The sequence below is a fragment of the Coenobita brevimanus genome, chromosome 93, assembly GCF_032717465.1.
Source record: "Coenobita brevimanus isolate Jiangsu-jjx chromosome 93, ASM3271746v2, whole genome shotgun sequence".
Lineage (NCBI taxonomy): Eukaryota > Metazoa > Arthropoda > Malacostraca > Decapoda > Coenobitidae > Coenobita > Coenobita brevimanus.
Window position 1 is genome coordinate 58,832,185 of NC_137046.1, and position 72,089 is coordinate 58,904,273.

The window sequence follows — 72,089 nt, forward strand, 5'->3', positions numbered from 1 at the left end:
TCCCTAACCTTCTGGGCCCGAACGTTTGTCGGGCCCGAACCAAAAACACCGGATTTCACAGTCGCTCCGAATGGCTTTCGGAATCGGGAGCTTACTAACGTGGGGACATCTGCCTGTGTTGATGCGGTAGGGTTGGTAGCTCTGGGTGGCGAAAACACTTTCCATATGTAGGGCCGTTTTCACAGTCGTCCCCAATGCAGTCCCCAGTGGCCTACTTGCCTCCGAACACACGTTTTCGTTTTCACAGTCGCCCCCAACCAGCCTTCCGAGACCTGTGTTGGGGACGGCATTCGGGACGGCCCGAACAAATTACTGGAACATTCTTGGGGGAACTGCAGCCTCCCCAACAGACAGTCCCGAAAGTAAAAAAAAGTAAAAGAATAACTACATGTAACATATTTTCATTATTAATTCAATATTATATACCCAATGTAATATTTCTGGGGTAAAAAACACACCCGGTACTGAAAAAAAAAAAAAAAATATGTTTGTGTATTTTTATGAGACTTTCTACTATGTATCCGAATACTAGTCTTTCGCAGACGGGTGGAGGCTCCACATTAAACGGACCCGAAAGAAATACGAGAATGATCGTCTAATGCATATTTTCATGAAAATTCTAATATATGTTGCCCGACGTAAAAGTTGATATAGCTAACACCCTGTTTAGAAAAGAAAATGTTCATGTATTAATAGTATCCGCTAATAAACCACACCATCACTCATTAGACGTTAAACATGTTACTTCATGGTTATTTTTTCTTAAGCCTTTTTTTTTACAGTACTTATCATTCATCAGCATTCAGCTTAATTCCGATTTCAAGTAGGAGTGTGGTGAGGTTGCCGTTAGTTAGCTCTTCAATCCGATGACGTTTCCTGTTCGTTATTTTTGCTGCATTCTTGAGAATATCTTCACTCCTGAATATATTAGTAAGAATTGTGTGAAGTGGATGTTCCAGCCATGTTATTCATCACATTCATTACATTCCAATGTCTAAATATTCTAGCCCCGCGCTGGCGAGCAACGACTAAAGTTTTGAGCATCCGCACCCAGGCCTCACAAAAACGCGCCTATAGCATTTCTATCATCCAGTTCTCAAAACATCCTAGACAAAATACCAGAAATATATTCCCCAGATTTCCTATAACAGCTTTAAGTATTCACACCCGCTTTATATGGACGAAACAGGAATAAGAGCCAGTAACTACGAGACATCGTTTACCTATAAATGCAGCGCTGCGCCGCTGCGGCGTGCGGGAGGCGAGGTTGTTTAACTGCAACTTAATAATTAGATGTATTTCGGAAAATGTTAGGCAAAATTCTTTCACTTTTTCAGCTAATTCGTAATGCAATATATTAATGATATAATGTATGAGAAGATTTATAATTTGTGAACGAATTTGACCCACTGCCTACCACTAAGCTCTATGAAATGGAGGGGCTGTTTCCACACCGAACGTGTGACTTGCGGCCGCCATATTGAAACATCAGCACCCGTCGCCTCCACCATAGTTTTTGCTTTCTGTCTCAGTGCTGCTTCTGTGTATACTCATATATCATAATATAAAAATATGTATAGATTAAGATTTTTTTTCTGCCTAGGTCTAAGAATTATATGGGATACATTTAGCCAAGATTATGAATACAACAAGGTCATAGGTTGCTTCAATGCAGAACATAACTTCAAACCTTTTTTTCTTTTTCGTTTTTCTTTATGACCTCCTTAATCTAAAGCCTGCTTCATTATGATAATAAAAATAAAATTGAGGTCTATGGAAAGAACACATAATGTATATGAAAATAATGTATATTTCGCCATCATAAAGTATGTAAGCACATTACATCAAATGTGTCATTACCCATCAGCCTGTCTATATGTATCTATCAATCCATACATCTATCCATATGTCAATATATTTGTCTGTCTACATAGATCTACATCTATCCCTCTATATAGATCTATCATTATATCTGTCCATATGTGTCTGTCTCTATCTGTATGTCTATATGGATCTATATCTATCTATCTGTATGTCTATATGGATCTATATCTATCTATCTATATGCAGTCAATATAAATCTATATCTATCTGTCCGTATCAATCCATTTATCTATCATTTATCTATCTATCTATTGCCATGCCCGAGAGAACTGTCATCCTCCATCCTCTCTACATGCCCAAACCACACACACACACACACACACACACACACACAGAGCAAAAACTTAATAAAAGAAGACAAGGGCACAAAACTGGCACAGGGAGGGGGGGAGGTACACACAGGCAGTGAAACACGGGATACGTGCATGGGGAATAGAGAACCATATGCTTGTTGGGCTGGTAGTTCTCATATCTCTTTTTCTATTAAGGCAGAAAAAAACTGTAATATACATGAACGGAGAATGAAATTAAAGTCTGTTTCTACAAGCAAAGTTCATGCCAAAAATTACCTGTCTAAGGATCCAAGCACTATAAGAGGCTGTAAATACTACATACTTAATAGTATGAAAGGGTCTGGTGAAACTCAAACATTAAGTGTGGAAGGTTTATTTCACTCAAGTTAATGTACATACAAAACAAAATATAGAACTGCATTATATCTGTATAGATAATAACTACTAAATGAGAAACCAATTAATAAACTGGGGTTAAGTACTCTGGCAGCAGTAGCATTCTCTACTTAGACTTGCCTGAAATAGCTTTAATATGTGTCATTACATTGATATTATATTCTAGTTTCTGCTTTGCTGAGGAAACATATCACATAGTGTACAGATTATAATAAGACAAAGGTCAAGAACCAAGACCTACTGTCTGTGGCTACTACCTGTCTAATATATATCACCTTTAAATACAATATGGTACTGGTGTATTAATGTGTACCCCTACCAGTACAAGGAACTTGAAAATGGCCACTGCACAAGGTAGTCAGTGTCAATACATGCAGAAATTACCTCAGCCACAAGAGTTCAGAGAAAGTAAAAAATAATATGAATGAGCCACATCAAGTGTGTGCGGAATATCTGAAAAGGTAACAGACACACGGGAAAGTCAAACTGGCTTCTCAGTCACAGTACTGTATATACTTCTACAATGCAAATGATTCATCATCAATGAACTGCGATCAAGGCATTTCTTGCCAATCTCCTCACAACTACAAATATAGAGCTCTACATTTATTTTCCCTAGCAACCAGGATTCGATTGTAGCTCTACAGCTGCTCAACACCTTCAACCCAAGAGTCCTAACCAACTAAATGGTTAATATAAGCCACAGTGGGCTCCCCATACCAGTGGAAGCTCAGTGGTGCATGGCTTCATTCTCAGCCTTGGACCCATCAAGGGCAGTTGAGCGACATATATATACCTGACTCCAGTGAAATACAACCTACCCTTCACTTGGGGACACTGCTGTACTTCTTTTGCTCCAGGAGGCGCTCCAGTGGGGAGGGACCCGGCCCAGACCACAGTGACTGATGTCACAAAGAATATTAATGCAGACATTTAATTACAGTACAATACTAAGCTGTAATTATTATAGCTAATTTTATTCTTAAACTACTGAGAAGTATTTCAATAAATTATGCAGCACAGCAGAATTCTGTCTTACTATTGTACACAACAAGAGCAAAAAAGACAGCTGTCCTTGCACTTCCCTTTGTAAGGTGTAAGGGCCTAAAGCTATGCTACCAGTCCAGAACATTTAAGAAGGGGTATTCATTAATTCATAATCCACATTGACTTGTACTGCTTTATTTGTTTGGAACAGAACATTAATATCAAAAGCATCTCCTACAAGACTTCTGTACTATCTGTAATTACAGTACAATACTGAATTAATATTATGCACATTTCATAAAATGTAGCAAGAATAATACACAGATTACAAAAACAGGTGTAATGGTAGCACTGATGCATTCTCCAATAATTTGCATATAAAATACTATTTAAGCTTCTATGAGTATATAATACATTTTATAGCTATGCTACTAGAAACTACTGCATTTTTGGAAACTGATGCAAAGTGAATTATTCTTATTGCTACTTACTTTTCAACTCAGTCAATTTTATAACAAAAATAATTACAATCTGAAAATCTTAAAAAACTATCAATGGTATGATCTTTAGCAATAAAATCCTACATTTCAATAAGAGAACCTCCAAAAGTATAAAAAAAAACACTAGCTCATTTTACTGGGCACTGTCAATAGTTCTCTCTTACTCTTGCACTATTGTTTCTTGTTCTTGTTTCTGGATCCTTCCTATTCTATATAAATGGGAAAGAATATAGTAATAATGATAATGATGATGATCATCATATATATATATTTTTTTTTTGTGGGGGGGGGGGGAACAACCAAAAAATAACACAAACTTTTTTTTTTTTCCCCATCAAAATACACACATGGGTTGTTGTTAAGCTATATTTTGAATAATGGCAATTTCAGCCACTAACAGTGAAAAAAAACACTGGCATCTAACATACTGAACTCAGCATCTGGTGTAATGCATTGTTTGGAGGGTTTTCAATTAGGCAATGCCACCACAGGCAAGAGTTGCTCATCATCGTCACCATCATCACCATCGTTAGCCTGTCATCAACAACAGCATCTACCTAGTAGACTGTAGCTGAAGTTGCCCTTCTCCTACAAGCCACCATCCTCTTTTCAGAGGATAGGAAGGGATATGAGGAACATTTTTACAAAAAGGCAGCAAAGAATACCAGTACCACCTTGTGAAGGAACCCTTTACCAACAAGAACAGGAGAGCATGGAAGCACGAGAACCATCAACAGAGCACTTAGTATGAGACAAGCAAAATAGTGTATGTACTTCACATTTCCTATGGAACTGTTATGTTTATGAAAAAAATAAATGAAATAAATGAAATAAAAGTATAACCCTCATCATGTGCATTTCCACACATGCCTATACCTCATCCATCCTTTCCAACCTTTATCATATCTTTTGCTCTCTCAATTTCCATTCCTCACGCATTTACACAAGTTCATCACTGCACGGGATGACCCTGCAGGGACAGGGGCTTGCCTGTGCTTGATGGATCTGCTTGACCAGACAGACTGAGACTGATTGATCAACAACACTACCACCAATAACAACAACAAAATATCCTTAAATGTTCTGGACAACAGCGACCTAGCCTCAGGTACTTACATCTCACATCAGGTATTATGGAAATGAATGTTACCATCTTGGTATCTATTACTGCATAATTAAACAGTACTCAATAGGTAAAACAGTATCAGCACAATATCTATCAATACAAAATTAAAAACTCACCTGTTGTCCAGTGGGCTGAGAGGTGGCAGGGTAGAGAGGGTGAGGAACTGTGCGACTTGGGCCAGTCCCCAGGCTCCCTCCGCTCATTGGGCTGAAGAGGGAATACGTGTTGCCTGAAGAACCATCACCTTCACCACCCTGAGAAAAAGGTAATTTCAGCATAGCAGAAAATATGGCAGAGCTCACATTCACCATACCAATAGTGGTAACGGTAACAGCCAATCCCATTTTACCTCTTTCAAGGTGTATGGGTCAGGGAATATATTACCATAGTGCCATATTGTACTATCACTCAAAAAAGTATCCTTAATCAAGTGAAGCAGGACTCCACAATGAGTAGAGCAGTTTGAGCTATGTCAGTATTCCTTATTTCCATGTCTGTTGTGTCAAAATGACTCATGTCACTTTAGTAAGGATATCTTTTTTGAGCGAAAGTACATTTAAGGGTAATGATCAGCCTACTACCCCTGGTGACAATACATGATTAAAATACCTCCAATCACCTCTTGAAGATTACACCACTAATGCAACTCTAGGACTGGGATGAGATGTGGCTCAGATCTGTGCCAGATGGTACAGGGCATTACAGTTCCCAGGCTGCTGCTTCTGCCCAATTGGGAGGGGCCCGAACCTGGGAATAACCCCCCTATGAGGCAGCCCTAACAGTGGGTGTACAATAACAGAGTAGTAACAGTGCCAAGGAGTGCTTGGAGAGTGTTCCCGAAGTTGTGTTGGCAGGGTGCCCCGAGGCCATTGCCAAAGCCACTCGCCATGGCTGGTGGGCTATGAGTCCTGGGTCCCATCCCTGGACTCAGGAATGAGCAAGTGGACATGTTCTGTGGTCTGTCTCCTCCTTTATTTACCCGACTTATGACAAAAATGAGAAACAAAAGAGTTAAAGGCAAGTCTGTAATAATAAGGGGTTCAGAGAGGCACCGTGGAATGTGGGTAGTTTGAAAGGTTGTGAGGACACAGTGATAAAGACTCTGAGTAGGAGATAGGTGGATGTTTGCTGCCTACAGGAGTCAGGTTCAGTAGAGGGTTAGCAAAGATGATTTCTGGGAAGGATTGTACAAATAAGCTATTTTCGCTGGAAAGTGTAGATGGATATGGTCATGTGGGTGTGCTGGCTGAGGTGAAAAGCATAGGATGTTTCATGAATTTAATGAGTTAATGAAAGGATTACAGCAGTGAAAATACTGTTTGGTAAACTCATGCTTTCAGTTATATCGGCATATGCTCCACAGGCTGGCTTGATAATGAAGAAAAAGACAAACTCTGGAATGACTTGGTAAGTGTGGTAAGTGGGATGGGGGATGATGAGACTGTATACTGTATGTAGTTTTGGGTGGGGATTTAAATGGTCATGTGAGTGAAGTAGCTCAAGGATATGAAAAGGTGCATGGGGGATGAGCACATGGTATGAGGAATTCAGAAGAGGAAAGGATATTTGAATTTGGGGAGACAATGAACATAAGTGCATGCAACACACATTTTGCAGAAAGAGAATGTAGGCTTACTACATATGAATCTGGGGGTAATAGTGGGTAGATTGATTATTTCCTGGACAGGAGGGCTACTAGGAGGTTGGTAAATGAGGCTGAAGATATAGGGAGTGTAGAGTGTGTGCAGCAACCCAAATTACTGATTTGGGACACAGTGCTGAAGGAGAAGGTGGTAAAGAAGAGGACCTATGCACCCAGGAGGAATGTATGAAGTGGAAAAACCAAGCAGTAAGAGATGCCCTCTATTGCGAGATGAGTAAAGTGGTGGCTGAACAGGGAGCTGTTGACGTAAGTGTTAATGAGCAGTACAGAGCTCTCAAGTACAATCTCTTGAGAGTTACTGATTCAGTGTGTGGATGAGCAAGGGGCCCTCCAAGGGTGGTGGGATGGGGGCTAGAAAGCCATAATTATGGAGAAAAGAAGACTTCCAGGAATGGAGAGAGTGGTAACAAAGGAACACTTGCCTGCCAAGCACAGGACTAAAAAGGAAGAATACAAGACAAAATCTGAGTCTCAGAGACTTATACTGGGCAACCAAAATAGTGCTGAATGGAAGAATGTGATAATTAAGGTGACAAATCAGATGAAGGAAAACAGGGATATCATAGGTGACCAGTGTGTGAAGAATGATGAACGAAAGGTCATGGTGGATAGTCAGGATATTAAAGATGCCTGGAGAGGACATTATAACTAGATGCTGAGTGAGGTGTTTGGAACATGTAGATTTGAAGTCCGTGGATCATGTCTGGTCTTTGGCATTTGATTGATGGTGCTAATCTGAGCAGGGCAATAGGCAGGATGATGTTGGGAAGGGTAGCAGGTGTGTTTAGGCTGACTGCTGATATGCTGAAGGCCTCAGGAGATAAAAGAGTGGATTTAGTTACTGATTTGATAAATTCAATTATATATAAGTGTGCTGTCCCATATGATTGGCTGAAGAGTGGGATTGTCAATGTGTTTTAAGTGGAAGGGTGATGCCCTGGAGAGAGGAGATTGTAGAGGCATAAAACTTCTGAACCATATAATGAAGGTAATGAGAGTCCAAGAAGGTACAATATGGGAGAGAGTGAATACTGAAGAGATGCAGTTTGTGTTTATGCCAGGCAAAAGGACAACTGTTGCCATCTTCCTGGTCCAACAGCCTCAGAAAAAATATATAGGAAAGAAATGGAAGTTGTACACTGTTTTTGTGGATTTGGAGAAGGCTACTGACAGAGTCCTTTGGGAGGTAGTGAAGTGGGCAATGAGAAAGCCTGGGATCGAGGAATAACTGGTTAGAGTGGTTATGGCTTGTATGTGGGTGCTTGCAACCAGGTTTGAGTAAATGGAGATCTGAGTGATGTGTTTTCTGCAAATGTTGGCATGCATCAAGAGTCAGTCTTGAGTCCTTTTTTGTTTGTCATGGTGCTTGAAGCTCTGTCACATGACTTCAGAAATGGACTCCCATGAAAGATGTGGCATGCTGATGAATTTGTGTAGATTGCAGAGAATGAAAAGGAGGTGGAGGGAAGATTTTGAAAATGGAGAGATGGAATGGAGCATAAGGGTTTGAGAGCAACTGCAGATATAAACACAAGTGATGATATCTAGGGTTGATAGTGGTACTGTCAAAGCAGAGACAGAATGTGGCCATGTGAGGTTTGCCACAAGGGTGTGGGAAGTAACACTGTCTGCTGCAATGTTTGTGATAAGTGAGTGCATAAGAGATGTAGTGGTACTGGAGGCAGGCTGCGAAATAATATTTATTTTGTGTGTGCTGTGAGTCAGGAAGAGCATGTATAGATTGTCAGATGTGAATGGACTGATCTTGCTGGCGAGTCTCTTGAGTATGTGGAGTTTTGTTATTTGGGGGACATGCTATGTGCTGGAGGTGAGGCTGGAGCTAGCTATATGGCCAGGGTAAGGAGTGGCTGGAGCTGTTAATTCTCCTAACACTGAGAGGGCTCTTCCTCCATGCCAAAGGATTTTTATATGTGGCATGTGTTAGGAATGTAATGTTGTATGATAGTGAGACCCGGGCAGTAAAGGAAGAGGATTTTCACAGGTTCAAATGTACAGGAATTACAATGATTAGATGGAGGTATATTGCATCCTTGAATGCAAGGCCTGGGGGACTAGGATTGTGATTAACACTTATGAGAAAGGATGAGAGTGGAATTTATTGCTGTGATGAGGAGAAGTAGATTGGGATGGTCTGGCTATGTTGAAAAGATGGAGGATGACAGTGAGAAGTGTGCAGGTCAGAGGTAGAGTTACGAGAGGCTGATCAAAAATTACCTGGGACATGGTCATAGTGTGGCATTAGGGATATGGGACTGAACAGGGAAACTGCCAGAGATCAAGTGACAGGGAGAACCACCATCAGGTGGCCGGTGCCGAAACAAGCAAACATAGTAAAGTCCTTATAAATGATATGATCAAAGGTCATCACTTCAGCTGGAGAATTCTAACCACTAAACAACATGAAATGCATCAAGATCACAAACCTGAACATTAAACTCACTTTTAAACTTCCTGGTTATTTGGTGCAGTAAATTGGTGACCAGCCTCACTTGGCCCTTAGTGGCATTATGTGAGCAATAAAGCCGAACCACCACAATGATGTCATCATATGCAAACCCTTGTGGAACCCAGCTGGTTGAAGCACCTTGACCCACTAGACCACCAGTTGTTACCAAGTTATCTCCCACTACAACAAAGGGTTCCCTTGGTTACAGTAAACATTTGGTTTGTCACTCAGTGTAGTCACCTGAGTGAGAGGCCTGTGGATGCCCCAACCTATTACTATTACTATTATGATACTGACAAAGAAGAATTATTGCTGTTGTTGTTGTTGCTCTATCCTAGTCTGTGTGGCCAAGTAGACCCACTGATCACATACAAGCAGACACCTTCCTGTGGCAGACAGCACACTGTCAGGGTTGGAACAGAGTCCTTCCACACTGTGAGGTGCACAGAAAAAGAAGGAAGCATAGCATCTAAGAAGATGAGCTGTGTATGGAAGATATTTATGGGTAGTAGTCTCAGAGGAGACTTATAGATTACTTGGTAAATGTGGTTGAGTTCCTCGCCTGGGAGTGTTGTGCAAGGCCAGTTGCCAGACCCTGGACTCTTGACACCCCCTTGGTAGAACCTCCTGGGATGATGCTAACTACCCATCTACTACCATCTTGGTGGACTAATGGGTCCTACATCTTGCCCAAGGGTGACCCAAGACTATGTAGGGCAGGGGCATCCACATACTCCAGCCGTATACCCCAAAGAAAAAACTGAGTAATGAAAGACAATGAAATGCAAAACTAGCATTATGAGAATTTTGTCATGATAACTCCCTATTCTAAAAACTGAGCAAAGAAAACATGACATTCATTCACCTTCTAATCCTGCGTTGCCCCATGAGAAGCATAGGAGCCCTGGGCTTGACAAGTTGGTCCTGACATTTGAGATGTGAATGACAAGCCTCCTGCACCCCGGGGTGGCATTATGTGAGCAATAAACCCCAACCATCCCTTGGATATAAACCCGCACCAGCTCAATCCGACTGGAGCACCTTAATTACCCTCTAAACCACTAGGCACCATAATTTGGCTGTATGGTTACCACCCAGCGCAGTAATTGGTTTCCTGGTGTGCAGGAAACCATCTGAATTGTCACTCAGTGTACAGCCACCCACAGACAGAAGAGGAACGAATGAAGGAAAGAAAGACAAAAGAGGAAGGAAGGAAAGAAAGACAAAAGTGGAAGGAAGGAAAGAAAGACAGAAGAGGAAGGAAGGAAAGAAGGAAGGAAGAGAGGAAATGGCAGGAACCCGAGAGCAGCACTACATCAAGTGAGTGGATGATAAGCGCCCTCACCTACCATATACATGACATAAAGATTAATTCGCTACAGATTCAACAGACACTGACCTCATGCATGAATGGCGAGTGAGGTGGGGGAAGATGAGCCTGAGGTCTTGGGCCAGTGGGCTGTGTGGAAGGCCTGGTGAGCATCCCTAAGTGTACATTGCCAAGTGGGCTCACTCCAGGGGGGCTGCGAGGACTCATGGCAGGGTTGTGAGCAGAGGGACCACCAGGTAGCCTTGGTATGCCAGAATTGTGCTGTTCTGATCCATTATCCATAGAGAGGTTAAGCCTCATATCAACTGGTGCATGCTGCTGCAAAAGGTTGGCTAGAGTAGTTGGGTGATTTATGGGGTAGTTCTTACCTTCACCCTGGCCTGACCCCCAAGACATGCTAATGGGTGGGGAGAACCCTGGGCTCCTGGGTTCTGCTATATTATTCTCTCCAAACATATTTCTTAGCCCACCAGGCACTCCAGCGACACCAGAGCAACCAACATTCTGTCTTCCATCCATGCCATACTGGTGGGGACTCACAGCACCAGGAGAAAACATTGGATTTGCATTTGTTTGTGATGGACTAGAGAGCACATCATGCTGCGACTGTGTAGGTCTGTATGGCACCTGGGTCATACGTGGAGTGTCCAGCCCTGATACCTCGTTCCCAGGAGGTCTCATTCTGACTGGGTTTGCCAAACCTTCTACCTGTCCAAAAGAAGGAGGTGCACGTGCCATACCCATCATTTCCAGCATTCTAGGAGCTGGTTCCCTCATTCTGTTCAACATATCTAACCCTGATTTGGGTGGCATATCTACCCCAGGTCTAGGTGGCAAATCCATCCCTGGTCTGGGTGGCATATTTACCCCTGGTCTGGGAGGCATATCTACCCCAGGTCTGGGTGGCACATCAGCCCCAGGTCTGGGTGGCATCTCTACCCCAGATCTTGGTGACAAGTCTACCCCAGGTCTTGGTGGCATATCTACCCCAGGTCTTGGTGGCATATCTACCCCAGGTCTTGGTGGCATATCTACCCCAGGTCTTGGTGGCATATCTACCCCAGGTCTGGATGGCATATCTATGCCAGGTCTTGGTGGTAATTCTAACCCTGGTCTGGGTGGCATATGCCCACCCATTTGATGGAAGCCCTCTAGAGGTGGTCGGTTAAAGATACCTGCAGTTAACAAGTCTGCCTGGCTTGGTGCAGGAGATTGTATCTGCTGGAGAACATTTTGGGGGGAACTAACATTGCTGCTTCTTTGAGCACTGAAATTTGGCCCACTACCCATGGACTGGTTCTGCTGATGCACAGACAAACTAATATTCTGCTGTGAAGGATGATTACCACTCATTCCTCCCCAGGCAGTTTGTCCTCCAAACTGCTGGTGTGGAAAAGTGTTTTCATTTCCTTGGTTTTGTCTTGAATATGATGATCCCTGTCCCTGAGCATGTGCAGCCATCTGGTACACCTGATGGTAAGGCATGGGAGAGCTGGACATTGGGTCACGCTGAGAAGTCCCAGGCATGAGTGGAGGTGTGGACAATTGACTACGGTGGCTATCACTAGAAGCTTCAGATGGATTTGGTGAGATAGCTGGAGAAGGTGTCTTGAAAGTAACCTTGAAAATAGAGGTCATACAATATCTTATCTTTAATATTTTCCTCTCAATCTGTTTGCATTTAGTTGTTTGCTTGTCCTTACATACAATATTAACAAAGGGCCAAACAAGAAAAGCACAGGGTTTCCTTGAACATAATAAAATCATTCAGCAGAAAAATAAATAAAATCTCTACATGAAACTTTAACTCATGATGTGTGCAATTACTCATCCTCCAAGCCTACGCACAGTACAGTTTTGAAGTGCAGGTCAGGTTAGCTTTGCCTGACCTGTGGCATGGGCACTCCCAGAAACACAGTTGGAGCTGTAATGTGCACTCCAAATGCTTAAATCAGAATTAAAACCATATGTCTTCAATAAGAACTATATGCACTGTACATCAGTCACATTATATCAATCACTCCTCTGTACAAGATAAAAATATTCCCCATCTCTCTTCAATAAACCTTACTGACTAACAGTTAGCTTTATGTTATCCTCTCAAACATTTATACCCCATCAGTCAATCTTTCCTCATCATTTACAGCCAACAAATGTCTTTTCTGTTTCCTTGTTTTTAATTTACTCCCAAAAGACAACTGGTACACTTTATTATTTTGGTATGTCTACATGCAATGAACTCCTCTGAGTGAAGCACCCTGGCCATAATCTTTCAATTTCTATCCTAATTCACTCTGAAAGGATAGCCAAGACTCTGGTTGCAGCAGGAAAGTACACCCAACTCTAATGGTAAATAAAAGTCTAGCATACAGTGAGACAGGAGCTGCAGCACTCTCACAGAGCTCGAACTTCTCATTAAGAATCATAGTGAAAAATAATGCATGGAAAACCCCCCAGCTACTGTGAAACTAGTCGCAATATAGTTATAAATTTCAAGAACGGTGGAAAATTAATGCAGTATGTAACTGGTAGTTGCTATACACATCTGGCACGACATTATACCATGAGACTCATACCTGCTTGGCCTCTTGCATGGCTGAATTTCTCTTCATAATTGCCTGAAGCGCAACATTGGTGCGTGTGCGTGGTGGCCGTGGCTGGCCTTCAGCCGACCCCACACTCTGGCCAGCTGAGGCACCTTGCTGTCGTGCTGCTCCTGACTGACCTGAGGAAGTGTTCGGTGAATGACCAGGAACCCCCCTAACAGTGTGACCACCACCACTTCCACCTAAGGAGATGATATACTAGTTAGTTATATCTCAGCTTTTAACAACTGCTGCAAAAGGAAATTAGTGCTATGCTACATCAATGTCCAAGCATAGGAGCCCTTTTTAAATAATGTACCAATTAACTGGCATAGTGTGATCATAACAAGAGCACTGTGTAGTGATGACTATGAGCTTTAGTCTAACATTAGCCACATCATGCCCTGTCACTTAGTCAATGAGATACACGTTTGAGTGAATGTGTGTTTAGTGCACTTGGCAAATTTTCTAGTTTTTCTTCTATCTCTTCTATTGTCTGAAATCAGCAACCTTTCCGGATGGATTTCAACTGGAGGGGTAGGGGAAGGAGGGGTCCTCTGGGGCCAGATCTGGTTAGCAGGGTGGCTGGGAGATGATAGTCATCTTGTGTTTCACCAAAAAGTCATGGATAAGGAGTGATGTGCGAGCAGGTGCATTGTCATGATATAGCATCCAGGTTTTGTTTGGCTATGCCTCAGGCCTCTTCCTTTGCACTGCCTTCCTCAAATGCTTCAAGACATCCAAGTAAAACTCTAAATTGGCTGTCTGACCAAGTGGATGATGAACAATGCCCTTCCAATGAAAAAAGACAATCAACATAACCTTTACATTTGAGCGACTCTGACGTCCTTTTTTCGACTGTGATGATGGTGTTCCAATTCACTGTGATGGCTCTCTTTTTGTTTCAACACTGTAGCCGTACACCCATGTTTCATCACCTGTTATGACATTTTTCAGAAAGTAAAAGTTTTTTCCAATTTAAAACAGAATTTCATGCAAACACATTGTTCTTCAAGATCTTTCACTGCTCAACTTGCAACAAATTGCCAAGTGGATTAAACGCATGTTCACTCAAGCGTGTGTACCTTGATAACTAAGTGATGAGGCATGATGCAACTAGTGTTAGACTAAAACTCAAAGACGCTGCTGCACAGTGCTCACATCACAATCATGCTATGCCAGCTTGTTGGTGCGCTAAGGTAAAATGGGGTAATTTTGCCGTGACGCCAATAATTCCAATTCAAAGGCCCAGAGCTTTGAAACTATTGCATGGATTTGGTTTCTGTTGGGCTTAGGTTTTAGAGGAATGCAGACCTAACAAGGTCATGTGAAGTTTTGATCCACTGTGCAAAAAAGTGGCATTTGACTTTGGTTTACTGAAAATTTTCAGCATTCATTGCATCAATGAATACTGGAAAAAAAAAAAAAAATCTAATTATCCATTACTTACATGTTTCAGGCCATATTAAGGTATTAACATTCTCCTCTCTGTTTTTGATCATCAATTTACACTAAGTGACAAACCTAATGGTTTCCTGTACACCAGGAAACCATTTACTATGCTAGGTGGTAACCGTATAACCAAATTTTGGTGCCTGGTGGTTTAGTGAGTAATTACGGCATTCAAATCGGATTGAGTCGGTGAAGGTTTATATGCAAGGGGTGGTTCGGGTTTACTGCTCATGTGACGCCATTTAGGGATGAGTGATGCTGGTCACTCTCATCTTAATTGTCAGGACCAACTTGCCTAGCCCCATGCTCCTAAGCTCCTCATGGGGCAACGTAGGATTGGATGATGGATGGATGGATGGAAAAATAATTTGAAAATCTGAGGTGAATCTGAATGGTAACCTACCCCCATGAGTCACCCAGCATCCAGAAGAAAATGCCATATAAATATGTTTGCATGAAAGTGAAGCCCTACACCAAGGACAGCCTTGCTGCTGGCACAATGGTAGCCTACATATTTTAGCTACTTGTATTTGAGTGCCTTTATCCTTTCAGATGCTTGGGTTGGGAGTGTTTTTCTTTCACATGTTGTGTGAATTGTGAAGGGGAGGATTTCTTGGTTTGTAGGGTTGGGTAGGCTACGTGTTTCTCAAAAATTTTCCATAAGAATGACTGTCTTCTGCCACATACATCCTCCAGGCTCCAACCACTCGATGAAGGCGTCTATGGTCTCTTGAAGACCTACTGGAGGCAGATTCTGCAAGACTGGTATTGCAAGTCCCACCAGCAATATATGAGCAAGTTTATTTTCTCTTTCTCAAGAAGCTCTTTGACCGTGTGACCATGAATCCAAGGAATGCCACTAATGCTTTCCATGCATGTGGCCTTTGCCCGCTCAACAAAGATGCAATCGCAGATGACCAGTTGGTGATTACAACTCCCTATGTCCCTTCAGTGTCCACTGCAGCATCCACTTTAGCATCTAGGGCTACGTCCTCAGCTAGACCTTCTAATTCGGCCTCTAGTATGCAACACACTTCCATCCCTCTTACTCCCCACAACTCTATGCGATCTGCCCTAATTAGGGTCATCCCCCCTCAACAATTGTCTTCGACTAAGGAGGCACTTCTTGCAGGGAAACGAAAGAGGAGGCACGTTCAGCTGAAGAATGGTGAATGCCTTATAGAGCCAGAGGCCCTGCAGCGACTCTTGAATGAAAGAAGAGGAGAGGAATGTGAAGGAGGAGAAGACTGTGACTGGAAAGGGAAAGGCTGCAACTGGCATCAGTGTGAAAGCTTCAGCAGGAGTGCAGGTGATGAAAAAGCCTAAACCTACACCTCAACAGCTAACCTTTGGCGGAGATGACGAAGAACAGACAGGCAACCCACTTACAACATGGACCAACATATCTAGTGATGAAGACTCCAATGTAGACTCCCTACAAGATGCCCTATAGCATACGGACAGTCTTCGTGACGAAGTTGGGAAGTTCGTAGATGCTGTGTATGATTCAAAGTGGCACACAGCAGTTGTGTTGAAGCAGAACACTGAAAAGGGCGATGTGGACCTGTGCTTCAAGGCTCCTGAAGGACCGAGGAGAGTGTTCCAGTGGCCAACGCGAGTGGATTAGTGCTGTGTACTAGTATCAGACATCCTTGGTGTCCTAAAGGAGTCCCCCCCGACCAACTTCCAATCATGCCAACCACTTCGTTATCAGTGAAACAGTGATGGATGCCATCGACGTAAAGTTTGCCCAATACATGGTATAGGCCCTACTGTATGGTAGCCTTGGCTACTTAAGCCAAGTTATAACCAACTGTGTATGATATGTAGTGTAGTATTATAACAACAGAAGCCATTAAGCATTTCTTTTTTTAGTTTAATGGCAGGATTTTTTTTTTTTTTTTTTTTTTTAAATAGGTTGCGGTGAAAGTACCCCATCAGGTGGGGTAATTTCGCCACGAGAAACTTTTTCAATAAAAATCTGTGGCATGGGCCTTTTTTTTTTTTTTTTAACCAAAATGATTATAGGTATCTCAAGCAGAAGAGCTGAATGTATAGACAAAGCAACAAAAATGTCAATACTCCATATGTGGCAGGATAATTTTGCAAAAACCACCATTCACAGTGAATTTATCCCCATTTAACCCTGTCTAAATATGGGTGGTAGATGGAGGTGCTCACGAACCACTCACTTGATATAGCGCTGCACTTGGGTGACTGCCATTTCCTCTCTTTCTTCCTTCCTCTTCTTTCTTTCTTTCCTTCATTCTTTCTGCTTCCTTCTGTCTACGGGTGACTCTGCACTAAGCGACAAGCCAAGTGGTTTCCTGTACACCAGAAACCATTTACTACACTAGGTAGTAACCATAAAACCAAATTATAGCGCCTGGTGGTTTAGTGGGTAAATAAGGCGCTCTAATTGACTTCAACCTGGGCAGGTTTATGTCCAAGGGGTGGTTGGTTTTTATTGCTCACTTATGCCACTCAACGATGAGTGAGGCTGGTCACTCACATCTTAAATGCCAGGACCAACTTGCCTAGCCCTGGGTTCCTACACTCCTCATGGGACAACACAGGATTAGATGGTGTATGTGCAGTCATACCTTTTAACACATGCAATTCTATGCTGCGCATTTCTGAGAAACGTAGCAAAAAATGGCGGACAAGATCGTATTTCACGCATCAAATATCGTAATTCACACACTAACATCACCGAAAAAAAATACGCATCGTGTCCCTCACTGTTTGACATCATCACTGGCCATGTGATAAAACTCGTTTCTCGTTGGTGGAGCACCATAATTAGTTTCTTAATAGCTCGTTTCTCATTCATGGAGTGCTAGAGCTCATTTCTTATTAGCTCATTCCTCACTGGTGGAGCATTAAAACTCATTTGTTTGCTTGTTTCTCATTCGTGGAGGGAGCATTACAACTTGTTTGTTAGCTCGTTTCTCATTGGTCGAGCACTAGAGCTCGTTTCTCATGGGTGGAGCATATTCCCATTTTACGACGGTACCCCTCAGTCTTGCACCACACTCCTTACACATTGGCTGTGTTTTTTTCATGGCACTATGGCTGCCCCAGGCCCCTCAACAAGCTCTACAACAGACCTCTCATGACCAAAGGGAGGAGCGAAAGCCAAGAAGAATACATTTACATTTGCACAAAAGCTAGGAAGGGGGGGAAAAAAAATGGAATTTTTGTCATTTATTACAGTGGCCCTGGTGAGAGAGGATAGTGTTTGGAAACTCCCTGTACTGTTGTTTGCAGATGATACTGTGTTGTTGAGTGAAGGTGAAGGAGACCTGCAAGGCTTAGTGGATGAGTTTGGGAGAGTGTGTAAGAAACAGAATCCAAAGGTGAATCTAGGGAAGAGTAAAGTGATGGTCTTTGAGAGAGGTGAAGTCAGTCAATATACAGCAAGGTTGGATGGTGAGGAATTGGAAAATGTGAGTACGTTTAAGTACTTGGGTGGTGTGATGAGTAAGGATGGAGGTTTGGAGGGTGAAGTGCTTGAAAGGGTACAGCAGGGAAGAAAGGTTGCTGGTTCCTTGAAAGCAGTGATAAGAAGCAGGGAAGTGAGCATGGAAGTGAAAAAGTTACTACATGACAGTATTGTGATACCAACTCTAACGTATGGAAGTGAAGCTTGGACATTGCTGGAAGGACACAAGTCAAGAGTGAGAGCAGTGGAAATGAGTTACTTAAGAGGAGCCTGTGGAGTCACATGGAGAGACAGGCTGACAAATCAGGATATAAAGAAGTGTTGTGGTGTGGATGTGGATGTGACAGGAAGCGTTAAGAGGAATACACTGAGGTGGTTTGGCCATGTGGAGAGGATGGAGGGTGAAAGACTGACAAAGAGAGTGTATGTGAGTGAGGTGGAGGGGGGAAGAGGAGGGGGAGGCCGAGGATGAGATGGAGGGATGAGGTGGAGAGGTATATGAGAGAGGGGGGTGTGAGTTGGGAGCAGGGCAGTGAAACGGTGGGGGACAGGGCAACGTGGAGGCGATTTGTTTGTGGCCACCCCGAACGGGATTGAGGCATCTGGCAATAGATAGATAGATAGATAGACAGATATTATAGTCTGTGTATTTTAATTTTTTCTTTCACTACAGGTAGGATTTACCTCTACTTTCAATGATTTAGAGATTAATTTCTACCACAAATGATCCCTAACCCTTATTTGGGGTTGAAGTCAAATACAAAATAAAATCCTCGAAATTGGTTGAAAGACGTCTATCTATCTATCTATCTATTGCCAGACGCCTCAATCCCGTTTGGGGTGGCCACAAACAAATCGCCTCCAAGTCGCCCTGTCCCCCGCCATTTCACTACCCTGCTCCCAACTCACACCCCCCTCTCTCATATACCTCTCCACCCCATCCCTCCATCACATCCGGTCTCCTCCCTCTTCCACCCTCCACCTCACATACCATCTCTGCACAAGATCAGTCTTTCACCCTCCATCCTCTCCCCCAGGCCAAACCACCTCAGTGTGTTCCTCACAACGATTCCTATCACATCCACATCAACACCACAACGCTCCTTTATATCCTCATTCGTCAGCCTGTCTCTCCACGTGACTCCACAAGCTCCTCTTAAATAACTCATTTCCACTGCTCTCTACTCTGACTTGTGTCCTTCCAACAACGTCAAGCTTCACTTCCGTACGTTAGAGTTGGTATCACAATACTGTCATGTAGTAACTTATTCACTTCCATGCTCACTTCCTGTTTTTCTTATCACTGCTTTCAAGGAACCAGCAACCTTTCTTCCCTGCTGTACCCTTTTCAAGCACTTCACCCTCCAAACCTCCATCCTTACTCCTCACACTACCCAAATACTTAAACGTACTCACATTTTCCAATTCCTCACCATCCAACCTCGCTATACATTCACTGACTTCACTCTCTCAAAGACCATCACTTTACTCTTCCCTACATTCACCTTTAGGTTCCGTTTCTTACACACTCTCTCAAACTCATCCACCAAGCCTTGCAGCTCCCCTTCATCTTCACTCAACAACACAGTATCATCTGCAAACAACAGTACAGGGAGTTTCCAAACACTATCTCTCACCAGGGCCACTCCAACATCCACTACCCTACCTTGTACCTCTTTTATTACCCCATCCATGTACAGATTGAACAACCATGGAGACATGACACATCCCTGTTTCAACCCAACTTTCAAAGAGAAAAATTCACTTAGTTCACCATCCACACGCACTGCAGCCTTAGCACCATCATACATACTCTTCACAGCATTCAACAACTTCCCATCTACTCCATATATTCTTAACACTTTCCACAATCCTTGTCTATCCACCCTGTCATATGCTTTCTCCAAATCCATGAAAGCCGCATACAACTTCTTTCCCTTCTCTAGAAACTTTTCCACTAAAGATCTAAGAATGAATATCTGATCTACACAACCTCTTCCCTTCCTAAAGCCTCCTGTTCTTCTCCAACTAATTTCTCTGTTCTTTCTCTAACTCTGTCTATAAGTATCCTACCATACACTTTTTCCTATTATACTAAGAAGACAAATGCCCCTATGATTACCACACACTTCTTTTTCCCCTTTTCCTTTGTACAAGGGAATAATTATACCTGACTTCCAATCCTCCGGGACTCTACCTTCCTCCCAGGCCAATCTGCACATCTTCCACATCCATTCTACTACTATCTCTCCCCCATGCTTCAGCATCTCACCACACACTCCATCAATTCCTGGGGCTTTCCCGATTTAACTTTCTTCATTGCTTCCACAACCTCTATCCTACTGATTTCTACCTGTCTTCTCACCTCCCTCCTTCTCCCAGCCATTCCCCAGCCACTTATACTCGCATTACTTCCATCCTCTACGTTCAACAATTCCTTAAAGTGTTCTCTCCATCTGCTCACTTTTTCTCCCTTCTCCACTAGTAATCTACCATGTTTATCTTTCACTCCCCTGCTAACTTCACTTCCACCCTGTCTTACTCTTTTCACTTCTCTCCAAAACATTTTCTTACAGTCCCTCCACTTTACACTCAAATTCCTTCCAAATTCCTCATCCACTCTCTTCTTACTCTCTCTTACTAATCTTTTCACCTCTCTCTTCCTTTCCACATATAACTCTTCCGCCTCTCAACTTCTTCCACACCCCTATTTCTCATCCATTCATTGTATGCTTTCTTCTTTTGTGCCACAGCCTGTTTCACCTCTTCAGTCCACCACGCTGTTCCTTGCACCCCCCCCTCCGTCTTCTCTTCCTTCCACACACCACATCACATGCTGCACATATTTCTTCTGTAAATATCTTACACACACCTTCCACGTCTCCCATCTGCTCCAATTCATATTTGCCCAATCGTTCCTCCACTTCTCTCTTATACTCTGCCTTTTTCTCATCCTCTTGTAACCTTTCCACTCTCCTTGCAACTACTCCTTCCTCTCGTCTTTCCCTTCTTCTATTCCTCCATCTTACTTGCATCCTAATTCTGGCCACCACCAAGTAGTGGTCAGAAAGGCCACTCCCCCAACCTCTATAAACTCTTGCATCCAATATACATCTTCGCATCCTTTCATCCACACACACATAATCAATCATTGCCTTCCTTTCATTCAGTTCACCACCCACCCTTCTCATCACTCGCCATGTATACCTGTGGATCATTTTATGCCTGAAGAGGGTATTGGCTATTACCAACCCCTCCCAGCACAGATGTCCACTAACGCACTCCCATTCTCATCTATCTCAGCAGGCACACCCCACTCACCAACTATTCCATCCACCTTCACATTACCAACTTTACCATTCATATCACCGATCAAAAACACTCTCTCATTCCTTCCAAACTTTTCCATGCACACTTCCACATTTGTCCAGAACTCTTCTCTCACTCTTCTAGCACGATCTTGCGTTGGCGCATACACACACACACAATCGCCCACATTTGTATTCCAACTTTCAACTTTACCCACACAATCCTTGACCCAACTGATCCATACTGTCTTATGCTCTTCTTCCATCTTTTACTCACAACTATACACACTCCTTCCTTTGCCCTCTCATTCTCATCTACTCCTGCACATATACCCCATCCATACTCCCATTCTCTCACACTTTCTCCTCTCCATTTTGTTTCAGTTATTCCACATACATCCACTTTCGCATCCTCAAGCACCTGGACAATCTCTCTCTCTTTCACCTCATCATTCGCTCCTCTTACATTCCATGTACACATTACCAAGTCCTTTGTCCGGTCCTGGGTCGTCAACGTTTGGTCAGTCCTTGTCCGAGGCTTCTTGTTTGTTTTTTTTAGTTAGTTGTTTTCCGGGGAGGGGCACTAACCCTCCGCCAACCCTTTTAGTCGCCTTTTACGACAAGCAGGGATACTGGGGGAGTATTCTTGAAAACCCCCCTACTATCTGCTCCCCCCAAAAAAAAATTTTCTTTGTTATTAAATTAACCAAACCTAACCTTACCTGTCCTAACATAATCAAACTTAACCCCTAACCTAAGACACATTTGCAAAGGAAATGTCATAGAGAAGACTCTCCCCAATTTGTGATGTTTATGTCATAGAAATGGATGGAACACCCGTCAGGCTTGACTGTAAAAAAAAAAAAAAAAAAAAAAAAAAAAAAAAAAAAAAGCTAAATTATTTTCGACGTCAGCCAGAGACAGACTGTGAAATGGATGACGAAGTGGATGATGTTATGTCAACTGTTTCTGCTATGGACTTTGATGGATTAGATGCTGAGGCAATCCTGAATGATGATGGTGGTAGCGGTAGTGGAAGTGAGTGACCATGTGACGTTTAGAACCCTCCTCAGCCATCATATGGCCTTTGAGACCAATTATTTTCAACCATTTATTTTGGGTGAACAAATTAACACCATTTTGTTTCATTTTCATTTTAAATAAGCATGTAAAACATGCATGTAACGTTAAATAAGTAATAGATATACATATTTTAATTTTACATGCTTATTTTGCAGGTGAAAATTTACAAGTACTGTATGGACAAAAGAGGTGCCTAGGACTGGTGAGCCCAAAACCAATTATAATATTTCTCATAAGTTACATTATTTTTAAGATGCGCACTCTGTTTGATGAGCACTTTTAAGGTACCAATTATGCACATCTTAGAGGTATGACTGTATGTATGTATGTACTCCATCTAAAAAGTTTGGTTCTTTTTGGACAGACCTAATAATGTACAGTATTTGTTTCATTGTCTACTTGGGAATTTCATTTTAGTTTGTGCCTCACAATCTTACTCAGCTGAAGGGCACTCCTAAAAGTGCAAGTACAGTATTGTATATTAAATCAGAATGATGGAGGGATGTATAATAATTCTCAAACACCCACCTGTTCACAAACATGCAAACTGCTTTTAAAATGTAAATGTGTTGTACAAGTTTATTGTCTAGTTTCCAGCACAGAAAATGCATTAATACCCATGTGCTACTGTTACACCAGGTACGTCATCAAGCCAACCTAACAAAAAGCTAATTCACAAGCATCTGAGGTCAGAAGCATTTATAAGACTTCTAAACTCTATATACTTGTTATTCTTCATGATATAAAAAGCCTGAAGAATTAACTATACTGTACCTTGCTCCCTCATGGTCTCTTCACCTGCTGTTCTTGGTGACTTCTCAATGTTTTCTGCTGAATCCTGCTGTTCCCTGGTTTCCCGTGCTCTCTCTAATGAGCCCTGGGGTTTCAAAATTCCAACTTTCCCACGTCTATTTGAAGACTTATCCTGTTGGGTTATTGTAGTCAGGTTATGTAAAACTAATGTATGACTATAATAATAAACAACTTGTTAATGTAAAGATCACACACACAGCACAATACTTTGTATGGCTTGAAACTATTAAGTTTTTACCACTTGGAATACAGTATCATAATAAATTGAACTCCAACAACAGCAGCACAGCTAACAATGCACTGAAGGACATCACTACCTTAGGTAATTCTGGCTACCACAAAGTGATTTCATGCAGATAAAGGAGAAGCCTGTCCAACAAAGGACTAAAGAACACATTTCATCCTTTACAGGACAGGATGTCATCATCACCATCATCATCATCATCATCATCATCATGCATATTTTGGTTTTCTGGGGATGCCATCTTCATTGTATTCTTGAGATCTCAAGATGAAAATAGCCTCTGATACAGCCTTACAAAAACTGTTTCAATTTGAAGAGCTTCTCCTAATGCAGAATATTATAATCTAGGAGCAGCAAGAATAAACTAAAAAGATTGACACTCACATTAAAGGGGCTAATACTGCAAGACAAACCTATGCAAATGATGTCATAGCAAAGAGTAAATTGTTATCATGAATTTAGTCTTTTCTTTTCTATCACACTATAAATACAGTACTATCACATCATAGCAACTAGTAAATCTGTTTGCATGATATGAAATCATAATGCTTGAGAATGTCTTGTTACTCAATGGAAGTCTTGACAAACATGATCATGGACCAGAATATGCTTTTGTTACAATTTGCTAAGCTATTAACAGTGGATTCTCTATATTCATGTTATGTAACACCTGTGTGTGCCACATTCAAAGAAACATCAGTGACTCATGGCTCACATCAGTGCACATGGCTCCCAGTTTTGTTTTTAAAGGCTCCAACATGCTTGCATGTGTTGGCCTTGGTCACTTAATGGCCGCTCTCCATGCTGCTCAATCTCTAGCATCCTCCCTACTCAGTCCCTTATCCCTGAGGTCACACTCAATGACCTCATCCCAGTCTTTTTTGGTCTACCTCTCGCAACCCTACCCCTAACGTTAACACCTATCACTTTCTGCACCCAACTGTCATTCCCCACCCTCTCCACATACCAAAACCACCTCAATCTAGCCCTCCTCATCACAACACCAATACAATCCAGTCCCATCCTACGTCTTACCTACTGAATTGTAAACCTAGTCCCCACAGGCTTCGCACTCAAGGACACACTGCACATCCACCTAATTAATGTCATTTCTGTATGTTTGAGCCTGCGAATATCCTCTTCCTTTACTGTCCATGTTTAATTACCATACAGCATTACACTCCTAACACATGCCACATACAAAGATCCTTTGCCACAGAGGGAGAGCCTTCTCAGTGTCAGGAGAGGCAACAGCTTCCTGAACTTTTTCCAACCACTCTTCATTCTAGCCACAGAGCTAGCACTAGCCCCACCTCCAGCACTTAACATGTCTCCCAGGTAAAACACACTATTCCACACCCTCAAAAGACTCACAAGGAAGATCAATCCTTTCACGTCTGGAAATCTCCACATGCTCTCCCCAACACACTACACACATGAAATTATCATTATCTCATAGTCTACTTCTAATACCACTACATTTATTATGCACCCACATATCACAAACACTGCACAAGTTGGAATAACTTCCTATGCCTTTGTGGCAAATCGCACATGGCCATTCTCCCTCTTCTTTGACAGTACTGCCACCAACCCTTGATACCATCACCTTTGTTTTATCTGCATTTCCTCTTAAGCTCTTGAGTTCCATACCATCTCTCCAGTTCCTAAATCCTTCCTCCACCTCCCTTTTATTCTCCGTAATCAACATCAAGTCATCGGCATACATCTCCCACAGTCACTCGGGAGGGTTTCAAGTACCATGATAAACGACAGGGGGCTCAAGACTGACCCCCAATGTACACCAACATTCACAGAAAACTCATCACTCAAAATCTCCATTCACTCTTACCCGGGTGGGAGCACCTACATATGCAGCCATAACCACCCTAACCAGCCACTCATCGATCCCAAGCTTTCTCACTCCCCACTTTACCACCTCCCTAGGGACTCTGTTAAAGACCTTCTCCAAGTCAACAAAAACAAAGTACAGATCAATTTTCTTTCCAATACTATTTTTCCTGACACTGCTGAACAATGATTATGACATCAGTGGTCTCTCTGCCTGGTATAAACCCAAACTGCATCTCAGCAATCTTCACACTCTCTAATCATACCTTCTAGAGCTCTCTCCATTACCTTCATTATCTGGTCCAAAAGCTTTATTTCTCTTTGATTTAGTCTTACCAGGGCATCACCCTTCCCCTTGTACACATTTACAATCACACTCTGCAGCCAATCATCTGGGACAACACACTCATTTATAATCGTATTTATCGAGTAACTAACCCCACTCCTATATGTCTCCTGAGGCCTTCAGCATTTTAGATGTCAACCCAGACACACCTACTGCCTACTTCACCTGCATCCTGCCTATTGCCCTGCTCACAGTAGCAGCATTAATCAAAGGCCAAGGGCCAAACACTGGATCTGCTGGCTCCAAACCTGCCCAGTTCCAGTCAAACTCTTCATTCAACAACCAGTTACAATGCTCTCTCCAAACATCTTTAATATCATCACTGTTCGCCACCATCTTTCCTTCATCATTCTTCACACACTGTGCACCTATGATATCCCTGTTTTCCCTCTTCATCTGATTTGCCATCTTAAATATTCTTCCTTTCCACACCATTTAAGTTTTCCAGTAAAAGTCTCTGGGACTCAGATTTTGCCCTGTAAACTTCTTTTCTAGCCCTACACTTGGCAGCCAAGTATTCCTCTTTATTAAAACCCTTTTTCCATTCCCAGAAAAGCCTTCTTTTCTCCTTAACTATAGAATCTACACTCTCATCCTATCACCAAGTTACTTTATGTCTTGGGGGACCTCTTGCCCATCCACATACTGACTCAGTAACTCTCAGGAGAATGTTCTTGACAACTCTGTGCTGTTCGTTAACACTTCTGTCAACAGCTCCCTGTTCAGCCACTACTCTACTCATTTCACTATAGAAGGCATCCTTCACTATCTGATTTATCAACTTCCATATTTTCCTCCTACGTGCATTGGTCCTCTTTTTCATCACTTGCTCTTTAAGCACTATGTCATATACCAATAACCTGTGTAGCTACATTCACTCCTTGCTCCCTATAACTTTAAATCCCTCACTAACCTCCTATCAGCATTCCTGACCAGGACATACTCTATCTGGTTGCTCTTTATCATGCATAAAAGACTAGAGAATAAGTGACTGGAACTAAGGGATCTCTATTACTGTTACATAACATGCATCTTTACCACTTTCACAGATGGGGTCTAGAACCATAAAGTGGCAACTTTGGAGAACCAACTTCTGTTACAGCAAGTAAGTACTGTAAAAAGATTCTAGTATTACCTCCACACTGGGCTGGAGAGAAAGCTGTTCTAATGCGCGCACCTCATCCACAGGAGGGCTGGAATGATGCATTGGCTCGAATGTAAGTCCACCTGGATCTTCGGCACTTCCTTCACGCACCTGCAGTAGATACAGTAATCCCTCTACTATCCGGACGCCCACTTTCCAGACATTGTGGGCCTGGACCTTTGGAACCACCCCTTCCCCAAAAAAAATCCCCCCCAAAAACTGAATGTTTTCCCACCTGTAATTTGAAATTATTGCACAGCGCCGAACAGCTGTTTACACCACAGCCCCTTCACCCCTTCCTTCATCCCCCCTCCCCCTCCCCTGTCAGGGTTGCCATTTGGTATTTTTCACTACCAAATGTGGGCCAATTTGGTAGTGAAAAATTCATTTGGTAATAAATCAGAATAATGCATTACCAAACGGATTTTTCACAGGTATGAGGATACACAGGATTGAGATGGTGGATTGTCTGCTCTGTCTGATTAATCTGCTAGCCTACATTGCGTGAAAATAATCAACATGCTGTTAATTATAAGGAGAGTGATTAATATTCCACTTGTATACATAATTAGTGAAGAATAAATGCTTGCTTTACGAATTTGGTAATGAAAAATTAAATCTGGTAATGAAAATTGAGGAGTTTGGTAATGTGGCCGAATTTCGATCTGGCAACCCTGCTCCTCCCTTACCACCAGTTACCGCCTAACTGTCATCATGAGTAGATGCTTATCGCAATGGATGCCACACGTGCTTGTTTTTGTGAATAAACAGTGAATAAACTGCAATGCCTCGCAACTAGACCACACGGGAATCTACAGTGTTGTGAAGTGTTAAGAAATTAGAATTTAAAGTGCCAAGGATTAACTGTGGAGTGCAAACTGGCAACTGAAACTGGTGGTTGAAACTGGCGTGGTGCAATTAAGAGCAGAATGTGCAGTGTTAAACAATTATAACTCACAGTGCAAAGAATTACTGTAAATGCAGCACAACACTTGATTACTGTACGTGATTCAAGAGCATTTTCACCACCGCCAAAGCCTTAGAGAAGGCGGCCACAGACAAGCTGTAAGTACCCTGTACACTGCTGTTTTCCATAACCACTTCTAATTCCTCATCCTCTGGTTCCTTTTCATTTATTTTATGCTTTATGTCCATTATTGGTGTGAATAAGTACAAGTCCAAGCCTTCTCACAAACTTTCTCCACTATCTGTCTTACTGCAAATTCATCACTCACTAAGACTTCTGATATCTCTCTTACATTCTGTATAACAATTCTTCCATGTACCTTCCCTACCACATTCAATAAACTTATTCCACGATAATTCTTGCACTCACTTCGCTCACATTTATTTCTGTACAGGGGTATAATAGCAGCTGTTTTCCACTCCGCTGGCACATTTTCACACATCCATTCGTTCTTACATATCTCCAACAAGCATTTCATTCTGCTCTCTCCACTAGGCTTAATCATCTCTGCATACACCTCATCAACCCCAGCTGCTTTCCCATTTTTCACTGATTCACAGCATTCTTCACTGTGCTGGTGTCACGTTTCCTGGCACTGCATTCATTCTCTGCACACCCCCAAAACCAATCATGTTTACAGCTGCCCTGCTCTCTCTATTCCCATTCATTAGGCTTTCAAAATATTCTTTCCATCTGGTCCTTACTTAAGCCTCATGGGCTAATAATCTACCACTTACATCCTTCACACTTTCACATTTCCTTTTGCTGTCACTTCTACATTTCCACACCTCTTTCTAGAATAACTTCCTGTTTTCAGAGTCTACCACTTACATTCTTCACACTTTCACATTTCCTTCTGCTGCCACTTTTACCTTTCTGCACCTCTTTCCAGAATAACTTCCTATTTTCAGAGTAATTTGCATGCATTTTTCTTCCCAGATCATCAGTTACTTCCTTCTCTTTACTCTTCACTAGTCCTTTTACGTGCTTCTTGCTCTCAATATATTCAGTTCTTATTTCAATTGAACCCCTGTCCTGTAACCACTCTAGTTACTTCTTTTCCTCCACTGCTCTCTTAACCTCTTCATCCCACCATGCTGTTCCTTTCTTCTTTGTTGTTACTCTTGCCACATCACGCACACTTTAGCATTCCTAACCAAGCAATCCCTATATGCATTCCACAGGCTGTCCAGATCCATTTCATTCCCATTCACTGATTCTAACCCCTCCCCTACGTTGGTCCTGTTTTCATCTGCCATTTCTTTGATCCTCAGTTTCTCGACTTTCTGTCTTCCTCCTTGACTGCTCCTCTCTCTCCTGGTCCACCTCACTCCTCTCATCTTGCATACCACAATCATATGATCTGACAGACCTCCACAGATATATATATATATATATATATATATATATATATATATATTATAGACATACATATATATACATATATATATATATATATATATATATATATATATATATATATACATCCATCCTCTATGGATTTGTAAACAAAGATACAGTATGAATTCTGGTCTCTGGCTGTGACTATTCCATCACTCAACACCTGATTTACAACTACATTCATACGTCAAGTAACACAGGAGTGAGAAAAAGACACTCAAACCCCTATTATTCAAATCTCAAATCAAAGAGCCATGTACTCCTGCTTTCCTTACCAGAAATGAAAATTTGGACTGACCAATATGACAATGTTGATGGATAATGTATTTGCATTTCACAGTTACCCAGTATCCTTATAAAAGAAGGATGCATATCACAGTACCATGCACACATATGTACAAATCATGTACAAAATGTTAATTTGGAAAAAATTCTTGAATAAAATGGAGGTGTTGGGATGAAGGGTGTACCAATGAAATTTATGGGCGTTATGATGTGGAAGAAAGTGCTTTTAAGGGTAAAATGATGTGAAAGTGAGATCAAGAGTAGCGTTGGTAGGGGAAGAGTTTATATGGTCTAAAAGATGAGCATAAGGCAGTTTACTGGTGAAGCACAAGGAAGAGAAGGATGGGTACGTGAGAAAGTGAGAGAGGTGTGTTAAGATAAGGTTGCCTGGAGGCATTTCGGTCACAGATATCCTCTGTTTGGTGGTTTTCAGGAGAGAACACAAAGTAGATGATGATAATGATGATGATGATACTCAAATTTACTAATGATAGTCAGGTAATCTTAACAACATACTGGTCATAAAATTCAATAGTAGAAAATTGGGAATGAAAAATTACGTGATTATGAATGATTAAATACTTGTAACTTAAAATAATTCAAGTTTAGTAATCATCCTGCTACTTCCACACAATGTAGAACTTCCCTCACTTTACATTTTTTGTGTCATTAATCAAAAGACAAAAACAGCTTTCTGGTACAGTCAACCTTCCTCCTGTGCTACATAAGGTACTGTACGGTCATCCTCAGCAGCCATGTCATTACTCCTACATCTCTCTCCATGGACTTTGAAAATCAGTGGGATGAATTGGCAGTGTCAACAGTATCAGTTTCTGCAGACAAACTAAAATGGTTTTCAAAGTCCATGGAGAAAGAAGAACAGGAGAGGCAACCTGACTTGTGTGAATGATTGCACATGGAGAGATAATGTACTGCACATGGAAAGAGGAGGAGGAGGAGATGAAACACGACTTGCATGGATGACTGTACTGGACAAGACTGCTTACAAAGCATATGCATTTGTTGGAATAAGGGGCTACCACCTCCTTATGCCTCTAAAAGAAATTTAATAAATAATTCAGCGAACAAATACACACACAAAAATGGAAACATAATCATCGTCCTGCTCCCACCATTTGTTTCTTGTGTGACACAGGCAATATTCATTCTTTCTTCAACCCATGGAATGATACCATATACTGTATGCCTGCATTTGTAAAATTAGGGTCATGAAAATATAATACAGATTAGCAATGTTTTCTCATGCACAGAATGGATTAACTAGTTGGTTGCTAAACATATTTCATGGATGGCCATATTCTGCTAGGTAGCTAGATGTTGTAGGTCTCGAGACCGGTCTTGGTCTCGATCTTGATCTTGGTCTCGCTTGACGTGGTCGTGGTCTTGGTCTTGATCTTGATCTCGAAGTTTCTGGTCTCGGAGTTTTGGCTCAAGACCAGGTCGAGACCAGCATTACAAAGTGCATCGTGGCGTGGGCAAGGTCGGAATTTATGATCATACGTGGAAAAAAATCATGGCTGATTCGATTCGCGGCGCGCCATACAGCGTTGTACTGTCTATAGATACTGCCTGGCTAGTGCTATGGTGATGATGCATGAGCTGAGCCCTGTGAATGCCGATAGAGCACGTGCTAGTTGAGAGAGCATGCATGACGTAGCCATTCTCGCAGTGATAATCTCTGTTTGCATGCACGCATGTTTGCAGCTCTGTTCACCTCTGTGTACTTCATATACATGTATGGTGTATGCAGTCCCTGCATCCTTCGTACACATACACCACAGGTTTAGCTAGTTCGCTCGGAAAACGTAACCACAAAAATTTCTATTTTCCTATGTTTGTTTCTTCATGCCAATGAAACAATGAAAGCAGAAATATTTTACCTAGATGTTCAGTTGTTCACACATATTAAATTTTGTAAGTATATTTCCTCCCTTACAGGGGCGTAGCCAGGATTTTGGAGCAATGGGGGCCAAGTCAGACATCTGTGGCTTCCAACCTTTCGAGTTATGACCCTTCAGAGCTTCCAAATGGCTATCACGGAGGCCTGCAGTGGCTTATGTGACCTTTTTCAGAAGAAATCAGAATATTTTCTAGCGTTTCACGCCCACCCTCGTATTTCATACAACTTATTCACCTATAAGCGGGGGCCATGGCCATGTGGTCCAGTGGTGTTTCTCGCCCCACTAAAGTTGGGGGGCCACCTGGGGGCCGATAAATCATCTGTGGTAGCAAGAAGGGCAGTGAGCAGACTCGAATGAGGGCCCCTTTCAAGGGGGAAAATTAGTGAAAACTGTTCTCTTAAAAAAATAATGGGTACAACCATAAGAAGTATTTGGAGCACTTATCGAAGTAAAATATACATTTTATATTTACAAAAATTGTTTCCCACCTCTGTATCCTGAAATCCCTTCGGTCTCTTGTGTAATTATCCTGAAAAATAAGTAGTCCCCCTCGACTGTTCAAGAGAAACGCAAGATGAATATGTTGTGTACGGAACGTTTGGGAACGGGTAAAGCTCGGAAAGAAGTGTGAAAATTAGTCTTCCGAAAACCAGCTTTAGCACGACGAAGATACAGCTATCCATGAGTACAATGGCACTGACAAAGTATGCAACACCATACATTATACCTTCAAAACTGTACTTTCAAAAGTTTAAAAACTTAAAAAACTTTCAAAAGCCGTAACATCGGTGTGCAGGGCCGTAGAGAGCTATGACCGCACCCTGGGATGCCTGGAAAACATTTGACACGGGCCAGAAAAAGAAGCAAAATTGTCACAGTCCTGGTGTGGGCCCTGGTCCCTCCATACTCTTGAGTTTTGGCCCTGGGAATTATCCCCATTGTCCTCTTCTCCCTTTCATTCTTCTTAGTAAATGTCTTACCAAAAACTCCTCGACCTCATTCAACTCATGTGCGATAATCAACTTAAATTCGTTTAAAAGGTGTTGAGTATCGCATCAATACACAATCTGCAACTGGGTGATTGGGGTACTAGTGCACTCACTCTGGGGCCCAGACACTCGTGAAAACTGACCAGCAGTGCAGCACCTGCAGGCTGCAGCTACTTTCCATTCATTCAGTAGACACATAAATTCTTGGTCTTGGTCTTGGTCTTGGAGGGTCTGGTCTTGGTCTCGAAGGATCTGGTCTTGGTCTTGAGGTGCCTGGTCTTGACTACAACACTGGTAGCTAGTGTGGGAAGCATGTTTTGTATGATGAGGCTGGTGTGTGCTTGTGTCTTGTATCACAGTACTGTGAAGTGCTCAAATGGAAAAATTACATTTAAGTAAAATTACTTTTGATTGTGAGGATGCAACAATTTTGGTTCTACTTGAACCTTAACCACTAAAAGCCTAATCGCATCAATTGATGCGATTTGAGTTTTATGTCAAAATGCCTGATCGCATCAATTGAGTGGAGCCTGTAAAAAAAACTGTGGAGCGCTTCCTCCGCCCTGATTATGATGTACATGGTGTCAGGCCAATGAGATCTCACCCCTGAGGTGGCGCGAGGGGGGATCGAACCAACCCGGGCGGTGGGGAGGCACCCCCCCTCTCTGGGCTGTCTCCGTGCCACGCTCTACTCCACTCCCTCACTCCCTCCTTGTCCCCCATCACTCTCCCACCCCTCCATGCACCTGCATCTCTCCTCCCACCACCACCTGTGTCCCTTCCCATCCACTCTTGCCCCTCCTACCACCCTGCTAGCCTTGTGTCCCCCCTGAACCCCATCGCATCCCTCCCACCATGTCCCTCACTACCCTTCTAACCCCCTACAGACCCCCGAGAGGTGCAAGGTTGTTGCTGAAATCGTAATGATAACTGTGAGTGTAATGTGATAATTGTAATGATAAGAGTGATAAATGTGTAGTGATAAGTGTGATAAATAAGAACAGTCTCTACCTATCTATTGCCAGACGCCTCAATCCCGTTCGGGGTGACCACAAACAAATCGCCTCCATGTCGCCCTGTCCCCCGCCATTCCACTGCCCTGCTCCCAACTCACACCCCCCTCTCTCATATACCTCTCCACCCCATCCCTCCATCTCATCCTCGGCCTCTCCCTCCCTCTTTCCCCCTCCACCTCACTCACATACACTCTCTTCGTCAGTCTTTCACCCTCCATCCTCTCCACATGGCCAAACCACCGCAGTGTATTCCTCCTGACGCTTCCTATCACATCCACATCCACACCACAATGGTCCTTTATATCCTGATTTGTCAGCCTGTCTCTCCATGTGTCTCCACAGACTCCTCTTAAATAACTCACTTCCACTGCTCTCACTCTTGACTTGTGTCCTTCCAGCAATGTCCAAGCTTCACTTCCATACGTTAGAGTTGGTATCACAATACTGTCATGCAGTAACTTTTTCACTTTCATGCTCACTTCCCTGTTTCTTATCACTGCTTTCAAGGAACCAGCAACCTTTCTTCCCTGCTGTACCCTTTCAAGCACTTCACGCTCCAAACCTCCATCCTTACTCATCACACTACCCAAGTACTTAAACGTACTCACATTTTCCAATTCCTCACCATCCAACCTCGCTGTACATTCACTGACTTCACCTCTCTCAAAGACCATCACTGTACTCTTCCCTACATTCACCTTTAGATTCTGTTTCTTACACACTCTCCCAAACTCATCCACTAAGCCTTGCAGCTCCCCTTCCTCTTCACTCAACAACACAGTATCATCTGCAAACAACAGTACAGGGAGTTTCCAAACACTACTCTCTCTCACCAGGGCCACTCCAACATCCACTACCCTACCTTGTACCACTTTTATTACCCCATCCATGTACAGATTGAACAACCATGGAGACATGACATATCCCTGTTTCAACCCAACCTTCAAAGAGAAAAATTCAGTCAGTTCACCATACACATGCACTGCAGCCTTGGCACCATCATACATACTCTTCACAGCATTCAACATCTTCCCATCTACTCCATACATTCTTAATACTTTCCACAATCCTTGTCTATCGACCCTGTCATACGCTCTCTTCAAATCCATGAAAGCCGCATACAACTTCTTTCCCTTCTCTAGAAACTTTTCCACTAAAGATCTAAGAATGAATATCTAATCTACACAACCTCTTCCCTTCCTAAAGCCTTCCTGTTCTTCTCCAACTTATTCCTCTGTTTTTTCCCTAACTCTGTCAATAAGCATCCTACCATACACTTTTCCTTTTATACTAAGAAGACAAATGCCCCTATGATTACCACACTCTTATTTTTCCCCTTCTCCTTTGTACAGGGGAAATAGAAATCGGAAACAAATTATTGCTTTCTTTTTTTTTTTCCCTTTCATATGCATGCACTTATAGCATTACTCAACTATATTTTGATGTCCTTGATGGTTATAAACATTTATGTGTGTCTGTGTTAGTTATTGAATGACTATGAGACCTTGCAGGGCTACTCCCCACACCTGTTTTATCTCCCCACACCTACATACACTCTTGTTTTCATGGTTGGTATGACAAATCCCATTGAAATGGAGGTTTCCACAAGAGAATTTGGTTGTTGCCAAAATTTTTCTCCCCAAGTACCACCAAGGTCTTGTAGGCCTACTCTCCACACTTGTTATCATCCCACACCTACATACACACACGTTTTCACGATTGATGTTACAGAAAACACTGAAGTGCTTTCTTTTCATGTGAAAAGCTGCTTATTTCCAACTCCTGTACCTATAGGCCTATTCTCCACAGCCTACTTTATCTCCCCACAGCCTAGTAATCTCCCCACACCTATATGCACCTGTTTTCATGATTGGTGTGACAAAACACTTTGAAATGACTTGTTAAAAAAAAAAAAAAAAAAAAAAAAAAAAAGGTAGTTATCACAATTTGCAAGGTTTCGATTGTTTTTGAGGGGTAACTATTATAAACCATTTTTAACTTTGATGCGCGATTGTGCAGTAACCATTAAGCATACAGAGGTTCAGACTGCATTGCCGGGTGTGTAAATTCTTCGTCTTTAGCCAGAACACAATCATTTTGCCCTTGGTGAAAGTCGCCAATACACTCCCGAATTGCAGTTGTGGGAGGTATCCTGCCTGAAATAATTGCGGTCTTTAGGGGTTAATAGAGGCTTCAATCAGGTCAAAACTGTTTTTTTCTCACAAGACACAAAATTCTAATAGCAGATATGGATCCAATTTGACCTGAAACTGCTGTACCCTCACAATGAATACAATTTCAAGAAGTGGGTATACTTTTTTCAGTTAGGTTTTTGAGGATTCTATATCAAGCTGAATGGCCTGGTCAAACACTTAAATTTACTTACAATATACCATCTCCAAAATTTCATACTCACAGCAATTATGACAGTTTATTTTTAATAACCATAATTATTTTACCTCTATTAGCTACATGCTGTGTTCATAACATTCATAGAATTTGGCAACACAATTGGTGGCTGACTTTATAGTGTGATACTTCATTAACAGCACACTGAGGGAGGTTAAAGGCTGACAAGAGCTAACTGACATAATTCAGTCCACTTGGTGCAACATGACTGAACAGCAATGGGGTGGAGAGATGTAAAGATGTCTTTGGGTACAGGAAGGCAAATCCTTTGGCTGACGAGAGGGAAAGGTGGTAGGTTCACCGAATCATGAGGACTGTCCCCTGCTACTGCAGGTATTTCCTACATGCTCCAGAGATATCTAAATATAATTATTTTTAAGACATTATGGATTCTTTGCTGATTTATTAAAACATAAATAAAATCCAAAGATGACAGCTGCATGTGATAAACCTTTCATTTGCTAAACACTATCAAATTTAATAACAAACAGACTGTATGACTAGTAAATGTACAAACTGCCACCTTCTTTGCTTTGTTAGGAACTATGTCATGTGTCTGCCAAGGAAGCATTCAGAAATGCAGCTGACTGTACTATGTATCCTCCTCTAGGTACGAGAGTTTTCACCTACAGTCTACTGTGACTTCTTCTATACTGTGCCTCCTTTTGCTATGAAGTGTAAACCCGACATACCTTGATGACAGAATTTCCATCAATAACTTGTTCAGTGAACCACTTGGCAACATCTGTCAGTCTTGAAGCACGAATACAATTGTACTCTTCAGGACTTGGCTTACAGAGGCCTTCACGGTACCTGCAAAGTACAGGAGTGATTTGGCTAACTTTACTCCAGACAATCCTTATAGAGAAGAGAATGCTTCACCATAATAAAATATTAAGAGACAAAAACATCATCATTATCATCAGCATCATCATCCAGACATCCTTTCCCACCCTAGGGCTGGGTGAGGAGTAGCAATGTCCAGATAGCCCAAATTTGCCCAGTTCAATGGGCCACGCTTTCATTCGTTCACCATTCAAGCCCCCAGAATTCTGGCTCTAACGGATACATCATAAACATTCACCACGTCCTGTAGCTTCACATAAATGTATCCGATAGTGTCAATCCAGACGCTGCCATGTTAAAATGGGGTGCCAAAGCCCTGATCATGCGCTTCTCCTCACAATATTCATCCAGCCAGCTCGATCTTGCCAGTCCCCCAGCCTCACCAACTTGAAAACCTCTCTTCCTCACACACTCATCCACCATATCCCTCCACCTTCTCTTTGGCCTACCTTGCCTCCTCCCTCCTTCAAATTTGCTCAGATATACCTTTATCACCACTAATGTTATCCATTCTCTCGACATGATCATACCATCTCAGTACACTCTCTTCGACTCTGGCGTCCAAAGACTTTCTCACTCCACATCTTTCACGAATCAAATTATTTTTTACCCTATCCACTCTCTGTACTCCACATACATTATACATTCCTCAACAGTCCTATCTCCACTGCTCTCTCTCTTGACTTTTCATTTTCATGCCACACCACAGTATCACATTCATATGTTAAAGCTGGCACTAACACTTCTTCGTGTAAGCCACGTGCAGCTGCAACACTCAAGCCTCTGTTTCTTATCAAGGCCTTCATTGCATCAGCTACTTTCCTTCCTTGTGTCACTCTACTTTCCACTTCTTTTGCACATTTTCCTCTCTTTTCTATCACTGTACCGAGGTATTTGAACTCTCTCACCAATTCCAGTCCCTCTCCATTCGCTGCTCCATCACACTGAGAGTCACCTTCTCTCTCAATAACCATCATTTTACTTTTTTCTACAATTACTCTCAAGGCACGACGCTCACAGACATCAGCAAAACTCTGTACTAGTTTACCAAGTTCTTGTCTGGTATTTGCAAGTAGTACTGCATCATCAGCATACAACAAATTTGAGATATTTCATTCATCACCATTCATTACCAATGCCATCCCTCTCTCCATTACTCATGTTTTTACTTCTCTCATCACCCCATCCATATATATATTGAACAACCATGGGGACATCACACAACCTTGTCGCATGCCCACACCAATCGTGAACCATTCTCTTAGATGCCCATTAACCCTTACACATGCTTCACTGCCATCATAAAAGCTCTTGATGCTAGCAGCTTACCATCTACAACATACATGAACAAAACCTTCCACAATCCTTCTCTGTGTACTATGTCGTATGCTTTTTCCAGATCCATGAATGCCACAAACACCTTATAGTCCTTCTCACAAGCCTTCTCCACTATCTGTCTCACTGCAAATATTTGATCCACACATCCTGTGCCATTCCTAAAGCCACCCTGTTCATTACTCACTAGGACTTCTGGTATCTCTCTTACTTTCTCCATAATAATTCTTCCATATATACCTTCCCTACCCCACACTCAATAAACTTACGCCATGATAATTCATGCACTCACTTCGCTCACCTTTATTTTTCTACAGGGGTACAATCACAGCCTTTTTCTACTCTGCTGGCACAGTTTCACTCATCCATGCCTCCTTATAAATCTCCAACAAGCACTTCATTCAACTCTCTCAACTACACTTAATCATCAAACAAGAACAATACCATACTATATACTACTACAAAATACTCAAAGGACAGTTTTTAATTCATCTATTATCTAATCCTTTATTCCTTGTAATCAAGAGCATGAAGGTCTGAGCCTATGCTACTCGGCCCGCATAATAAACCACCTGAATCCACAAGACATTCTTTATAGTTTATTCCTGCTGCAGATGACTTTATTCAACTTATGAAAGGCCTTTCATACTGAAGGGATTTATCAATGTTATATCTAATCCCTTCAATCAAAATTCTATCCTAAACAGAATGAACTTATCATGAGATGGCAAGAATAAAATTAAAATGATAATCCCTGGGCTTAACAACTTACAGTTAGGGATGAGCTGCTTGTCCTTACGTGACAATACTGCATGTGAGCACTATACTGCACCTAAACTATCCCTTAAACCTTTACAAGCTGCATTCAATTGGAGTGCCTTAACCCACTAAACCCACCAGGCTTCTATTTGTTGATGATATGGTTACCATACAACTTAGTAAATGGCTTCCTGGGTTAAAAGAACCCTTATGATTTGTCACTCTGTGTGTCATCCAAAGATGACCATCATCATCCAACCCTCCTTTCCTGCCTCGAGGTTGGAGTGAGATAGGGTCCGGAGAGCCAGGTATTTGCAGACTCACTCATAGCCTGAGCTTTTGGATACTGCTTCCTGCTTTATTTGATGTTACTGTATGTTCTCTAGTGATTATACTGTATATGAATACTACCAATCTAGCTGATGGGGAAAAGGCTTGTAATGTTGCCTGGAAGCACCCAGCACAAGTGGTTAGTTCCTGCAGTTCAATGTGTTCATGTTCAGAAGAACCTGGAACCACAACAAGAACAACAGCATCATCTCTTGCTTACCATACCTTCATGGACATACAGGCCTAGCATACTGCAGTAAACAACTGTTCTAAAACTAACTTGAATTTATTCAGCATTTTTTGGAGGGGTTCAAAACCCTGCAGATCCCAGTCTTCAGCTAATGGCACTTCAGAATCTGCAAGAGAAATTATAATGTCATTAAATTCAACATGTTCTATACTTAGCCTATATGAAGTTTATATAAATATTTGAAAATATGATTATCATTATGATATACCACCAACAGAGAACTTATTTAGTGTTCTTACATTTGTCAGCATTAAAAGAACCCAGATGCTGCTGCAGGTTGTTAACTAATGTACAAAGTCCAGGCCAGATCTGCTGTTTCTTCTTCATGGCATCAGATGTCAACATGCTATTCTCACACCGCACCCACTCAAACAGTAGCCGAACTGTTTAAAAGCAGAATATTAAAGTCAGATTTCACCATATGTGATATAAGAATATCTATATCAAGGTGGATATTTACAAAAAAAAATTTTGCCAATGATGGGAGTCTTGTGAATGGAAAGAATTATGGCAATGTTTAAACCACATGTATTAAAATCATTTATCACCCATCAAATGATGTGGTATTGGAAATGACCTTGCTTGTGGACAACCCAGCAATGAGACTGTGATATTTGGTGAAAATCATGACATGATTAAGTCACAGAATGTGGTGTTGCTGGATGGAAGAGGTGGAATAACTCTAAGCCAATCCATTCAATCTCATTAGGTTGTCAGAAATTCAGTGAAAATTATCACATTTTCTTGAGGGGATGCAGGTGATGACCATTTCCACCATGATCATGAATGGATGGTTAGTGTGTCAGATACCGTAGTAGTGAATCAACAACTGCCAAATGAAAAGGAGGGTGAGGTGAGAGTGTGTGCAGGTGCGGGTTGTGCGCAGGTGCATGCAAATGTTTGTGTGTGAATGGGGGGAGGGAGGGGAGAGGCATTCAGTACATCATGTAATGAATTATATCTGGTATAATAAGCAATGAATTACATTTGGTATATTATGCAATGAATTGCATTCAGTAGATCACATAATGAATTTAACCACATAACTCACTGGCTGGAAGTCCTGGATACGTGATGAGCTGATCTGGGTCTCTGATAGTATGGACGGGCAAAAGCAAGGCCGCCAGCATCCCTACAGTCACCTCTTCCACCACCTCCAAGCACCCCTCACAACTGTACAAATCATAAACAACTACATGCGATAGGTAGTAAGGTTTTGCATGATGATTTAAACCTATGATATTATCTGCAATACTATTCTAAAGTTTATTGAAAACTACTTATACTTATGGGGGAAAAAAAAAAAAAGACATCATTATTTTGTAGGTGGATTAAACTTACTCCTTTGGTTCCTTTGGTTTCTCTAGCTTCTCTTCATCCTTCTTGCTGCCAACTTCTTCACCTGTTTTGATCTTCACTTCTCCAGAAAAATAGCTTAATGCAAACAAGTTCACCACAACCATCTGGAAAATATTGAAATTATTTAGTACTATCATACGCTTTAGGGGCAAAATTCAATATCAATACATCAATATTACAAATAATAAAAACTGATGCCCTACAGAAGCAGATACCTGTAGCCTAAAGTACGATTACAAACATGCATGCTTCAACTGTGCAATTTTCCTATAACGCAATGAGCTGATGGTCAGGTCAATAAAAACTGGCATAACATGAATGGAACCTATAAGAGGTCTGTCCAAAAAGAAAAACTTTTCTAAAAACAAACTTATTATTTTACTTACAACTTAATCAGACTTGCCTCCTTCAAAATACTCCCCTCCACTGTTCATAAAACATTACCAATTTTTTTTTCCAGTTCTGGAATGTGTCCTGTAACACATTTTCTGGGATGGTGCTTAGTTCCCGTAGCAAATTTACTTCAATCTCTTCTATCGTATGAAATCAGCAACCTTTCAGGGTGGATTTCAACTTTGGAAGCAAAAAAAAGTCAGCTGGGCCCAAATCTGTAGTAGGGTGGCTGGTGGATGAGAGCTGTCTCATGCTTCACCAAAGACTCGCAGATACGGAGTGACACATGGGTTGGTGCATTGCTATGGTGCAGCATCCAGGTTTTGTTCGTAGAAGTCTCAGGCCTCTTTCTTCGCACTGCCCCCTTCAAACGCTTCAGGACATCCAAGTAAAACTCTTCACTGACTGTCTGACCACACAGAAACAAACTCATAATGAATGAAGGCCTTCCAATAAAAACAGACCATCAACATCACGTTCATATTTGGGAGACTCTGAACTGTTTTTTATGGCAGCAGTGATGACATTCCAATCCACTTTGATGATTTCCTTTTAGTTTCAACACTGTAGCTGTACACCCACATATCATCACCTGTTATGACATTTTTCATAAAGTTATTATCAGTAATCGAACAATCAAACAGCTCCTGATTGACTGTGACACAATTCTTTTTTTTGCTCATCTGTCATCAGATGTGGCACAAATTTTGTGACAACACGATGCACTTTCAGTTTTTTATTAAAATTGTGTGGCACAAACTTTTACAGATGCCTACTTCTTCAGAAACACAATGGACTATCAGGTGATGATTTTCACGGATCACAGCACGCACTTTCTCAATATGATCATCGTCTGTTGACGTGGAAGGCCATCCAGATCTGGGATGTTTTCTGTGGATGTTCTAACCTATTTGAACCACTAGCATACAGCTCAAACAATTCTCCCCATAAGCCAGTTGAAACATTTGAAGTCTCCATAAAAGTTTTCTTCCAATCTGAAACAGAATTTCAGGCAAACACATTGCTCAAGATACTTCATTGTTCACAACTTGCAACAAATTGCCAAGTGCACTAAACACACATCCACTCAAGTGCGTGTTCCTTGATTACTAAGTGATGTGCCATGATGCAGCTAGTGTTAGACTAAAGCTCAAAGTTGCCGCTGCACAGCACTCCAATCGCGACCACACTATACTGGCTCATTGTTGCTCTGTTTAAAATGATTGGCTTCTTTTTGGACAGACCTCACATAATATGAAACACAGGCCCAAAACTCTAGTCTGGCATTTTCTATTCTGCAAAGAACGAACTTTGACAACACGAGTGCATAAAGGACCACAGAACACCTTCTCCCTCACACTAAGCCTGTCTGCCAGCACAGTTCATTGTAGGTGCAACAAATGTACTTATAATGTGATGTTAAGCTTCCTTATGAATGCCTAATGCTTTTATAGCCAATCTGGAGAAGGTTAGGGGAAGCTTAGGAGGGTCATTTGGCATGATGACAGAGAAAGTTGGAGCAAAAGTAATTTTTCAGTTACAGTATGTGCTTTTACTAATACTGTATAACAAATTTTTTTAACATGATGTAATGGTGATACCAAAATGCCACTTTAGAGGTAGTCATATTGTAGCTGTTAATGAAAGGAAGAGTTATGGGAGAAAAAAAAAAAAAAAACTTTCACCTTAAATGATCATAATCCTGACCTCTTCCCACATAGGGTCAGAGTAAGGTTGGATCTTGAAAATAACCAAAAAGAAACATAAAGAGGGAAAACTATCGATATTATGCCCTGAGGAATGGACCAAACACTCATTCATTCAACACTTGAACCCTGCAGAATCCAGACTCTGACTTTTTTTTTCTTCCCGCTGTAAGAGCATTTCACATTATGGGCTAGACTGCGTCAACCTGATGAAAATCAAGTTACACCTTAAATGTGACTAAGTCAACTGGTGAAGAAAAACTAGTAACTCTGGCCAAATGGTTAAAGGTTGCATCCCTTTCTTAACTTGGTAAGTCTTCAAAATGGTCTACACTATGGATGTTCATGAAGTAAGTTCACTCAGGAAGGTAAAACCTGTAATATGGGGCCAAGAAATTCCAAGGCTTGAGTGGGATATTAGTGCATGTGTGATAATTGCCCTGGGTATTTTGCTATGAGTTAATCATACTGTACTTTTCAATTTTCTGTTTTAAGCAACAGGTTTCTTCCCACACACTACAACAGAAATAGGGTTGGAAGAAAACCATGAATAACAATATGGATACTGTATACTAGTACACAGTATATAACGAATCCTTATTCAGCCTCCAAAATTGTGGCTTAAAGAAATCAATTACATAGCTCCATGTAGGGGAAAAAAAAAAAAAAAAAAATTAAAGTAGCTATCTCCAACTGACAGGGTACACAAAGTATAATATAATAGTAATACACTTGGTACATACCTGGATGAGACTGGTCCTTGTGAAGGCATTGGTTGCAACAAGAGTAGAGAGGGCAGAGGCGAGGGTGGGGAGTGCTTGTCGGGCAGTATTGGTATCAGCATGAAGATAAAGACGGGCATGGCACTGCAGGAATAAGCTGGTGTATTCATCACCAGTAACACGTGTTGATCCTCCCATATCATGTCCACTGAGTATGAAAAATTTGATGAGAACTGCTTGCATACTTATTTGCAGTTCCACAAGTTATATCAAAACATACACTGTAGCCTTCAAATTCTTATCAAAACATGGTTCCATGAATTCTTCTATGGTATCAAATGATGGTGTCATAGATTTTTTTTTTTTTTTTTTGCATAAGGTGCCACTAAACTGAACAGTTCACAGGCTATAATCTAAAGGAGATCACCACCAAATGTGAGCAATATGATACATTTACTTTACATGTACCCATCCTCAAATGGATGTACTGCATTATCACAAGCATCCACAATGCCAAAAAAAACAAAACTACTGAACATCTCATATCACTTGTCACTTAAAGATACACCCTACAAGTCAACTAAAACAGAGAATGAGAACAGATGTTTGATTTTGAGAAAAAGTTATCATTTTTCCATTTCTATTACACTATGTGACTGTATTTTTGATTTTCTAATAAACTTTAATGAATAAAGTCTTCATAGCACTTAATTAGTGTCAAATAGTTTCATGCTGTCCAATATTTTCACCTTAACATTTACTCTAGTTTGAGTGTAAAACATTTGGTAGCTGTTTGAGTAAAGGGAAATGTATATATAACCAATCCCAGGCATGACTCAAGTTAAGGGGGGCTTATAAACATGACCTATAATGAAATCATTCATTAATATTCCAATATAAGCTATTCTCACCTTCCAATATCATCACACAAATTATAATCAGTGGAATGGTAAATTACTGGTATCATAATCCTTTAAACTTCCATGTACTCTTTTTCAGAACTATTTCAATCGTCACTCCAGCTAAAAACGTGAGAGACTAAGTTCCCAAAGTACAGTCATAATATGTAAAACTATAACTTATATCTACTATGAATGTGTGCATGAAGGAGGTTAATTTCCAAGCACAATAATAAGACTGTACACTACCAAAAAAATTTCAAAGCAAAGTACCTGTACAACAGTACAGTATTCCAAATCTATGAAGATCTTGAGGACTGTAGTCCTCAGCAATCAGGTAAAAATAATTGGTAGGTCCCATTTATAAAGAAAACTCACCTGGAAGCCAATAACTTAGAAAGTGTTTGTGTGAGGTTGGCAGGGGCACCAGGAAAAGGACAAGGCACACACATTGCCCGGACGTAAAGTGCCACGGCCGCCAGGCGATTGCCTCTACCAGCCTCTAGAAGGGCTAATTGGTTGTAAGGATGACCACTTGTTGGAGCAACCAGCACAGCATGTCTGAAACATAATGACAATAAGATATACTCATACTGAAGAGAATTCTTGCACAGACTACACTGACACTGCTAATTATATTCCAAGTAGTATGATAATATTAGTTGGAAACAGGAATTTGTTATATTATGTGAGAGAGAGAGAGAGAGAGAAAGAGAGAGAAGTGCTGAAACAACAAAGGATTCAGATGAACCAACCTGTCAAAATTTCTGCAAGTGTGCAGTGTTGCCCTGATAAGGTACAGCAATGTATGTGAGTGATGAATCCAAATGACTATGTAAAAACAATCAAATGGTTTTTTGAATGCAGCACAAAGAAAACTACAGTGTGAAACTAAACCAACATATCAAATATATATTACAAACTATGTATAAAATTAAACTAAGCTGTCAGTATCCCTAGGCCGCACTACTAAAACAACGTAAGACACTAAACATTGAAATCAATAGCTCAGGGACTTACCATGAAGGACACCTATTATACAATACTCAAAAAGAGAAAAGTTATGTAAGGACAAAGTAGCCTGGAGGCAGCTCTGTCATGGCTATCCCTGTTGAGGGGTTCCCAGGACAGTGTAAGGTGCCTACATAATGATGACGTAAATCAAAATTTTCTAAAAATTTCAGAGCTTTAGCACTGATTTGTGCTACATGCTGCATCACTGGCTTTTCCATTATTCACTGGATCGTACTAAGAACTTTTGATTATTATGTTATGTTGCATAATTCCCCAAATTCAAAATGATTGGGATTGTGAGGCTTTTGGAAAACTGAAACTGTCTATCATTACCATCAGTTATACAGTACCCTCGCGTCCAACACGCGTTAGTCCAGCACGATTCGGGTCCAGGACGGAGAGCAATTAATTAGTATTATTTAATACGATTTAATTACTGCAACATGAGTGTGTTAGCATAACACGCACAGAGCTCCGAGAAGTGGGCGAAATCCGCAGAGTTCACTCTAGCACGATCACCCCCGGTCCAACACGGTCATACTGGACATTCCCATGATGATGATAGCCACTGAAAACTTCTGATCAAGTAGCCTTCCCCGCCCGCTATCGTGACGTGATCGTGATGCCGCCCAATTAAAAACGCTTCTGGTGTCACATGATGTTTTGTTAAAATTTCTCCCGCCACAGCGCCACTCAGTTGCATAATTGCATTGGAAGATGCTTTTTTCTTGCTGCATTTTCTGCCCTTGTTACTGCAATTTACCCTGCTCACGATGCCTAGGAAGCCTTCTGAGAACCCCAAGAAGCGTCGGCACCTCCCTCAGGCCACCAAGCTAGAAAGCATCGAGAGGAAGAAGAAAGGGGAGAGGAAAGTTGACATTGCCAAGGCCTATGACATGAATGAAGCCAACGTGAGGATCATAATAAAAAACTAAGACAAGATCCTGGCAGCCGAAGGCTATCACACGGCACTTCATACCAGGTTTGCCGAGGATATGATGGTAAATCGGAACGGTAACTTGGTAAAATTGCCGACGATACCACGGGCACTTTGAATTCACCTGGATGGATTCCTGCCGAGGATACGACGGGCAAAACAGTGTGACCAAAACCCAGGCGACTCGACAGAGAATGTATCGTACTACAGCATTGAACATTTAGCCTGACACTGAATACATATTAATATTTTAGAATAAATATCAATTGTTTTGAAACCCTTCTCATCGGCGTGCATACCAGTTTATAAACAAAGTTGCTTCTCCTTATTCTCTACCGAGTCAGCGACAGCGATCACTTTCCACAGTCACGAGACGGGGCTCTGGCAACAGTGTGAGAAGCATGCACTTTGCCGAGGATTACTGAGTGCTAGGACAGGCAGAAGCAGGAGCTTCCATGGCTGTGGATGAAGATAGTGATTCTGAGTGTGATTTTGAAGGATTTATGAGGGAGGTTGAGGAGGAGCAACAGCCATTACCCGCTAGTGACGCCAGCAGCCATCCTCCGGGGACCCAGTAGGACTACCTACAGCCTTGGATACCACCTTCCATTCCCAGCAAGCCCACCAACACTATCCTAAAAGGTTAGTTATCATTCATAGCACAGTACCATTTATTATAATTACAATAGTACCAATATATGTATAGGTATATGGTAGGTATTTAGGGTGACTTTTCCTAGGGTTGCTGACATAATTCATTTTTCCCCATAAGCTCTATTGTTAGTCCAACACGTTTTTGGTCCAACACATGACCCATGCATGACAATATTACCGTGCTGGACGCAAGGGTACTGTATTTATATAGACACCCGTCTACTTGGCACTCCCTTCGTTAAGCACTGTATCCATAATCAAATTTATTATTTCCCATTCATGATTTTGATAGATCTGATGTGAAATTTGGCAACAAACAAAGAGATTTTTAGTTCATGGTGCCAGAAATGCAAAAAAAAAATATATATATTTTTAAAAAATCTCTTGATTCATGTGAGTCCAGCATGAGCTAGGCTAGGTGACTGTAGACTACTGAGGCACTTTCAATATTACAGTTTGGAAACTAAATCAGGAGTTTTAGGTTGCAAATAATTATATTCTTTAAAGTAGTTTTTATATAAACTGACTCTTTCAAAATTCTTCTGGAAAACTGGTACAGTACTTTTAGAAATCTGGAATTCAGATTTTTGGGACTGCACTGCAGTATCCTAAGGCTCTTCAAAAAGGACTGAGAGGACCAAGCTACAGATTATCAATACCTAATGAACCACCAATCTGTAGGCTCACCTGTAGTATGTCTCTGCCTGCTTGGCCTGATGTCGGTAACGCGCCAGGTCTCCAAGATGAACCAGGCAGTACTGGCACAGGTACAAGGCATTCTTCTGGCTGCTGGTTTTGGAAGGGGCTAAGCTAGAACTGTTCAGATCCACTGCACCATATATGCTGTCTTTTCTGTAAATACAACCTGGCTACAGTAGCTCTTCCAAAAAAAACTGGGAGTGGAGAAAGATAAAAAGGCAAACTGAATAAAGTAGATCTGCCACAATATGGCATGGTGCTCAACATGCACTGTAAAATGAACAAAAAATATTGAAGGGAAAATAAATTAAGACCCTCAGCCATTTTAACCAACATCAGACTATTTTACTCAGCTTGGGAGGCTCTCCTAATAATGAAAATGTTAAAGAATGCAAGACATAACCCCTACAGTTACAAAACTCTCTCCTACGCTGAATCAAATTATCTGACGATAATATGAATAGGCTAAAATGTATAAAAACATCATATTAATGGAGATATAACTGACATGCACAAACATAACAGTAAAGAAGTACATAGCTTTAAAAACTCCCATCAATATGAAGTCACAGAGAAATGAGCAACAGCAAAAAGTAATAATGTAAGCCAAACTGCTGACAGATCATCACAAGTGTGAGGACAAGAGGAAAAGATTTTCCTGTGAGGAATGAACAGTTTTGTCACCATAAACATTTTCTACAGTACAAAAAACATACAAAGTACAATACAACAGCATGTGACTATATTTTCTCAGCTCTGACCACCCTGGACATTCAGTATCTGACTGAGCTAAAGACTACCTGTAGTAAGAAAAAAAATTAAAAGTAAATTGCAATTTATTGTAATTAGACTATAGGGTAAAATGGACAGATGGAGAACCAACCTTCTAAATGGCAGATCCAGGCCATATTCTGAGCATATTTGATTGAAGAGTTGCAAGTAAAAGCCACTTGCTGAATTTAGAAACCAACCTAGTGAATCACGTGCTTCGCTGGAGCCTCCCTGATTGGGTAATTGATAAAATCCATTAGGCATCACACAGCAGCAAGATTTTGTTTCATATTAACCCCTTTCTCATAAACCTAAACCTATATCAAACAGTAACTATGCTACAAAAACTGCAGTATCTGCATCATGTAATTAAATAGTCCAACTGTTCTACTGTCTATCTACCAATCTATTGCCAAACACCTAATCCCATAAGGGGTAGCCAAACAAACTGCCTCCAGGTCAACCTGTCCTCCGTCATTTGGCTGCCCTCCCATAACTCACCTTCTTCTCTCTCCATTTCATCCTTTCACCACATCCTTGATCTGCCCCTCAACCTCACCCACATATGCTCCTCTAATAAGTCTCTTATTCTCTATCCTCTCCACATAGCCTAACCATCTCAAGGTACACATATACCTCTAGACACTTTCAATCACATCCAAATCATCACAATGTTCCTTTACTGTATTTCCTCACTTGTCTGTCTGTCTCTCTGTGTAACTCACATGCTTTGCTCAAGTATGTCATTTCCACTGCTCTCACTCTTGATTTATGTCCTTCCAACAAGGTCCAAGCTCCACTTCCATGTGTCAGAGTGAGGATCACAATACTGTCATGATGACATTTTTTTTACCAGGAACCCTTCTACCCTGGTACCATATTACACTACTACATAAACAAATGTGCTTATTCCAGCATTATATAAATTTCAAAGCTCTAATGCAGAGTACAAGCATTTCATTATTACTGTCTCAACTTACTCATGAATCCATTCTTCATTGTACTGTAACACAAATGTGCTTACATGAAGTATGCCATCTCATATATCCAAACCACCCCAAAATACAGCCTCCTTCATGTCCAGAAGTTTGATATTTGTGTCCCTTGCTTTTATATACTTTGCAATGAGGCACATATCTTGGGCAGCGTGATAAAATCCAATTACAGTATCTTAAGTCATTCACTTCATACATTCATTCATAATCAAATCCAGTGTTGCCCCATGAGAAGCATTGGAGCCTGGGGCTTGGCAAGTTGGTCTTGACATTTATGATGAGTGAGACCAGCCTCACTCATCCCTGAGTGGCATTACATGAACAATAAGCCCCAACAACCCCTTTGATATATACCTGCACCAGCTCAATCCGATTGGCGCGCCTTAATTGCCCACTAAACCACTAGGTGCCATAATTTGGTTATAAGGTTACCTACCCAGAGTAGTAAATAGTTTCCTGGTGTACAGGAAACCACTTGGCTTGTCACTCAGTGTAGTCACCCATAGATGGAAAAAAGAAGATAAAATGAAGGAAAGAAAGACAGAAGGGGATGGATGGAAAGAAGGAAGGGAGAAAAGGGTAGGCACCCAAGAGTAGCACTATACTGAGTGGATGGTGAGCGCCCCCACCAATCACAAACAACTTGCCAAAAACATTAGAAAACTTAGTCCACTCATTAATATGACCACACATTCATCCTACACTTCTAAGCACTGTATGCAAGTTTTGTGGCTCAGAAATGTTGTGATGTTATCTCATTATTTATGTAAGATAAAAGAAAAAAAAAAAATTGTACCAATAAACTAGTTACCCTTCAAAAAAAGACAGACTAAAGTGTTTACACATACCAACTAAAAAACAATGACTAGTAATCCTCTTCTTTATCGTATAGTTCACACTTGAGACAATGCTTCTTTATTAATGCATTATGCCCTGTAACTGCTGCAATTACAGTACTAATATAGTAATAACTATCATCCTCTTCTTATGACGGCAAACTTTTGGGATGCAGTGTTATGAATAAGAAAAAAATATCCATGAAAAAATACTACACTGCCAAACATCACTGGTGGTTGAATATGTCTACTGTATGTGCTCCTACGCCCTGTAAAAGTTCACATGAAAAGTAATGTTATGACTTAAATTACATACCGGTAATGCTTACATACTAGTACTGTAATTAGAAAACTAAGAAATAGACATTAACACTGAAGATGTGGAACGTGTCTGAGCTCATCCAGTGCAAATTCTGACACATACTAGTAATATTTCACACCTTAATGCTGTTAGAGATCTCCCCAATTTTTTTTTTTTTTTTTTTTTTTTTTTTTTTTTTTTTTTTTTAAGTGTCCGACTCTGGGCAAAGGCTTCAGGGCCTATATCTTGGGGGCAGTAGCCTATCCCAAGGCCCAGTAGTCCTCCTACACCTCCACATGTCACCACTTCGGCGCTAACACCCACCGTCCATATTGAATACATGCTAGGGCTGTCTCATACAGGACTGGTGTATTGGTATCAGCGGGGGTATTTTTACGACATGTCGGCGGGTCATCTGGTAGATATGGAAAGTCTGCTTTTTATGAAATTCAAATCCTTAAACTGTCCCCTGCCCCAGCCAGGATTCGAACCTGGGTCCATCAGGACTGCAGGCCGCCTCTCTACTGATTCAGCCACCACCTCCCCCATTGGCGACAGTAGCCCACAGAGGTCTCCCCAAATGGTGAGGGATACTTTTTTACACCCCAACCAGTACTATAGTAGCACACACAGATCTCCCCAGATGGTGAAGGATACTTTTTTACACTCCAACTTGTACTACAGCAGCCTACAGAATCTCCTCAAATGGTGAGGGGTACTTTTCTTACATCCCAACCTGTACTACTATATAATGGCATGCAGATATCCCCAAATGGTGAGGGATACTTTTTTTTATTTACATCTCAACCTGTACTATTGTAGCATTCAGCAATCTCCCCAAATGGTGTAGGATACTTTTTTACAACCCAAGCTGAACATTTCTTAACACTCTTAAGTGGACTTTGGCTGAAGTAAGTTGTCCGGGCGAGAATTTGCAGTTGTTCTAAAGCCTTCTGTGTCCTGTACTGTATTCCATTTATATGACCCTGGCAGTTGCGCTGCCAGTTTTTATTACAGTTAATCGGTATTCCATTTACTGCTACATACCATTACCTTGTCAATATTCTAACAATACTGGTAAAGATTCATAATTTCTATCAATGGATTGGATGGAACTGGCCAAGAGCATAAACTCTAGCAGCCCGCTTACCATACCCTGTTTTGGCTAGTGATATTAACTGTACCCTAATTTCCTTAGTGTTATTAATTCATGTATCCATGTTTTCAGGCTCCAGTGTCTCCAGATTATTATAAAATCATGACCCTTGGAGCTGTGCATGTGTTCCTCAACCATTCCTATTATTATTATTACAATCCTTCTCCTTTTACAACATTCTTCTATTATACAATGCACCCAATTTCTCTCCAGGTTACTTTACATGCACTCACGTTAGTAAAGCTTATAAAACTGTTCAAACTACAATATCTACAGACATTCATGATAATGCCTGCATGTGCATACAACATACACATGCACACACATGCACAAGCACACTTGCGTGCACACACGCATGAGCACACACACACACACACACACACACACACACACACACACACACACACACACAAATGAACAGCAACACCTTAAAGGTGCACAATACTGTACTATGAAAGAACTAATTTAATTACTGCAGTTATACATAATTTCAGTAACATTAAGATGATCAACTAGCAAGAAAGTATACTGTACACTCTACAGCTCTTCATACGGTACCTGCTGCTTATCCTTGGCCTGAGCCTGAAGTTGTGTTATGGTGTTCCTGAAGCCAAGGTTCCATAGATCTCGCTCAACCCCACGATCCAGGGCAGCCTCAATCCAGTGTACCAGCAACTGCCCACACACCAGCTGAGGAAACCAATACTTCCCATGAAATTCCCATCAGTTACTGTAAACACAACCTTTGAGTGGGATGGTAGCATCCCATTGCACACAATATTTTTTTTTTTCCTGTGTAGAAATCTTTAGTTCTGATGGCTCAACAATCCAGCAGTTGAAACATTAATGAAAAGCACATTCCAGGACTTGACATATTAATTTTGGGAGTTGATTGTTGAGGAAATCTGCTGAACACTATAACAGGTACTGTATCTATGACGAAGGAAACCATGTGTATGTGTTATGCTTTGAGTTGGGTGGTTCTATATCAGTGCTTGAGTGAGAATTACATAATATACACAGCTCTTTAATATATGCCTGCACAGTATCTAGCCTACATGATTAAGGTTAAGAAGTCAAAATGGATACACAGTACACTACATAAAAAAAAATAATAATAATAGTCACACACACCTGAAGCTGGTGTTGTACAGCCCACGCTTCATTATTCCCCACTAAAGGACTAAAGTTGCTTAGACGACTCTTAAGACCCTCAGCCTCCCTGTAATAAAGAAGGTAAATATTTGATGATGATTGTTGAGTCAAGATTCACTGATACAATAATTCTTCACTTCATTTCTTCAGAACCAAACCTGAGTTGCATCTGTTAACAGGGATGATTCTTGGTACTTAGTGTTAACAGCCTTTGCAGGATCATGGGATATTGCTGGTATATCTGGGTACACAATGAGCAACTACTCCATGAGACGGAGTGAAGGCCTATTATCCACAAAATATGTCAGTGCCAACTCCAATTATATGGGCATGTGGCTTGCTTTCCAGAAGCTGACCCTGCCCACAGGGTGATCTCTAAGACAGAGAACCCAGAATAGAGGAGACCCAGGTTAGGGCCACAAAACTCATGGCTGGAGCAGGCTGATCATTCAGGTTGCAAGATACTTAGACCAGGAAGAGTTGCTGCCTGGAGGACTGAATGAAGGGACCCCCCCCCCCATGCATGGAGTTCGAGGGTGAGTGAGGCTATGATTTTGATGATGCTGAGTGTATACATTTCAGTACTGGTATGAAACGGTATATAATTATTCAAACAGTTATGCTACTGTAAAGCTGATCTATTTATGCAGTACCTGACTTGTTCTGCCCTCTGAAAGAATACCAGTAGCCATTTATATTTTGAAATAAAACTTTTAAGTGCATTTTTTTATTATCAACAAATTATCTAGTTACAGCCTTAAAATCTTGATTTTAAGGCTGTAATATAAATATCAAATAATAATTATATACTACAGGACAAGAACTTTTCTTAGGTTTTCACAAAATTATAATAACCACTAATTTTGATATCTAAATATACAGTATACTGTATATAATACCAACCAACTGACAAAAGATTGAGAGAGAGAGAGAGAGAGAGAGAGAGACAGACAGACAGACAGACAGATGGTTCAGGCCAATGGAATCTATCTGTATATCAGCCAAGTTGGACAATACGAAAATTATTTATAAACATTGTATGGTACCTAGTGAGAAACAGAATACTGTCACAATAATCAACAAAGTTTGTTCTAAAGCATGGATTAAAAGAAAAGAAAAAAAAAAAGAAAATAATGCACCCAAGTTCCTTCTGGTCATGCCTAGGCTACATCAATTAGGTACTAATTATTCATTCATTCATTCATTGCCAGACGCCATGTATCCCAGACAGGGTGGCCAAGGGCTTAGAGTTAATTGTTTTACAGGGAGGGGCACTAATCCTCCACCAACCCCACTTGACGTAGGGATGCCAACAGCATCTGGTGTTCCCAGGCGGTCACCCATCCAAGTACTAACCAGATTATACTGGCACTAATTATAAGCCATCAATTTCATGCTAATTACTGTATGAATATGTTGTCACTACTTGGTCAAGTAAGGTAGATACTACATTTAATACTGTATTCAGTTTCTGACATAAAAGATGCAATGAATATTTGATGCAATTTTAACACTGTCTAATGGTGTTTGGGGGAGCCTTCTCCCTAACTTTTTCACTGCAAATGCTTTGTTCAGTACAGTAAATGTAGGGGGGGGGGGTCTTCCACTCATCCTTTATATATATTGCATCTAGGTTAATATGAGCCGAGCAAACCTAACTTAACCTTGCCTATCCATTCAATCCTATGCCATCCCATGAGAAGCACAGGAGCCTGGGGCTAGGCAAGTTGGTCCTGACATTTAAGATGAGAGTAACCAGCTTCACTCATCTCATAAGTAGCATTACATAAACAATAAACTCAAGCCACCCCTTGGATATGAACTACACAGGCTGAAGCTGACTGGAGCGCCTTAATTATCCACTAAACCACCAGGAACTATAATTGGTTATATGGTTATCATACAGCATTGTAAATGGTTTCCTGGTGTACAGGAAACCATTTGGCTTGTCAGTCAGTGCAGAGTCACCCACAGGCATAAGAAAGAGGAAATAGTGAAGGACAGAAAGACAGAAGAGGGAGTGTAAAGTCAACCTTACGTAAAATGACTTTATCAAACTGAATCTCACCAAAGTTTAACATAGATAAAAACCCCTCTTTACTATTCACAAAGTTTTTAACAGAGCACCTGCAGCAATAAAGGCATAATTTTGTTAATTTATGGGTTAAAACTTTATACTAAGCTTATGCTAGTCCAAAAATACTACAGCATGATAGCTATTCTCTCTGTTATTGACAGAGATGTGCTACAATAGCTAAGGGAACATCTGACACATTTCTGCAGGATGCAAATTTTGACACTGATCAGTTAATAACATACGCAGAATTAATCCAGCAATGACTTGACATCCTTATCTCTCATACTGATGGTCTGGGTAGGCTCTTCTTCATTATTCACGCCAGAGACATATGCCTCATTATATCAATCCTTTATTAACTGGATAATTGCTTGATCTGTAAATTTTATAGAACTTTTCATTACAAAGGTCTCTAACATCAAAGATACCATAAAGAACTGTTTGTGTCTGCCACTGTGGCCATGTTTATTCACACACACCTGTTCTAAAATGAAGGCAATTACACTACTCTCATTATAAATATAATAAATTTATGAGACTTACCTTAGGAGCTGACTAGCAGTTTTCATCTCATGTAAAAGGCAAAGCGTTGGTCCAGGTGTTATTCAGTGCATTGTGCAAACTTCGTCTGCCATGTTTACATGTTATTTGGACCGAGTACAAGGTGCAGTACCGTATGTTTTCCCTAGTATGCATCAGCTGGAAAAGTATTTAATTGATTTTTGAAGTATCACATATGCTGAAAATTCACAGGTGTTATTAATATCAATGACCGTGTGCATTACAATGTATTGTTTTCACAGTGAAATCCTTGCCGGGATGAGGCGGTAAATTTGAAAACGTATACACAAGTGGAAAATCTGGATGACAAAGCTTTCCATAAAATGTCTAATAATTTCCAAGTTTATCTAATTTAATACAACGTATTTAAACTAACCACTCTATTCACTCGAGAAAAACATGAGTCTAGAAAAACACTTAACACACCCTCAAGTCACCATCTTTTTCAGCAACTCCCCACAGGCAGACATTAAGAAATTCTTGGACTTTCTCTAAATACACACATAATTTTCTCAACTAAACTCAGTGCCTTGAAGACACTCACAATCAGTACCTTCAGACAGCAGAAAGAATCAGTGACAACAGTCTACAAAAGCTACACCAGAAAAAAATAAACATGTGAGCAAACACTGGACCACAACCTCAGCCGTCACAAACATGTAAAAGCTTAGTGGAAAACAAGGCTTTAGGGACAATAATATAAAGTACTAAGACCACAAATATAGGTCATTTGCACCATGATGCAAAAGTAGTCCTCATCAAGGACCACATGAATGTAAGAGGTACACAATTCATTGCTTCAGCTTAGGATCTGTCCCACCCTTGAAATTTATGTTGCACGTGGGGGCACGGTGGCTCAGAGGCAGAGCATCGAGTTCGTGGCCGGGGGGTGGTCGTGAGTTCAAGCCTCGCCTGTGACTGCCGTGCCGGGAGTGGTAACACGTTCCTGTAACCTAGCAGGGCTATATGGCCTTAGTTGCCTTTCTCAGGGATTAAATCCTTCATGTTGCACCACATTTCATTTCTTTACAAAGGCTCCAACATGCATGCATTCATTGGCCTTGGTCATCTAATGGAGACTCTCTATCCCACTTGATCTGCATCTTCCCCATTCAGTCTCTTATCCCTGAGGTCACACTCCATGATCTTGTCCTAGGTCTTATGATTAGCCCCTTGCAAAGCCTACCCTCGACAGTCATACCTCTCACCCTCTGCAAAAGTTGTCATCTTCCATCCTCTCAACATGCTCAGATCATCTCAATCTACCCATCCTTATCACAACACCAATACATTCAAGTCCCATCCTTCCTCTCAACTCCTCAATTGGCATCCTAACTCCCCCAGGCTTTTCATTCATGGATGCACTACATATCCATCTAAATATCCTCATTTCTGTATGACTAAGCCTATGAATATCCTCTTCCTCTACTGCTCAGGTCTCACTACCATACAGGATTACACTCCTAACACATGCCACATACAAAGATCCCTCAGCATGGAAGGAGAGACCCTCTCTATGTCAAGAGAGGCAACAGCTCCCAAACCTTCCCCCAACCACTCCTTACCCTAGCCACAGAGCTACCTCCAATACATCTCCCAAATAACAAAATTTATCCACACACTCAAGAGACTCACCAGCAAGATCAATCCTTCACACCTGACAATTACTTCATGCTCTCCCTTACACAATGAATACAAAAAATTAGCATTAATTTGCGGTCTACCTCTAATACCACATCTCTTATGCGCCCACTTATCACAAACATTGCTCAAGATGGAATTACTTTCCACACCCTTGTGGCAACCCACACATGGCCACACTCCCTCTGCTTTGATTGTATTACCACCAGCCCTAGATATCATCACTTTGGTTTATCCACATTTATCCTCAAACCTTTGAGACCCATTTGTTTCCTAAAAATTTTCCTCCACCTCCTTTGCAAACAGCACCAAGTCATCAGGATACATCTCCCTTGGGAGTCCATTTCTGAAGTCACGTGAGATTGCTTTAAGTTGTTAAGTTTCATTTCAGTTATTACAGTCGACAGTGACGATATTAAAGATGCCAGGAGAGAGCATTATAACCAGTTGCTGAATGAGGTGTTTGACTGGAACTGGGAAGATTTGGAGCCAGCAGATTGAGACATCTGGCAATAGATAGATAGATAGATCCAAAATTTGGTCCATGGCCTTTGATGCTGCTACTGTGAGCAGGGCAATAGGCAGGATGCAGTTGGGGAAGGCAGTGGGTGTGTCTGGGTTGACTGTTGCAATGCTGAATGCCTCAGGAGATATGGGAGTGGGTTTAGTTACTGATTTGATATAAGTCTATATACTGTATGTAAATATGTTGTCCCAGATAACTGGCTGAGGAGTGTGATTGGAAATGTGTACAAGGGGAAGGGTGATGCCCTGGAAAGAGGAAATTATTGAGGTATAAAACTTTTGGACCAGATAATGAAAGTAATAGAGAGAGTCCTGGAAGGTATGATGAGGGAAAGAGTGAATATTGATGAGATGCAGTTTTGGTTTATGCAAAGGGACCACTGATGCCACATTCATTGTCTGACAGCTTGAGGAAAAATAAATGGGAAAGAAGAGGGACCTGTACTTTGATTTGAAGAAGGCCTTTGACATAGTCACTAGGGAGGTGGTGAAGTGGGCAATGAGAAAGCTTGGGATTGAGGCATGGCTGGAGTAGTTTTGGCTGTGTTTATGGGTGTCCACACCAGATGAGAGTAAATGGACATTTGAGTGGCAGGTTTTCTATGGATGTTGGTGTGCATCAGGGGTTAATCTTGAGACCTTTGTTGTTTGTCATGGTGCTTAATCACTGGTCTGAATGAGATTCAGTCTCAGGCCTTCGTCCTCATTATGAAAGCATGTTACCACTGAGCCAAAGAGAGGATCCCTGCTTTACTTCTAGGCAATGCAGATTTTTAAAGACCCCATTACACCACCACTACCTTTCCTTCATCATTCTTCATGCACTGCTCATCTATGGTATACTTGTTTTCCCTCTTCTTCTGATATCCCACCTTAAATACCATATTCTTCCTTTCAACACTGTTTAGAAAATCCAATAAAAGTCTCTGAGACTCAGATTTTGTCCTGTATACCTCCTTTCTAGCCCTACACTTGGTAGCCAAGTAGTCCTCTCTGTTACCACTTATTTTCCATTCCCAAGAAAGGTTTCTTTTCTCTTAACTGTGGCTTCTACATCCTCATCCCACTACCATATTACCTTACGTCTTGGAGGGCCCTTTGCCCATCTACACACTGAATCAGTGACTTTCATGAAATTGCTCTTGAGATCTCTGTACTGTTCATAGCACTTCTGTCAACAGCTCCCTGTTCAGCCACCGCTCTATTAATCTTACTATAGAAGGCATCCCATACTGCTTGGGTTTTCAACTTCCATATCTTCCTCCTGGAAGAATTCACAGAAGTCAATTTAGACAAGGACATTTATTTACAACAGGCAAATGATGGGTGACAGAGCGACTTGGAAGCGTTTTGTCTGCGGCCACCCTTTGCGGGATTAGGGTGTCGGGCTATAGATAGATAGATAAATAGAAAAATATGTTTTGTCTTACTTTCCTTCATTTTTTCCTCTTCCTTCTGCCTATGGGTGATTCTACACTGAGTGACAAGCCAAATGATTTCCTGTACACCAGGAAACCATTTTCTACACTGGGTGGTAACCATAGCACCAAATTATGGCACCTGGTGGTTTAGTGGGTAATTAAGGTGCTCCAATCGGATGAGCCTGTGCAGATCTATATCCAAGGGGTTGTTGGGGTTTATTGCTCATGTAATGCCACTCAGGGATGAGTGAGGCTGGTCACTCTCATCTTACACGCCAGGACCAATTTGCATAGCCCTAGGTTCCTATGCTCCTCATGGGACGATAGGATTGAATGATGGCTGGATGGATGAAAAATATGTTCCATCAGAGGCAGCAGCTACCTAAATTATCAAACATATGAGGCAACCACCACCTTCAAACATTCATTTCTTTCCCCTATTCAACCAAGAACAGAATCACCTATCTCATGTTAACAGTCTCACTCTAGACACTTTAAAATTACAGTTACCAGTCATTATATTTCTATCCTCAATTATTAATACTCATATGACCCCTGTATACTGTACTATGCTGATTGTGTACAGAGCCTATTTTGGTTCCAAAATCAAGATCATATTAACTGAACTATCAAAGCTTGCATTCTGCTCAACTGTTTAAATGCACCCATGTTACCCCCTCATGAACCAGTGTGACTCAGCTCAGCAATGTGGAAAGGCAGGTCTTACAGTGACCTCCAATTACTGTCTATGGCTAAAAAAGGTTGCCTTTAAATAAGTTACTACAGTACAATACATACATTATGGCTGCTATAATGATTTAAGTCAGAACTGCCAAAAACAAAATACAGATACAGTACTGTGTATTATATATACACAACAAGGAGACAGTAGTAGAATGGATATGGAAGATGTGCAGAATGGCCTGGAAGGAAAGTAGAGTCCCAGAGGATTGAAAGTAAGGTATAATTATTCCCTTGTACAAAGGAAAAGGGGAGAAAGAAGTGTGTGGTAATCATAGGAGCATAAGTCTTCTTTGCGTAATAGGAGAAGTATATGGCACGATACCTATTGACAGTTAGGGATATAGCAGAGGAATTAACTGCAGAAGAACAGGGAGGTTTTAGAAAGAGAAGAGGTTGTGTTGATCAGATATTCATTTTCAGGTCTGTAATGGAAAAGTTTCTAGAGAAGGAAAAGAAGTTGTATATGGCCTTTATGGATTTTGGAGAAAGCATATGATAGGGTGGATAGACATGGAATGTAGAAAGTATTAAGAATATATGGAGTAAATGGGAAGTTGTTGAATGCCGTGAAGAGTACGTGTGAGGGCACTAAGGCTGCAGTGCATGTGGATAGTGAACTGAGTGAATTTTGTTTGAATGTTGGATTGAAACAGGGATGAGTCATGTCCCCATGGCTATTCAATCTGTATATGGATGGGGTTATAAAAGAGGTACAAAGTAGGGCAATGGACGTTGCAGCAACCCTAATGAGAGGGGGCAGTGTTTAAACTCCCTGTACTGTTGTTTGCAAATGATGCTGTATTGTTAAGTGAAGACGAAGGGAAGCTGCAAGGATTTGTGAATGAGTTTGGGAGAGTATGTATGAAATGGAATCTAAAGGTGAATGTAGGGTAAAGTTATGGTTTTCCTGAGAAATGAAGCCACTGAATGTACAGTGAGGCTGGATGAGGAGGGAAAGGAAAATGTGAGTGCATTTAAGTACTTGGGTAGTGTGATGACTAAGGATGGAAGCTTAGAGGGTGAACTGCTTGAAAGGATACAACAGGGAAGAAAGATTGCTGGTTCTTTGAAAACAATGATAAGGAACAGGGAAGTGGGCATGGAAGTAAAAAAGTCACTGCATGATAGTATTGTGATACCAACCCTAATGTATGGAAGTGAAACTTGGACATTGTTGGAAGGACACAAGTCAGGGGTGAGAGCAGTGGAAATGAGTTACTGTATTTTAATTGGAGCATGTGGAGTTACGTGGGGAGACAGACTGACAAATGAGGAAGTGCAGAAGCGTTGTGTTGTGGATGTAGATGTGATAGAATGCGTTAGGAGAAATACATTGAAGTGGTTTGGCTATGTGGAGAGGCTGGAGAGTGAAAGACTATCGAGGAGTGTGTATGCGAGTGAGGTGGTGAGAGGGAGAGAGATGGGGAGGCCAAGGATGAGATGAAGGGATGGAGTGGAGATGCATATGAGAAAGGGGGATGTAAGCTGGGAGCAAGGCAGTGAAATGGCATTGGACAGGACGACATGGAGGCGATTTGTTTGTGGCCGGCCACCCCTTATGGGATTGAGGCATCTGTCAACAGACAGGTAGACAGACATATCATATACCATACCTTAACATTCAACATTTTTATTCCCCTAAGTTCTAAATTCTGAATAATCCTAAATGATAGATACAATATCACAATGTGTTAGACAACATCTTATTCAGGTGTCTCCAAACATTTTCCCTAGAGGTCAAACAGATTTTAAAACATGCTAAAACCAAGTGATGCAGATCAACATCTTTCTATTCAGGTAAAATCACTCCACAACTGGATTTTTGGTAAACAAACACTTTACAGGTGTATTGCAGTGTACTTTTGTACTGTAATGTAGTTTCATTTTTGCTAAGATGTACTCTATTATGAAATAACACCAACAGCCAACTCCATGAAATTTTTTCATTAATTTAAACAATGTGCTATGCTAAAATATATTTTAGAAAGCTTGAGGAAACTTTGCTTTTTTGGAAAGCCCAGTTCCCTGAACATTTGCAATACTCACTGATCTACTGCATTACTCATCATATCCTTCCTTTTTTGTCACTTTTAATTACTCTTCTTTCCACTTCAGGTGGCTCTATACTGAGTGACAAGCCTAATGGTTTCCTGCAACCCTGGAAACCATTTAACTATATGGCCAAAATATGGGGTGATGTGGAATCTATGATGGTGCACTGTTAACTTGGTGAAGAGATGTACATGTGGCATCCATCCAGGAACCAAACCTCTACACTATTCACCATGCCTTACTGTGGTGAGGCACTGCCAGCTGCAAGGGAACATCAATTTGCTGCACAGGACAACTCTGCAGGGGTAGTTGCTTGTCTGCAGTTGATGAGGTTGACAACTCATCATATTCCAGAATTTAACAGTACTGTGCGCTCCAGTGATAACAGTTTCACCTACATAATGATTTATGATAGTACTGTTCAGTATGTTGAACTTACATAATTCCTCTGGTATGTCACTACGGGCATCCGACAATTGAGGTACTTAACTTATGCTTAATGATGGCGGCACACAGTGGTAATGGAGCTACACAGCATCCACTAACACTGCTTAGTGCCATAAACAGGTGCAGAAAGGCTTCCACATGCATGCCTGGCCAAGGTCTTCAAAAATGTACTAGTAAGTACAATAAGTGGTACAAGTGCTATGACTGTCATTCCACAATCTGTTCAGGCAATATAGCTGGGAGGGGAAAAAAAAAAAGTGATTTAGCTCTGGTGTCAGTTAGGTCTACTTATATTCTATTCGAGGAAAATACAGATATCACTAACTTCACAGGATAAAATAGGATCTGATGGGAAAACAGTGCTTAACCCTGGAATGCTTACGTTATTATCCTCACAGTACTGCTTTTGCCGGGAGAATTTTACCCAATTTTGGAAAATTAATAAAAAATACTTAGACACAATTTTTACAAAATTTGACAATGCAGATATCAAAAGTAACTCATATACTTCCTTCTTACATAGTAATAACCATCAGGGTAAGAAAATAAATTTTACCTGAATTTATTTAGGAGGTACTAAAAAAAATGCTTTTTTTTTTATAACATGAACATTAAAATAAAAAACACTAACTATGGGCTTAATTGCCACTGGGCTTGGTGGCCCCCTCCTTGGGACGTTAAAAGCTTAAGACTAGGTAGGTGGCTTCCCTCACATATCACCCTGGCCTGAAATGGGGGAAACGAAAAAAGGGGCAATGTCGGGTAAAAAACACTTTAAACCCAAATATCATGGTGATAAATGCTAGATGAAACCACACCACTACCTATGTAGGTAGGGGGTAGGGTGGATTGAAGGTATAGGGAAGGACAGCTCCAAAGCTCTTATCATAACAAAATAGCAAATAAATAAATCGCCGAACAGGGAAATTTACCCGACGTAAGCATTCTAGGGTAAAGGAAAAACTGAACTGAAGTTTTCAGTAAAGCAATTCACAGATTTACCTTCTCTACATCAGCACATTTTATACTGGCTTTGCACTGCCATTTCCAGTCTTGAAACAATACAATACTGGTACCACAGACTTTTAACACAGAAGTTACTTTCCTATTACAGTAGCTACTTGATCAAATTTGTAATTAAAAACAGCCTCATAAATTCTGAATAGCTACCCAATAAAATCAAACTGTCCATATCATCTACCAGTACCAATAACATGCTGGTAACTGATATTTCAATGAGAAAGTTACTTCTAGCACAGTTTGTGTACCAGCAGTATCAACTCATGTGCTGCCAAACATAAACATGCTACTGTATAAGAGAAGCCCCCTTCCTTCTAATTCCAACATGTATAGGCTCACTTCATTTATCACCCTTCCTCCCATGACATATATATATATATATATATATATATATACAGTATATATCATCATCATCATGATCATCATCATCAGCCGTTTAAGTATCCACTGCAGGACCGGCCTATCCCGACTGAAGTCAGGATGATACAGCCAATGAATCTCTACCAAGTGGCTTAGGCTGTCTGGCAGAGATTGTATGTAGGTTGAGAAGTGCTTGTAAGTGTAATTGTAGTGTTGGAGTGGCTTTGGATGTGTGTGTAGTCTGTGAGCCAAGTGTAATCGGCCCGTGCAAGCCGACTGGGTGCAAGCATACTTTATAATAGGCGACACTGGTTCAACTACAGCACTCCTTGTGTCCGCCAATGCAGTACGTGGGCGGGTGAACACTCCCAAAGTTTATTACCCTGGCGGGGCGCAAACCCTAGTTCACCCGTGTATGAAACGCAAGTGAATTTTGGGGGCAAGAAGTAACTGGCAACTCCTCTGGTGTTGGCAGGAGGTGGTGAAACACTCAGCACGTCAGTGCTTGCCCAGAAGTGAGAGTGGGAGTATACGTTCCCGTCGCTTCGAGCTTGGACCTCCCTCTTTTTTTGTATGCATTACTGTTCGCCCTGTTGTTTTCCTTAAGTCGAGTTGTCATGCCTGGAAAGTACTGCTCAAGGGATGAGAGGGTCCGTATCATTGCATGGAGGCTGGATAATAACCCTATCAACGTGATTTGTGAACGTAAAGTCGACTGTCATGAAGATTCTTGTTGCAGCGTCTGGCCTGCCACCTGATGTACCAGAGCAGAAGCATGGCCGTGGAAAGGACGACTTCCAGAGGTACAGCTATGCTTCTGAAGAGGGATGTAATCAAGAATCCTCAACTGACAGCAGAAGAATTGGAGAGAATGCATCCCCAGCTGTTACAAGACATCTCAATTCGAACTATCCAACACTGCTTGCATAAGGAGCTGGGTTTGCCATGCCGCACCACAGCCAAGAAACCGCTTCTCACTGACCGCATGAAGAAGCAGCACATTAAGTTTGCCAAGAAGTATGCACACTGGACATCAGATAAGTGGAGAAAAGTTATGTTTTCCGATGAAAGCACATTTCAAGTGTTCCAGGTGCGTTCTGCCAAGGTTCGTCACCGTGCCGTCCATAGTCGATATGACCCTGTTTACATGGTGCCGACTGTTAAGCACCCACAATCAGTAATGGTATGGGGGTGTTTCTCGGGTGAAATGGGAAGGGGAGGCCTCTACTTTCTTTCTACGAACTTGATGATGAATGGTGGCAGGTAAATTCAAGTTCTGAAAGATCATTTGTTAAACTTTTTTGCTAGTCACGGGTGCGACTTTTCCATGCACGATTCAGCTCCATGTCACAAGTCAAGAAAGGGGAAAAAAATAGCTTCAGGATAATCGGATTGAGGTCCTTGACTGGCCTGGCAACAGTCCGGATCTAAATCCAATAGAAAACTGCTGGGCAAAGATGAAGAAAATCATGGCAGAGAAAAAGCCACCCAATCTGGACAACTTCAAGACTGAATTGACAAATGTTTGGTGCAAAGAAGTGTCCTTATATTACAGTACTTTCGAGATCTAAGTGATTCTATGCCAAAAAGCATCCAACTGATCCTGAAAAACGAAAGAAACATAATTTCATGTTAATGAATGGCATTTCATGAACAAACATTGTGATATACTATGATTTCTGTGTTTTTTTATACCTTGTGGGGGGAGGTCCTAAGTCAATTTGCAGTAGCTGTATATATATATATATATATATATATATATATATATATATATATATATATGCACTGGTAAATATGTATAAAGCACTACTTCCATCACCCCATCTCACATTTTTCTGGATTCACCCTGGCATGATGCTATGCTCTTCTATGGTATTTGTCCTTAACGAACATAGTAAAATGAACACACTGCACTACAAATTACATGTATTATGGTTGTGGCAATGGTATTACACAAATAAAGGTATATAAATTAATAAAAAACATTCCATGTTTCCAAATTTATTGCAAAGTTATATAATTCACATATACATTCTTACTGCAACTGAAAATCACAGAAATTCCTTGCTTACTAGACTTTAACTTAATCTAACCACCCAAAAGCAGATGCATGAAGAAACTAATGGTGACTAGTGACAGCTGATACTTGTGTGACTAGTGAAAGTGCTCTTTGAAATACTGGTATATAATGACAGTCGCATTAGAGTACTGGTATTGTAAAGACAGAGCAGTAAATCTGCTGTGCAGGTACTAAGGATACATACTATCATGAAAACACCATGGTATTCCAGTTGTGTGAACAAATATATACCACAGTAACTATGGTAGGACTAGCTATAATATATATGTCTGATGTATTAAAACATAGGCTAAAGATAATACTTAGGATTATAACACTGTATTGTAAACAAGATAAAAATATATCCTTATCAAAGGTATGGTAATCTCCTGTCTTGTATGACTTCATCCATAAAGGATGGCTGGGACAATTTAGGGTAAGGGAATTAACCTGCTCTTAATCCCTAAAGGGAAGGGATGTCTTACCCAAGTTGAATATCATCTCGCATTAGCCAGAAAAACTTATTAAAAAAAAAAAAAAAAAAACTACCCAAACTGAAGGGTTTATAGAAAATGTTTTAAACTATTGTGTTACATAAATGAAATAAAGATAATCTAGCAACAGACAAATAATGTAGGAAAGAAGTAGCTACCTGTGCCAACAGGTTATTTGTCCAAAAGGATGGCAGGGACACTTTTGGATTATATTCACTCATATGCAGCTGAAGGGAGCACCAAACCTTTGACCTTTATTCTAAAGGTCAACTGAGAAACTTAATTTATTCTGGTTGCCACAAAACCATTTTGTTTAGCGAAGAAAAGCATCCTGACCTGAACGGCTTGAAACCCATCTGCAGTACCATATTACTGTTAGCTAATCTCTAAGGGCAACCAGAGCACTTTCAGGGTTAAATTTCAACTTGTCAGACCATTTCATTAATCTGGTGGAAGCAACCCATCTCTAACCTCTTCAATCTGATGGGTCTCTCCTAAGCACAATTCAATACTTAGCATCAGCAAAAAATGAGTTACAAATATACAGTACCATATCTATATTTACTTAACATTTTAAGGGTAAAGGGTACCAGTAGTCTTTCTAACCATTTCAACCTGAACAGTTTCATCTCCCCAATACTGAATAATCTGGTACTCTGTTAGTCAAGCAGAACAAAAAAATTTCTATATCCTCAAAGTGAAATGGCTAAAAGTACCATATAATGAGGTCCCATAACTTCTATCTGCCAGATGCCTTAATCCCATATGGGGTGGCCACAAACGAATCTCCTCCATGTCACCCTGTCCCCTCCCATTTCATTGCCTTCTCCCCAACTTACACGCCCTCTCTCATATACCTCTCTTCTCCATCCCTCCATCAATATAATAACAAAAATACAACATAGCAGTAATCAATAAAATGAACTCATTGCAAAAGTGGATGAATATCCACTTTTTATTCTTTCTGGTCTCCAATACATCCAGTTATAAAACAAAACCTGAGTGGCTTTTAGAGTAATACTGGTAGGGTTACAGTCTCCTTTACACTGACGAGAAGGCAGCATAAAAAATACACTCTCTCCTTCACCTTGTATTATCACAGTATTTGCAAATTCTGGTAGAGGAAGTGGGTAAGGCTCTGAGTCTGGGCCATCAATGAACACATATCTATGCAGAGCAACTTCAGTCTCCTGAGGAATAAAGTAAGGCCTTGGAAAAACTTGTCGAATTAGGTGTAGAGTTTCTAGTTTATTTATTTTCCATTCTATGTGAATATCACCAGTAAGCTGCTTACCAATATACTCTTTTAATGTATTAGATAATGGACTATACTTGGAAACTTGCTTCCATGTGCCAGTTTTTATTTCTTGACGAATATCAACATTCTCCAGGAAAACTGTCCTTGAAACTATTTTGTGCACTGCATCAGTTACAACAAGGTATTTTCCCGTATTATAATATGAACTTGTAAAATTCTGCAAGGTTGATATCTCGATAAAGTCAACATTTTCAGGGCATGTAGAACAATCAATGTTTCCATGATTAAACAGTATATTTGGCACTAAACACTCTTCAGAATACCACAGACTTAAATGTGGATATTTTTTCAGAACTGGTAAGGTAAACTGTCTCAGTGTTGTCATAACAGGATATATTAAATCTTGAATATTACGAGTCACAAACTTCTTGGTTGGATTGTGAAAAGAAATAACACTGCAAGACACAACACCAACAATTACCACACAAGTCAGAACCTTCATGATAGTTTTCAAAGCGCTTGAAATTTTACCCATAATCCTTACTTTGCTGGATTCGGCTCCTTTTACACATACCGGTACTTGGCTGAGTTGCAGTTCACCTTCCTTTCCTTCGTCAGCAAGGACGGCTGTGAAGACATAATGAACCTCTGAACTTGACAAACCCAGGTCCTCTCCTACTCTTAAAATCTCGTCGATGCGGCTGCCAAAATCAAACGTCTTTGCACTCATTACTCCGGGCAGTGTGCAAAATATCCAATTGCCCTGAAGGTTCCCAATATTCTTATGTGCTTGTGGTTGACGACGTAATTTGAAAATCATGAAGAGACACCAGAAATAGGGGAAAGAAGCCCGATTGCGATCATGATTCCATGACAATTTGCCGTCAGCCTAGGACGATTCGTGACAACTGACAACAAAAACAAGTGGAGTGGAAGATTCCCCGTCATTTATTTTCATATAAGTTTATTTTGTAAGTATACTAGTTTTTTTGTTTTATTATATGAGCTATAAAAATGATGGTGCCTAATTGGCTCATAGCCCTTTATTGTAAAACAAATTCCAACATTGGTTTTGAAAGTTTTCATACACTTACGAAGGAATAAAATAATGTATTAACGGAGGGATTAGAGAAGAGATTCCGATCCTTTGTGAGACTCAAGTGTGATCGTCTTTTCAGTGGAATTATAGATACTTAACATAAACAGTAAGGACGGCGACATGTCACATGTGGATACTGCATTTTCGTCTTGTGGAAGACGAAGTTACCATTAAAAAGGTAGGTCATGTATTGTGATTATATGTGACTGAGAATGGCTGGAAGTAAACCGTATCTCCCAATCCAGAGTCTGTTGGGGGTCCCTTAAGCCGGCATCGGTATATTTTATATTTGTAGTACGAGATGAACGCATTTATTTGAGCGCACTGCATCAGAGAAATCTTGCTCTGGTAAGATTAATAAAATTAGGATCAGATAAATGTGGGGTATTTCTTTACCAAACGCCGCGATTCCACCTATAACAAACGATCTCAAGGTAAGTAAAGGCGCGTTTTTGTGAGGCCCAGGCTTGAGCCTTGCTCGAGCCAGACTTAAGCCAAACGTCCATTCCCGTTTTTGCGGTGCCCAGGCTCAAGCCGGACTCGAGTCGCGCTTGAGCCAGACTCAAGCCAAGTCGATCCACCCCTGGAGCTGGCTTGAGGTAGCTCGAGCCCGGGAGTGTGACGTCATATGTACCGTAAACAAATCTGGCAAATTACCAATATGCTGGGAATCGAACCAGGGACTCTCAGGTGAGAGCCAGGCAGCATACCACAACACCACGACCAGGTAAAAGTTAACTCACGTTGTCACAATCTTGTAACCAACGTCCCCCCGCCCCCACTGTGGGCATCAAGAGGATGAGTTAACCCCCTGGCACTCGGGCAAGTAGATGCTTTTAATCTATCCCAAGCACTTACGGCAAGACAGAATGAAGAGAGAAACCTGTACTATACACAGGAAAAATAATCTGGAAAATTACCAATATGCTGGGAATCGAACCAGGGACTCTCACGTCTTTGCTGTTTTTATGTTTTCTGACTTTCACCTAACTATGATGCAGGTTTTATAAGTACGGCCCCAGATCCTTAGCTCCCCACTGGCCCCCTATTGGCTCCCCATTTAAAATTTCAATTTATTTTTTTCTGTGTACACTGTGTAGTAAGGCCTTCCAGATCCCAGGCCGGATTAAGACTTGATTCCTCCGTTTCTGAAGACATTGCTACGTCATCGGGTGAACCTGAATCTACGTGGCCTGGGAGGCTTTGTAGACCTCTTCCTATTTCCTTCATTACAAAGTTTGCACAATAATTATTATTTGAACAGCTGATAATATATTCAAGAGCTTCTGTGCATAAAATTTGCCATTGAAAAGTATATAATTTTACGGGTGGAGGGTGACGTCACAGGAGCATTGTGGGAGATGAGACGGAGCTGCTGGGGATGATGAAGGTGAGCGATGGTTGCATTTATTATTATTTATTAATGGTGTTTCTTCGCTTATTTTTATGGTAATTATCATGTCTGTATATTTATTAGTATCTGGTGCCTTTATGGAGACTTGGAGTTGGTTGATATAGTGTATAATTCTTTAGTGCTTCACAAATATCCTTCTCTCCTTTCACACTTTCCTGTAAAATGTCCACGCCAGTTTTTTTTTTTTTCATACGGCGTGGTGTTCTTTCTGACTTTTTCCTGCCGGCTTCGGCTGGAGGGTTTGGAGGGCGGGGGAGAGCCTTCTTCTTAGCTATCCTTATCTCATTCTAGTAGTTCAGTTACTTTTCTAGGAGCTGCCTAGCATGGGCCAACAGGCCTACTGCAGTTATCCTCTCTTCTTATGTTCGTATGTTCTTGTGTATAGGTGATTCCCTTGTCCGTAATGGATTGTATTTTATTTTTTACTTTGTGTAATTCACCGGGTCGGTCAGGATCACTTGATGGTCGTGATCGTCAGCTTTTTACCCTCCCGGAAGGGAGCTGAGAGCTCATATAGTCCGATCTAAGGGCAAGGCTGTGACCTTCACACACGCACACACCCGTCCCCTTGCTCGAGGGGGACAGTAACCACCCACTTCGTCAGTGAAACTTCGCAACCCGAGCGAGGCGCGAACTCCTGTCCACCAGTTGGCAAGCGAGAACGTTTGTGTGTGTGTGTGTCTAATGAGAGAGGAGGAGGAGGAAAGGGGGGGGTGGAGGGGAGAGAGGAGGTAAGGAGGGATGGAGGGGAGAGAGGAGGTAAGGGGGGATGGAGGAAAATGTTTTTCAAGGAGGAGGAAGAGGGAAGGAAGATTGATGACAAGAGATGGAGAGAGAAGGAGAGAGGAAGGAAAGAAAAAAAGAAAAAGAAAGGAGAGAGAGGTGGAGGAAAGATGGGGGGGAACTAGTGGGGGTGGAGGGAAGGGAGGATGTAAAGAGGGAGAGGAACAGGAGGAAGAGTGCTTTTCAGGGAGGAGGAAGAGGTGAAAGGAAGAAGGAAGACAAAGAAGAAAGGAGAGAGAGAGTTGGAGGAAAGAGGGGGGGGGAGAATTAGTGGGAGTGGAGGGAAGGGAGGATGTCAGGAGGGAGGAGAATTGGAGGAAGAGTGCTTTTCAGGGAGGAGGAAGAGGTGGAAGGAAGAAGTAAGACAAAGGAGAAGAAAGGAGAGAGAGAGAGTTGGAGGAAAGAGGTGGGGGAGAACTAGTGGGGGTGGAGGGAAGGGAGGATGTCAGGAGGGAGGAGAATTGGAGGAAGAGTGCTTTTCAGGGAGGAGGAAGAGGTGGAAGGAAAAAGGAAGACAAGGAGAAGGAAGGAAGGAGAGAGAGAGAGAGAGAGGTGGAGGAAAGAGGGGCTGTGAATGGAGGGAGGAGATGGTGGAGGTGGGGAGGAAACTAGTGGGGGGGAGGGAGGGAGAGAAGGAATGTGGGGGTGAATGGAATGTGCCGGCTTTTGGTCAGTCAGTCAGGCTCCAGCAGTCACAGGGGAAGGGGCTGCAATTTTGGTAAGATATTTTTCCTTTCTTTTTCCAGTAATTACCTTTCTCTCTCCATTAATTGCTTTTGTGGTGATGATGATGATTTTAATGTGTATTGTAAACAGGCCTGAGTGTTTCTAAAGCATACTCATGATTGAAAGGGTAAGAAAGTATCATGACAGAGCTGGGTGTGAACTCTGGGATGGGGTGTATGAATGTGGAGCTTGGGGTATGTATGTGTATTTTGGGTGTGTATGTGTAGTTTTTTGGGTGTGTATGTGTGTAGATTTTGGGTGTATGTGTAGATTGGGGTGTGTATGTGTGGAGTTTGGATTGTGTATGTGTATGGATTTGGGTGGGTGTGTTTAGATTGGGGGTGTATGTGGAGATTTTGAGTGTGTGTGTGTAGATTTGGGGGTT

The 72,089-nt window shown here is 41.3% G+C and overlaps 2 protein-coding genes across 3 annotated transcripts; both read right to left on the bottom strand.

Moving 5' to 3' along the window:
• Positions 1-2,544: 2,544 nt before the first annotated feature.
• On the bottom strand, positions 2,545-55,748 carry LOC145412352 (uncharacterized). 2 transcript variants are annotated; one of them, XM_080282240.1, is made up of 18 exons: positions 55,644-55,748; positions 53,003-53,090; positions 52,427-52,558; positions 48,693-48,811; positions 47,798-47,899; positions 44,884-45,066; positions 43,628-43,814; positions 40,768-40,889; positions 40,478-40,599; positions 39,666-39,809; positions 39,457-39,532; positions 36,599-36,719; positions 26,909-27,028; positions 23,294-23,444; positions 13,223-13,434; positions 10,716-12,266; positions 5,303-5,440; positions 2,545-3,475 (listed from the first exon to the last, which is right to left on the bottom strand). In XM_080282240.1, exons 1-18 carry the CDS (start codon positions 55,667-55,669, stop codon positions 3,398-3,400), a joined length of 3,672 nt encoding a protein of 1,223 aa, XP_080138366.1. In that variant the 5' UTR covers positions 55,670-55,748; the 3' UTR covers positions 2,545-3,397. The 2 variants fall into 2 exon arrangements, with proteins under 2 accessions (XP_080138366.1, XP_080138365.1); XM_080282239.1 differs by having other exon boundaries at positions 47,798-47,962.
• Positions 55,749-67,335: 11,587 nt separating this feature from the next.
• LOC145412527 (uncharacterized) lies at positions 67,336-68,516 on the bottom strand. Its single transcript, XM_080282421.1, has one exon. It carries the CDS (start codon positions 68,500-68,502, stop codon positions 67,336-67,338), a length of 1,167 nt encoding a protein of 388 aa, XP_080138547.1. The 5' UTR covers positions 68,503-68,516.
• Between the last annotated feature and the right edge of the window lie 3,573 nt (positions 68,517-72,089).

Coding starts and splice junctions, on each gene's coding strand:
- LOC145412352 (XM_080282239.1), bottom strand. CDS start 55,669: ATGAAAACTGCTAGTCAGCTCCTAAG. Junction 40,890..43,627: donor CAAGGACCAGTCTCATCCAG/GTATGTACCAAG, acceptor AATATTTTCCAG/ATGGTTGTGGTGAACTTGTT. Junction 40,600..40,767: donor AAACCAAAGGAACCAAAGGA/GTAAGTTTAATC, acceptor TGATTTGTACAG/TTGTGAGGGGTGCTTGGAGG.
- LOC145412527 (XM_080282421.1), bottom strand. CDS start 68,502: ATGATTTTCAAATTACGTCGTCAACCACAAGCACATAAGAATATTGGG.